Source organism: Barbatula barbatula (assembly GCF_947034865.1).
Source record: "Barbatula barbatula genome assembly, chromosome: 1".
Taxonomy (NCBI): Eukaryota; Metazoa; Chordata; class Actinopteri; order Cypriniformes; family Nemacheilidae; genus Barbatula; species Barbatula barbatula.
The window spans coordinates 11,971,825-12,043,913 of record NC_136766.1 but is presented as its reverse complement, the minus strand read 5'-3'; the positions used below and the strand labels follow the sequence as shown (position 1 = coordinate 12,043,913).

The following is a 72,089-nucleotide window of genomic DNA, read 5'->3' as shown; positions in this document are numbered from 1 at the left end:
AATCGTTTGCTCACAAGCAAACGCGCAGGCAGATGCGCAGACGCAAGCAGTTTATCGGTGGAATGCACACATGCAGATGCGCACACACACAAACGAAACCTCCCACATTAATAGACGCAAGCCAGTTTACGAACACACTCACACAAATAATGCGTGTCTTGCTGAATGCTTTTGTTTTATTGTATCTTCTTTTACATTAAAACAGTTTTGTGATGTTTGTGTCACACGACACACTATTTGACAGTTTAACATTTATTAGAACACAAGGTACAAATGAGACAGACTTATAGCAGTGCTCACAGAGGAACTCAAACACATTCTCCTTGACTGTGAATATATTACACAATCAGGTTGAGCAATTAGACACATCCATGGGGACCCTACACAAGGAAAACAAACAAGCAAACAAATCCTAATAGCTGGAAGAGCACCGGAGCCCTAGAGACACCTACAGAGGTTTGAGTTCATGTCATTATCAGGGCTCTGTTTTGACACGACAGAGACACACATCAGAATGGATTTGTTATTTTCAGGGGAGCGAGCGCGGCAAACAATAGGTGGAACACAACCCGTATGTGGATGATGCGTTCTAGAGGAAGCCGACATCGCGACAAGGCGTTATACAAATGACATGGCGGCTTACCTCTCTACCTTCCAGCAGTAGAAAAAGCTGGTATTAAGGAAAAAGGCCAACATGTTCATACAGATCATCTCTGTGGCCTGGTGGACGCTAAGCGGTTAACTCGTCAAGGGCCCTTTGATTTATTTATCAAAAACATTTCACCAGGAAACACGCCCGAGACAGACCATCTCATTTAGCGCCGACGCCCCCCAGGGGAGCCCTCCATTTCCAGGCAACAAAAGGGTCCGCTATGCATCCCCTCCACTCCTTTGATGTTTATTTTAGTAGCCCACCCCTGCTGCTCCAGGTCCCTTTTGTGTCCAGCCAGGTACAACAAGATCAAGCTCAGCCTCAGCCAGTCATACGACCTCTGGCTGGCCCCCTCCGCTGACCTGATCATGAGATGTCCAGCCCCCAAACTCTTTATCCCTCGCGTCCCGCTACGTTCCCCCACTCTCCTGTGCGGCCTAGGGGCAGCTGGTTCTGGTGAGGTGGGAGGAGGCAGCAAAATATGAGGGCAAATCTCTCGTTCAAGCAGTGGGAGGGGGAATGATGGGATGGTGGTGTTGTGAGAGATATTGTGTGTGTTTGTGTAAAAAAAAGGGAGGGGGCAACATTTCCTTTCACTGGCTGCCAATCCATCAAGACTCAGGCTACTGCTGTGAGGCCCATCAGCCAGCACAGAAAAGTACAAGACCCGGCAACAGAGCCCCTCACTCTACGGCCATCACTCATCCACTCTCTCTGAACTCCCTGTGACCCTTTCCTCACGCTTCTCTCCAGAACTTGTAATCTTTGCACCTTGGCACCTAGTTTGAGCTTAAAGCAGAGGTTCTCTACCTTTTCTGAGTTCTATTATTTGTTACAAAATTATTGCAATATCCCATATTTTAACTCCACCCTGCCTCACCCCACCCACATAACAGAACTAAGCTAAATAATTTTGGATTTCACAGGTGGCAAATAATGAATATATAAAAAAACAATAAACAAAGGATAACAGAATATATTACTGTTTAACATTAATAATAGTAATAACAATAATAATAACAATAAATGTTATTATCCTTTGTTTATTGTTTTATATTAATAATTTGCCAAGTGTGAAATCCTAAATTATTCTTATTATTTAAAATATTATGTTTAATTATTATGTTTTTAAATAATTATTAATATGTATTTATTTATTTATCTATCATCTCTTATTATAATTATTATATTATAAATAATATAAGTAGTTCTTCTCACAACCTGTGGGGTCACAACCCTATACCCTGTTTGTTTGAAGCAGTGTTGTATGTTCTTGTTTGTGAGATCACAGTAATGGATGGAGTTAGGTGGATGTGTTTACACGACACTGGGTTTGTGTCAGAACTTCGCTTTTCTCAACAGTCAGGAGAACGAGAAGAACACAGACAGAAACACTGAAATGAGAACACTAGTTGACATCATTAGGCTGGACACATTTTTGTCATGCTTCCAGATTTAACCCGTCTGCGTTTCGCTGAATGCCGAATCAGTCTCGCTTCTTTTTTCCTCAGCCTTTTTTCTTTTTTTCTAAATATCTCACATGCTCAGTGTCATAGACATCCTGTCTCTCACAACAAGCCTGATGAAGGGAAGATACTGTGTCGTTGAAAGCTAAACAAAAAAAGACGAAACAACCACATAAACAGCTGTAGAAACATTTACATTTAGTCATTTAGCGGACGCTTTTATGCAAAGAGACTTGCAGAGAGTTCAGGGTGCCATAAAGCGTTAGGTCATATAGAAGCAATAATACAATAGGTGCTAAAACCAAGTTTCACCAAAAGCCAGAAGAATACCTGTTGAGAGAAAGAGAGTTTTTTTACGAATAGCCGTAGACCAAAGCCTTCAAGACACATTACAGTAAAAAAAAGCACATAAGAAAAACTCCAAATATTTTTTAAGATATGACTATCCGTTTCTCACCGCATTGATTTTTAATAAATGTGATTACATCAGGTTAAATCAAATATGCCCTTGCTTATTGTTTTATCTTCACATAGACTCCTGTAATCCTAATTTACTTTTCCACTCCACTTTGTTGTTTATCAATGACTTAATTGTGTTTGCTGGTGTTGGCCGAGACTGTGAGGCCGTTATGAAATTCTAAGAGTTCAAAAACAATCTGACATTGTTGCTGGCGAATCACGTTATTGAGACGAAGGCCTCGGGACAATGTGTGTGTCTTTATGACAAGACACTCGGCAATATCATGTCCAGATGCCGCACCCCCCGAAACAGCACCATAACCTATAAAACAAACCTGACCGCAGGCTGTTCTTAATCGCATGAAGCCTCGAATCGGGACACAATATTGTTTGAATTCTATTTGTATTGGTGTGGCTGACCCTTATATGACTCACTGCCAACATTAAAGGGGAGGAGAGACGGAGGAATTGCAGGATGTTTGTGAAACGGAGAAAGGCGAGGGGTTATTTTTCACCCTAAGATGGATGTCCCAGCATCCAGTGTGATTAGAGAAATGGATAACTCACTAACATCTGTGCAAAGTACAATAAAGAGGGATTTAGTGTTACCCTGAGGTAGGCAAGGAGAGCCTGTCTGTCCATTAAACGGTTTATTACAGAGCCAGAAGCCCTGTTCTAACTCACTTATTTCTGCGCGGGGGTTTAGACTCTGTGACTGCTTGTCATCCTCAGTAGACAAGGCTCCAGGCTCCATTTCCCCTCTCTCATTCTATCTGTTTTCTCTTTCCACCTCTCTATCTCTCTTTCACATTCTCCCCTCCTTTTCCCCGTTTGCCTCCACATCTCTCTCTTTCGCTCCTCTCTATGTGAGTGCACTAGGTGGATGACAATCAAATGACTCATTGAGCAGCTGGAGAGGCCGACCCCCGGCGAGGACTTAACTACGGAAAGTGAGCATGATCATGTCACACTTCACAATGCTCGTTGGCTGTAGCCGTGGCAGCGGCAGGGACGGGGAGGGGCTACCTTAAAGAGACAGTGACACGGTTACAGCTGGACAACTGCTGCCGTTAAACTTCCAGCTTGCTAGGAAACGTATGGTGTTGTCTCCTTTGTTTTATTTACGGTTGTGAGTTGTATTGCAAAATACTCATTTTTGTAATTTATTACAGGTTTGAGAATTTGATTTTAGCAGGTGTGTGCATTAATGTGATATATATTCTGTCTGGCTGTTAACTCCAGCTCAGGACAACTACAACTGATGTGTTTTACACTTGAAACGGGCGAGCGTATCAGATCAGTAATGTATCGTCAAAGCATGACAAACACGAGCGCTTGTCTCATTAAATGTCCCCATGCGCCATTTCAAATCTGAGCTCGGTGTGCGTGTGCGTGCGCAGGAGGAGACAGCATTGGCTGGGAGGAATTGATGCCCTGTGTTTGGCTAATTAAGACAGCACTAGACATTTCCGTGCGGCGAGATGGCGGAGAGGTGCTAATTCATAATTGACGTAATGGATGGAGTCTGTCTGTTGGCTTTTTAAACGCTCGCGATTTCGCCGTGATTAGCTGACACGTACCTTTGTGTGAATAATGAAAATATGCACCATGCTCCACACTTTAATGGATACTAAGCCAATCTCAAACCAGCGTTTTCCGACAGCCATCTCTTCCTCTCTGGGCCTCCCTGGAAGGGCTGTCAGATGAAAAATGGACCTTGTTTGAGATAGACACTTTGTTAAATATAATCTTCTAATTTTCTATTAGTCCAGGTTCCCACACACGAGCCGGAGTGGGTTGATACAAATTCCTGCTTTCAGCTCACACTATACAGTGTGCTTTTAGCAACATTGATACCATCACAAGAGGAAACGTGCAGTTTTGGGTTTGCATTGTATTATTCAACTTGTGTGTGTTTTACAAAATCCTGCATGTTACATCAAAGCACACTTTGTATAGAAATTTCAGCAAGCCATAAAATCTCGAACAATGTTCCAAGGCAGGTGTTTGTTTTTATTAGCTACACTAACAAAAATACTATGGTAACATACAGTGATATTATATATTGTACATTCCTCATATCTTGGAATACTGTGTGCATACTCTACTATATTGTACTATTATTTTTTATAATATAACCATATTTTTTTTAAAGAAAGAGACCTTCACTATTCGAATGCCAATCCTGGAATCATAGTAAAACCAGACAAGACGAGTCTTTTAGCATTTCGATCTCCGTTCATGCATGAACTCTGCAATTAACAAAGCAAGACATGTTGGGCAGCCATCCCTCTCCACAGACAGAAGACAGTGTCTCCATATCCACGTCACTCACATTGTGGCCCAAACAGACAGCTAAAATAACCCTCTGGTATCAAAAACAAAGCAAGATTACACCCAGGGGAGTGTGCGGCCGGATTGTCTATTGTACACCCTTCACCCATCTCCTCCTCCTCTCTGCTTGACTACAGCCTTTTGACATTGAGCAGCAGTTGTCAGCATCTGTCTGTACTGTAAAAACTAAGTTTATGTTTGGTTGTATTGTGTACGTTTCTGTGTGCGTGTGCCTTTGATTTTTTTTAATACGTGAATTAGCCCACAAGCGATTAAAATGAGAAAATAGAGAAAATGTATAAATATTTTAAAATAATAAAAACATGACAATGAGAATCCATTAAATTTAAATTAAAGTAAAAAAATTAATAGAGCAAAGAACACTGAACCACAAATGGAATAAACATCACAAAGTACGCAGGTACAAACAAACCGAAAATGGAGAATGCACGTGCGAGGGGAATAAATCCTGTGTTTTTTGCCATAATGAGATTACAGACATTTTGCACCATAGTCATTAGCACTGCAGCAGAATAATCCAGCCAATCAGAGCGCAGGGAAAGAATCAGCTCTGTCTCTGATGCCCGTCAGCTGTCAAGCAGGGCCAGCTGGGTGACATCATGGGGTCTGTTTCCGTGGTGATGATTGACATTGTGTCTGTCAAAGCTTGAGAGCTGCGCACATGTGACTCGTCATTAATGATGAGAGGGAGAGAGAGAGGTCTCCGCTGCCACTGTCCCCCATCCTGTCTAATCACCTGCCTATTGTAGCTGAAACGCTGTAAACATTAGCGAAGAGAAAGTGACTGATTTTATCTCATCAAAGGGACACATCAGGGATTACACTTTTTTCAGACATCATTATCTTTTATGATGTGTTATATCGTGCACAGACGACATATAGTTGCGTGTTTTAAAGCTTCCTTGTTAGATTTTAGCAACACTGCAATGCAGGTGTGTTGAGTGATGTTTAGACACCAACAGTTCGGTTTTAATGTAGCTGAACTATATATACTGTAGGATTCCTGTTGCTCATTTGGTAGCATTTTGCATTAGCAGTGCAAAGATCGTAGGTTCAATTCCAGGCAGCACACATTTAAATGTTTATCTTGATGCACTTTGGATAATATTGTCTGCCAAATGCATAAATGTAAATAAAGAAACGTATTGTAGCTATTGAATAATGTTTTAATGTCATTAACATATGTTGTTTACTAGCTCTTTTAGTGTAATTGCACCATAAAAGAGCGTCTTCCAGATCTTCTGACCCTGTGGTTGCCATTAACATCTGTACCCTATACCAAATTGTAAACTCCTGTGTTCTTCTTGGCTGCCGTACAATTACTAAAGATGTTCACCAGCATCCGACAACTTTGATCGGTCAGAGCAACATTTCCGCCTCTCAATGGATGTTAAAGTCAAGAGTACTTCTGTGACTAATCGCAGTGAAGGCCCTGTGTTTCCACAGGGTCAAAAGTGACATGCCGACCCCCAAACCAGCCAACATAGCCCTCAATGTCAACATGTATGCAATGAACTGACATTTTTCTGATTCGCTTCTTTAGCGAAAGTGTCATATCCACACTTGGCTACTGACCAGTGGAAGCATCGTATCTCATCTGAAGTCACTCCAGATGTTCCCGCCTTGGCTCGTCGCAACCTGCACATCTGTTTAAAGCAAACCGCATATCCAGGTGCATATCAAGATGGGTACGATCTTCAAAGAAAAGATTAATTAGCCAACACTTTAAATTAATGTCCATTGATGGACCTTTAATTATGGAGTAATTCATTATCATTACAACAGACTAATTATATCATTAAGGAAAGTCAACCAAAAATAATTGAATTACACTAAGGTGGTTGGGAGACACTCTACTTATTTTCAACCCAAGCGCATTGGTATGTAAACAACATCGTCGTTGTTATTGTTCGTACAGACATGTTCCAGCACAACAACGGAGGTGGCAGCTAACCGCATGTCTGCCTGTGGATGTCGGCTTCAATTAATTTCCCTACAGTCTAGGAAGTTATTTTGAATGCTAGCGTAGTAATAATATCTTCACTAAAGAAAAACATCTAGTATTTTACAAGGGCTGATTAAAGCATCTCGTGCATGATGTTTACGCTCTTTGACTCTCTTCTTGTTTTGTTTAGGATTGAAATCCCCACAAGAAAAGCAGAGACTGACGGATCTTAAGCAAAGTTCACACTGTGATGCACCGAGCCCACCCAAAACTGTCAAAACGACAAACAGTACATCTCCCCCCGCAAGCCGAGCCCTGATATCACCGTCGGTGTCATTGCAAATGGACAACATCTTCTGTGCGTGCCTGATAAGGGCACTCACCTCACAGTGACCCGATTCGATGTACACACGCACGCTCTCGCAAACATAACATGAGCGTATACAAACACCCGCGCACACACACACACACACACACACATCTGACGCAGATACGCAAAGACACACACAGAATCTCTCTTTCTGTCTCGTTCCCATCTCGTTGCTTAGACGTGCATGTCTCTAGCAGATGTACAATGTCACAAGCGGGGAAGAGAAAATAAGTTGTGTTCTCAGGCAGACACATGCCTGCCAATCACATTTCTCCATGTCCAACCCTGTCACAAAGCCTGTCATTCAAACCTCACATCACACAGCCATCCATAGGGTTACCTTTCCTCTGTCATTCTGTCAATCACAACGCGTGGAGCAGAGGCAGTATCGGACAAGAGCCCGAATTTGCAAACCCCATGAGTAAAGGAAACTCTCCGCAAAGCTAAAAGGCCTCCAGTCCTGCAAATTAGTTGACTGACAGCTCATGATTTTCCTTCCTCAGCAGTGACACGTTAGAATACTCCTAAACTACCATCGGCTCGTCTTCATTGGGCTTAGCGTTTTCTCATCTTCACTCATTCGTTCCCCCCCACTCACTCACTATTCACTTTTTTCCCCTGCATGCGTGTGTCAAAACGTCAATTTCGGCACGACAGGATGTGACAAGGCCCGTTGCCCAGGGGGACGGCTGGAATAGAGGGCTGCGCAAATTGATTTTGATTTCATTCCAAATCATTCAAAGTGTTTAGTTCTAATGGGAGCTGATCAGAGCGCAGTTCGGAGCACGGCACCGGGTCTAGAGATTAGTTCTGTCATTCGGGCGATCAGGGCCTGTCGGGTCCGTTCCCTCACAGAGCCACGTCACATCACGGGCCCTTCAGCTGGGCTCCATCTAAAGCCTATACAGTTTACATAGCGGACACAGAGCAACACGAGCGATACCCTCTACCTCACATCAGAGGTGCAGAGATCCACCCACTGGCGTCCAAAGCTGTCACAAGCATATGCTAATGCGAAAAGATTGAGGAAGAGAGCTGCTGCTACAAGCACTGTATGCAAACAGGCTGCTGGGACTTGGAGAAAAAGAGAGATTCTTACAGTGGATGGAAAACAGAGTGGAAGGTTCGGATGATTTGAACGTTTTGTGGAGCTTGACTGCAATTTGCGCTTTGTGCTCTTCAATTGTCTGTTTTTTAAGACACATAGGAGAGACTGAGGCAAGTTGTCATGTTTTTACACAAGTGAATATCTCAGAAAGTCTTTTTCTGTATAGGTACACACCTCATCTTGGCTACAAAAAATATTGAACTTACTGTTATGCCCAGAAGGAAAACACACATTATATTAGGGCATGGTGTGTCACACTATATGGGTAAGTTGTCAAAAAGCAATGTGAACTTAAATAGCCCACTAAATAGCCCGCATTTTAAGCAAAATTTAAAAAGTTAAACAATAGATAAAATATTGGACTTAATCCAAATATATTTATATACAAATACATCTAAATATAATTAGATTTATATATTTTTACATTCAAATTTTTATTTTTTTAAATGTAAAAAATATAAAAATCCAAGTGTATATTTTAAGTTGTCACCTTTAAACCCATGACAACTAAACCAAATAAAAAGTCATTGGAAGGAAATAATAGATTTAGTTGTTTTAAGCCATGATGCAAAAGATTGATAGACAAAACCCAACAGTTTTGAGACAAAACGTGTCAACTTCCTCCATGACAAGTAGCCCCTCCCCCTGAACAACCATAGTTTTCAATACACTACCGGGTATGCATAATTTCTTCATCTAAGAAAAGCAATTTATGTCAAAAACCCTAATTTCTAGAAGCTACATTGAATACAACTCACATTTGTCATCCCTGCAATGTACTGCTTATTACTTTCCTTGGTAATCACCCCAACTCCTGTCTTGACAAATAGCCTTTCTTCACGTAGGTAAGTGTGACAACAAACCGGAGACGTGATGCAGTTTGTGAGGATGAGCCAGGATTGCTGCTTTGTGTGGGTAAGGAACAAGTGCCGCCGGCTGCACAATTGTAACTTCATGTACAAGGTTTTCTAATTTGCAAGCAGTTGATGGGCCAGAACTTTCTGAGCCGATCAAATGTGACAGCATCAAAGAGTGAGCTAAAGCAGACAAACTTTACAGCCTCTCCATCAGATATAGGCAATCCCAAGAGATGAGAGAGAGCGAGAGAGAGAGGAGCGCTAGAGGGTTATTGCACGATACACTTTTTTCATTTGCACACGTAGACAGGTCCATATACTGTACAACATATTTATGTAAGTCACATGAGACAGGTTTATGAACACTGTGAATTGTCATAGAAAAATAGTACAAAACAAATGCTTTTATACAAAATACTCAAAATATACTGAATATTTTAAAATGTAGATGTTTAACATCTCATTCAATATTTGCATTTTGCGCAGTTTCACTATTTAGATGTTGAGGTTTATAAAAATGATCTGTCCCAGCCTCGAATACTTACCGGATCAGTCTCAGTCAACAGCATCTCATCAGCTCTGGTCAGACTTATTACAGACTTTCATCAGTGTGACACGGTGGCATTGCTCTTCGTTCGTTTTTTTATCATAATGCTTTATAGTAAGGAAACTGCATGTACAATGCCACATCCTATTGTATACCAAAAAATATTCCACACGCATCAACAACAAAGATCTTATTTTATAATTGTTGGGCCTTAAACCTGAAAAACACATAAAGCCAATAGAAGTATGTTCGGGTTATAAATTGGAGATATATATATGCTCTTCGTTCGGTTGTGTTTGTGGAATGACAGTGGGGCAAGATGCCAGTCTTCTTAGGGGGCATGACTGTGCCAGAGCCCTGGAGCCTGTGCCCTTACGCCAAGGACAGGTGTGGAAGAACACTAGGTTCAGCTAAATAAAGCATGAATTATATTTACCAGTTTTGTGTCAGTTTTGTCTATTGTGTGACTTTCACGGGCGCGTCCGTATTTACACAACAGCTTTAATAAAACATGGCTTTTATAAAAATAAATAATTTCCTTTTAATAATAACATAAGGCAAAAAATGCCACCGGAAAACCATTGTTTGGTTCAATATTCGTACCACACTCTGATGGTCAACTTTCATTTCACATTCTAAACAAAGATGACATTCACATATTTGCTCGACGTTTTACTTGCTCACGTTTTAGTTCAATATCATATGTGAGGTAAACACACCTGCACGTGTGTCTTGTTAGGCTGTTTTTTATTCTGTGAGAGATCAGAGGCCCGATCCCCATGAGGTCAGCACTTTCTTTCATCCCCCTGCATCTCGCCACTGTTTTAAGGTGCATACTCATGCCACAAAGAGACAGGATCTAATAGATTGATACACAGGTTTTGACATGCTATTTGAGCGTGCAGCCGCCCTGTAATTGGCCACGTCATCATGCATTAAATTAACGATATATAGAGAAGTGCCCAGAGACGAGTGTCTTCGGCCGATCCTTCAGACATCAGGACAAACTGCATCTGACGGGTTTCTCCGTGGGGCTAAAAGCAGTGAAAGAGAGAGAGAAGCGGGAAGGATTTCAACACTAGGCCTTTTTGTAGTATTTCTTTAACTGATGATGTATTGTGCGATAAAAGTTGATTCTGAAAGCGGATTTCATTTTTTAGAAATTACTAGAAATTATTACACTTTTGGTTGGTAACCCTAACATTGTTTGATAAGTGTAATATAAAATGCAATAACTTCATATAAAGTATTAACATTGATTCTGAGCTGTTTCAAACTTCTTTCCACCTCTGAGTGAAGAATAATACACTTTCTGCATATACCAGGCTACCTTACTCCTCACTGAAAGGTTATATATATACATTCAACCTCCACTGTGCACGAAAAAAGCCAACACACATTAACTGCTGTTTCTCCCCTGTAATTATCCAGAGATCCACACACCTCTAGTACAGCTATTAATAAGGCAAGCACACAATGATTAGCTAATATTCGAGTCCTGCTGTTAAACAAAAAGAACAATGGGCGAGATGGAAAATATGACACTGGTTTTTATGTAGATCTGGATACAGCCCAGTCTGGAGAACAATTATTAAGCTGGGTACATTCACGTAGCGCACAAATGATTAAAAAATCTCATGCACCTCATGCTGCTTAAGAGTGCGAAAAGGTGGAGGTGCATAATATGGAAACACTGACAGAAGCCATTTTAATCTTTAAATTCCCTTAAAAAAGAAGAGTGACCTTTACCTAGAAGTTATATAAAGCTGCAATTTGAGCAGACTCTCCGGAGTTCAGATTTATTAACACGAGATCTGAAATGGAGCATACTTTATTGCCCCGTGCTCTGCCGTAGGACTTATGGGGGCCTTTGCCATTTCAGGCTCTCAATATTACCATATTATTATTTCATTATTTCTTTATACTGATCTCTAAACTCGAACGTGGCCGCAAGTGCCAACGACGTCAGTTTAAACGGGAAAAGTACATGCGATATATTGAAACGCAATCATGGCGGTGACTCATATCTACAGGTTTTCACCCATGGGTTTTCTTTGGCTGAGGTATCGCTTACAAGCGCTCGCTCACCTCAGCCTCTCACACCCTCCCTCTTTCACACACACACAACCTTTATGTTCACACAACACCGTTATGGATCCAGTCAAAGGGCCCAGGTTTATTTTCCTTTGCACGGGGATGTAAGCATTGAAAACACAAGCTGTGTTTGAGGGAGGAAGTTGGCGAGGCAACAGAGGACGCTTTATACTGCCGACACAATAGCGAGAGGATCACAATGGCATCCTGCCGAGCCAGTGGCACACAACCTGGGGATTACAGTGAGTAGGGCAGATCCACTGAAATCAGAAGACATCCACAACCACAGCTGAAGAGGTTCCTGCTTCACACCTAGCGGTGACCCAAATGTTTAAGCTGTATAAAGATGTAAAGCGCTGCGAGAAGTGCGCTGCGGTGTATAAATACAGCGCATGGCTCTTGTTATTTCCACCCACCTTGTGACTGAAGATCAGTAAGAAGCATTCAAACATCCACCATGTCTCAAGTCTGCAGTTGAGTAGTTTCTATATTAAATTACAGAACATCAAAGGTCAGTGTTTGGAAGACTATAACTAATTTGTTTTCCGCCTTTAAAACAAGTTTCTGATAAGGATTGTTACAGTCCCAGTTTCTTTGGAAAGGATTGGCCTCTTCAGAAATGTACATTCTTTGATAAGAAACTCTTTGCTCCGAGGACGGGTAAAAAATGACAGAAAGTTCATAGTGATGTATTGTTTAGCAAACACTTCAGGTGATACCTTTTCAGACGTTGATAGTTAAAAACACTTCCTGTTCGTCTCCACCTCCATTGTTAACTTTCACGTCCGCATTCTAGCCCCGTGCGCATGTCACTGTCCTACATTACGTTCCTCCAGGTGTCCTTACAGAGGGCTATCAGCAGCCATCTCAACAGGGGTGCCGAGGGGCTCTGTCACGGGCCCTGCTGTCAGACCTGGCCCCTGTGACAGGGAGCAACGCGGCTGCTAATAAGGGTATTCATCACGACGGCCAGGAGCCATGACAAGAGAGCCTGCACCACTCGATTGTCCCTCAAATATGAACTTATCATTTAATTACTCTCCCGTGCCTCTTGATTGCCTTGTCAAGATGCAGGTTAGTTAAGAGAAGAGATCTCTTCTCACTGACCGGGCCATGGCCCTCATTGTGACAACTGCTCGTCTCATCAAAACATCAGCTGCCCGGGAGATCCTCGAAAATGAGATTCAATTTCATCCGCACTGATTCCGGCAGCTTTTTTCCCCTTGCTGTGCCGGTTGGAGGGTCGGAGTCATGAAGTGTGTTGATCCATAAGTGGGGGAACATTTGATTGCTACACTCTTAACAGAAAAAAACAGGGGATAGGGATTGGATGGAAGCTCGTGGTATGTTTTCGAGGCAAAGAAATGCAATGTTTTGTTGTACAAATGACAAATAATTACAGAGAAATGTAAAATCAGATTTAACAGTAGCAATAATGCCGCAATTAAAGCATTCTTCTTCTTTTATTTGTTGCTTTGAACGATTGTTTGAGGAATGTTTATGTTCTGGCTTTAAAATAAACGGAAAATATGCTAAGACATTCGGTTGAGAATGTCTCAAAAGTCGAGAGACACTTACACTGTGACAGAGTAATTTCTAACCGTGCCATTTTTGGCTGGCAAATCGTACAATTCCACAACTCTGTTCAACGCTCATGTAATAAAATCACTCTCAGTATTAAGAGGGATCTTGGCATTTCTTTTTTATTTCTGTGCAACAGTTTACAGCCCTCCAGGGGAAACAGAGCCCAACCTATAAAAGTTCCAGCCTGGCCTGAACTGAAGTCTTTCAAATGAAGACGTATGTCATAGAGTCTCCAGCTCACTCCAAAGTGAGAGAGAGAACAGGATAACTTTTAAGCGCGTGCTGTAGATACCATTCTTAACTAAAGCACTCATAAATTCCACTGCTGTGATACAAATGAAATTGTGAGCATGAAATTTTGACCATTTCTTTTCCAGATGATTGGAATGAATATGGGGTAGTTAAAGTTTAATATCCTATTATATGTGTCTCTTTTACTCTCACTGTCCGTCAAAAAGGCTACTTCTAGCTTAGTGTGGAATTTTACTGGCAATGGTGTTGAGAAAGTCTTTAGAACAGTGATTCTCAAATCTTTACTCTGATCTTTTACATTTTACGTTAGTTTTTCACATTTTACATCAAGTGGCAATACAACAACACACTAATAAAATATGAATATACTTTTTAGGACGTTTTTTTCTTTGCCTTCTAACTTCCCATTATAAATTCTAAGGCTCTGCCTGATGATGTTTTATAAGTGAAACGTAACATGAAATAAATAAAAGTTCAAGGAGAATGTTCAACTTAGTCTATCAACAGTGTTGTGATTGATAGAGTACCATAAACATATGAACATCCGCCCACCTCACGTCAGTCAGAATTTTCTTCAGCATCTCCGTTTCTGCATAATTCCACATTTATTTATATTATGTATTCAATGCTTGATACCGTTTGCTAATTGAGAAGTGTGAGGGAAGCCTGAGTTGAATCTCATTCATGAGTTAGGCAAGATTAAATAAAACTATGAACTAGTGAAATTTTTTTCAGTATATGAATGCAAAAAAATAAAACAAAGTCTGCACACCTGCTCTAGTATTGTACTGTTGAAGTAGAGAGCACATTTGCCTCTGAAATGAGTTTATAAATACTTATTATTTGTACCTAAATATATATTTTAAAGCACATAATCCTTCTCTAAACCTAAAACTACCCACTTCCCAACAACATAAACATGCAACAAGGCATTTTATGCGGGTATTTATTGTATATACACTGACCAAAAACAGTATTAAAGCTTCACAAACTGGTCGTGGTGTGATACGAGTATTCTAAAGCAGTACGATATTGTTGTATGAGCACAGCAGGTTTTAATCGCTGTCGATCACGCTCCAGGAATGCACCAAATCATGTTTTATGAAAGTGTACGCTCAAGGTTAGTGCATGACGCAAACAGATACAAGACACATAAGAGCCAATGCCATTTCACTGCCTACTCTAACGTAACGGTTCAGCCACCGGCAGCCATTTTATTATTCTGTCGCTGTGCGTAGCCGGTCCGGATCAGTGTTGTATGGCAGCTGGAGAAGGGGATCGCGTTCGGGTCTGTAAATTGGCCTCGGAATGCTTGGAAAATTAGCACTTTTTGAATAAACAGCATATGTGGCCGTATATTCCTGTTAAATGTTGGGTTTTATATTGTATAATATACACACTGTTTGGTTTTGGCGTTGGGTTACGTGCTCAAATATTTTGTGGCTCTGCAATAAGTGTACAGAGGTACAGGAGTCCAGGTTGATTTTTGACACTTAGTGGCATAATTTTGATCTTTTCTCAGTTTCTGTTCATCTTTTGTCTGGCTGTGTTGGTTTTGTCACCAACAACTAGCTGGTCTTTCATTTTGTTATCATGGCACCCCTGATATTTTATGCTCTGAATAACAACATTTACATTTTCGCATTATGCTCTATTCCAAAGCAACAGTGCATTGTTATAAGCAAGTGTCACGCCTGGGAATCAAACAAAGTTTCAGGCTACAGGAACACGTAGCAACAATTGTTAGCACAACAGTCAGTTAGTTGTATGGTAAAATTATATGATATGTTTTTACTAATAAACTTAAATAGGAATCCAAAAGATCAGACAATGTGAACAGAATCGAGAAGAGTTACACCATAATGAGCTCACCTCCAAAGATACGGACACCCAGCGAGCTTCGTTGATATTGCTAGAATAACATGGTAATGGTTTAAATGTGCCCACCCTTCAGATACCATTTGAGACTTTTAAAGGCCCTCGCCCCACCGCGTAGGGTGTTTTGACGCACTTTCCTTTAAAAGTGCTCTCTCTAATGATGCTAAAACCCATCTTCTCACAGCTCAAATTTTATCGCTGGCAATAAATCCCAAGAACAGCAGAAAGGTGCTGCTTAAAGTGAGGTGCGAGGAACTTTCAGATGAATTGTGGCAGTCAGAATGCTGACTTTGACAAGCATATCAGCATGTCTGCCCGGATCCTGCATCAGAGGCGCTGTTGAAAAACATACAGAGATCTACCTGCCCCGTCTCCTCCGCCGGGACGGAGATAGCAGCGACGACGTGCTGAAATCACACCGCACTTCCCCCATCTGTGCCGAATCCTGCAGTGACAAGCATGAAAACCTGCGTAATCAAAGTGTAATTGATTATACTAATTGCCAGGGCATAATTGGATCCGACTCAATTAAAAAGCCTGAGTAATTGAAATGAATTACAAATGACGCATTTATTACCATCGAAATAAAAAATAAAGCGAGAGAGAGAGACGGAGAGAAAGCAAAAAGCTTGCAGGGTTGGGCTTTGTCTGCAGAGCTCGGGGTCCTGATGCACCTGCAATGCTAAATCATCAGTGCTTCACTAGATAGCGGTGGGCCGGGAATGCTTTGTGCTGTTTTTGCAATTCCTCAATGCGGATTTATATCTTTTGCTTCAGGAAAGGTTGTAATATTTCACAGCGCGCGGCACAGACCGCGACTCAGTACTGTGCGGGCGTTCAGAATGAGTGCTGGAGGGGGACAAGGGGGAGGGTTGAAATACAGTATCAGCATATATTGTAATTTTATTTTGATAAGGCCACGCTTAAAAGCCGAGGAGGCACCCATCCGCACGGGGGGACGAGCGGGTTTATTTATTTTACATATACACAAAGCCTACGGACGATTCCTCAACCATCATTAGCAGTCCCTCTACGACAGGGGATATCAGCAAATGAGAACAGGTGCACCCCCGTCAACAAATTTCAACTGTATACTTGATAACACAAACCACTTTGCAGCCACTTCCTGAAATGCAGCATGTGTGTACTTTGCATCTATGTGTGCCCAAGTGTGTATGTGCACATGAGTGCGCATTTTTTATTCTCCAGCCCTGTCAGAATTTCCTTTCAAACTCGTCTGATCGGGTCAAGTCTCATCACAGTCACCCCAGCTCGCTTTTCATTAGTCTGCCTCTCTCTCTCTGCCTCCCTCTCTCTCTCTATCTGTCTCTATTCGCCTAGCCAAGCAGAAGAACTCAAACACATGCGCAAATTAAATCGACATCCAAACTCACTCTCATATACAAAGCAATTTAAATGATATTCATTAGAGCGATGACAAGTCCTGATGAGGCTTCCAGGAGGAGAGCACTCCTTCAGCGCTTTTGCCGACTCCGTTTCATGCTCACCGATGCATGATGCCCGTCGCCATACCATCACTTAAAATACAGAGAGAAGAGAAAGATTGGAAATGAAGGAAAACACAGATCCTGCAACACTGTCTCAAAACAGCTTGTCCCCATCGCTTACCTTTCAAAATGGTACATAAATGCAGATACGATTCTGTATCCCTGTCCGGCTGTTTGCCTTTTGCGCCCCGTCCAAACATCTGACCTTTGTGCTGACAGATTAAACTCATGTCTCTTTCGCCCCGAAAAAGAATGTCTGATGTTATTTCCTGCATCTCTTTTTTCCATCATTACTCTGGTTATGTCCATGGCAATTAACCGCTGTCAGCTGCTCTTAATGTATTAAAAAGCAGAGCTCTTTCTTTTTTTATTCTACCCTTCATCCGGACGAGAGCCAATTAATTTGGGCTTTTCTCTCAGCCCCTAATTAACCCCTTCAGGACTGAGATGATGGCTAATGCCACTGATTGAGGCCAAGCCTGAAATTACCCAGAATTACCCGACTGCTGTGAGCTGGAAGGGAGATTACTGCGTCCCCATTGTTCAGAGAACTGCCATTCATTAGCTTTCTTACCCATAATTCATTAGGAGGAAGGGAACAAAATGGAGTTGATAATGTAGTGGTTTGTTGGAGACGTTTAACGTACATTTCTCTTACCCTCTCCTGGTCTTCTATCTTTCCTATCTTAGTGTGACTCGACACTTTGGCAGACGCCAGAGTCTGATGTTGTAATCAATATATGTGAGCTGACGTGAGTCTGGACATGCGTGTTAATTAAGCAGCTTGTGGGTGGAAATAATTTGAGTGTGATAATGAGTTTTGAGAGGGACTCGAGAACAAGATAACTGTTTTTGGAAGTCAGCCATCTAATAGGCCCAGCCCACATTTTGTAAGACTGCTGAGAGACAGGTAGCAATCAACCAATCGCAAACAGGATCCATGCTGACTACTTTTCTCAGCTTCTCTTCGATTTAGATATGCAGCTGGCCGATATTAAAGGAACAGTTCACCCAAAAATTCTGTCTTTATTTACTGACCCCCAAGTTTTTACAAATACATTTATAATCTGTATAAATGTATTTGTTCTGAAGAACAAACAAACCAAACAGTTCTTGGTCACCATTGACTACCATAGTAGGAATAATTGCTTTATACTTTTTTGTGTTCTGTTGAATACAAAAAGATGATATTTGGAAGAATTCAAACAGCAAACAGTTCTGGGGCACTTTTGAGTACCACTGTAATTTATTTCTTACTATGGTAGTCAATGGTGTCCAAGAACTGTTTGGATAAAAGCATTCTTCCAAATATCTTTATTGCATATTGTATTGCAAATAGATGAAGGTTTTGGTTCCAAAACGAGATAACTCATGTTTTTTTATAAAGTTATCATGTTTTTTTCTTGTGTTTTCTTGTGTTGTCAGTTGTTATTATGACTTAAATCAAAACAAACCAACTGCAGTTTAATTGATATTAATTGGAATGCACAGTAACAAAACATGAATTGTGAAGACTTTTAAAAATGCAGTTATCTCATTTTGGAACCAAACTCTTCATAATTTATTAAAATATTGACTATTCAATAGTTGCTTCACTCACCTACTATACATATATACCTGACAGTATCGCAGAACTCAAAGTATCCATGTGTATGGTCGTGTGTCTGGGCTATTTTTTAGAAGATAATAAGGAGAAGAAAAACACCCCCAAGGCTCAACACGGCCGCTGCCATTTCACAAAATAAGACACTCAACATAGTTTGGTCATGCTGACCTCTTAATTCTGTTATTCTATTAGAGATGGGAGGAAATTTAATTTGTGTATGTGTGTGTTTATGGAACAGAGCAAGGGGTGTTTCAGGTTAAATGGTGCTAAGCACTTTCCCTTATCACTCTGCTTTAGAAGATTCACCTTTGACCTTTCTGAGAGATCCTCTCCAGTCTGAACCCCAGGGCAACAAACCCTCCGACATCAGCCAATCAAACAGCGACAATCGGCACACATCCCTTCTCTGACAGTCCTCAAGCGACAATCGTGTCTTTCTCATTTCGTTTCCATTCCATCTTAAATCAGTGAAAGAAAAATGTAACTACTTCCAACAGTTTAGTTCTAAATTAGATAGAGAAGAGCACTGTACGCACAGTTCTATTTAAAGAGGAAAGAGGTGAAAAAGAGAAAAATTTGATTTAAAAAAAATAATTGCATGAAGAATATGAAATATCAGATGTCAAATGACTGTCACAATGTGAGAAGGAAAAGAAGAAAGATGAAAGCTGTGACGCAGAAACTACAGCTACTGTGCACATATAGCACTCAACGTGAGATCTCCAGCCATATGACATTCATTAAAACTATATGGTACATAAGGTGTATAATTTTATTGGGATAAAACACTTTTAATACTGTTTATTTTGTGTTGAGCTATAGAATTATTTTATAATATTAATAGATTTTCTCCAACAACATCCCTGATCAGAAAAACAGTTTACCACACTTAATTTGTATCTTGTTTACTTCATAAAAATGCAAAAAGGTGAACCGATAAATAAATTATGATTTACTAAAGATAAATACATTTTGATGTAATTTTCTTAAATAAAATCAAATATTTAAAATAGTTAATACATTATACTATTAATATATCATTTGATTATAAAAAACGGCCAGTCTTCAAATGTGTACATACAATTTTTTATAATGTGCTTACATTTTTGGAGCACCTGACTTCTCATTGCTTCCTAGAGTTTCAGGATGTTTGCTGCCGCTGGGAAAGCGAGCGTCAGAGTTGTGCTTACATTCAACTGTAGCCTGCTGTTCACCCCCAGGCTCAGGTCAAAAGCCAGGGGTGAATGACAGGGCAAGAGGGCCATGTCAGGGCCATGTTTGTTTAACTCTTGAGAGGGCAAACGAGATTCAGCAACGTTAGTAAAAATGAAAAACACAAATATCCATGATAATGATAACACAAAATGGTGTAATGCTGTATTTACTGTACATTGTCGTAACATGTGTAAATGTAACTCTATGGCAGATCAATAAAGAGCACTACATTTCAGAGAATAAGCCAGGTTTTTCTTATCATTTAAAGTCAAAATATTTTTCAAATCACTTTCATTCTAACACTCCTGAATTATTTAATTTAAACATGTAAAGCTTTGAAAATCCTTCTGTACTTCTAATGTCTACCAGTAGTATCTGGCATCCAAATATCACCATCGCATTGTTTCGAGCATGGCAACATTTAAATGCATCATTTCAGTTTGTCTCTAGGGCATAGGTGCAGTGCAAACGGAAATAATGCTGTTTTGTAGGCAAATGAAATTGAATTAGTATATCAATGAAGTCACAGTGGCTGGCATCAGTAACTCCCAACTACCTCAGTCGCACTTTATTGTGTTACATGCACCCTCAGTGTTTTTATAAGCATTCGTTTTATAGGGGCTTTATCATTTATCTCTGCTGGTGGGCTTAACTGTCTACATATGCGTGCGTGTGTATCTGTATTGTAACAACTAACTGCGTTTCTACTCAAGATAATTATTTTTGTGGTGTTGTTGTCTGTTCACAGACGCGTAGGCCAACATGGATGTGTGCTCGCCGAGACCTTATTACCTCTTCCTGTGTGGAGTGTGTTGTGTCTCGAGTGATTGGTGATCACATTTGTAATGGCACACTGCTGCACAACGCCATTATGCCCTTTGTCATCGTACCGACCCACTGACAGCCAACCAGCTCTCAGAGACAAGAGATATAAATGGCAAACACACACTCACATACACTTACCATGTATGTGAAGTGATTTTGCCACAGGAGACTACAGGTGTGTGTTTAGTAGTTTTAAGTGGGAATTAAAAGTCTCTCCAAGCCCTGGTTCCCTGAGCTCTGTGGCATATTGATTTCTTGTTGTGAGAATAACCATTCAAGCCCCATTTAAGATTTCTATCCTGCGCGTAGCCGGGAGCACACCGAGGCCCGTAAATTAGGGAAATTGCACATTCATCACCTGCATTATTTTAAGATACTTTGGGAACGCGACAGCTTGAAGATCTACGGTGGTGCATTACAACATGGCCCAACTCCTCCCTTTCCATCTCTCCCTGGCTGCCTTTCTTCTCCTCGGGGTAATGTTAGGGTCATCAGGACACGCCCATGATTTAAAGGAGTTTTTGCATTAATATCCGCTTTTGCCTTTTCTCTGTGTGTGTAGATGGTCTACACGTAAGGATGCGATTGAGAGAATTTATAAGGTATGCTCTAAATTAGCATTTGTAATGGGAGTGCTTCCAAGGTGAGACTGCAGAGGGTGAGTGAATTACAGTGCATGTAAATTACACAGGTTAAGAGAGACAGCTCGCCTCAAAGGCGTCGGCAGACAAAGTGAAGCTTTTGGTCAGTGCAGCAGTGAATCAATCAGGCCCGATTGTTGAGAAGTGCAGCACGTGGAAGCGCGTGTTGCCTGCATCATTGTAATTCGCCATGTGCAGGATGTGCCGGTGCCAGCTTATTGTACAGGCCTCTTGAAAATAGTATGTGTGTGTTTGTGTGTGATAGCGTAAACACAGATGCATTTACGCCGGCACGCGTAATCCGCAATTTCGTTTATCTGAGAAGACCAGCAATACACGGAGTCCCTCAGAAGCTCAATGGCATTACAACGCTGCATTCATTTGTGCTGGAGAGCGTTTTGTGCGAGGGCTGGCTGGTTTGAGAGTTCTTCCGAGTTTTAGACACTCTGGTCTTTTGTAACAGCTAAACAGAGATAAAGCCACCACTGTGTGGTTGTTGAGTCCTGCGCACGTAAACCTCTCGTTCTGAGCTGATTATGTGTACAGGCCAATTACGCTCCATCCATCCTGGGATATATACTCATTGTTAGGATATTTAGTCACAAAGCAATTATGTAAGTATTTTCTAAACAAACACACCTTCTTTAATGTGCATGTGTGTGCCTATTTACAATTTATGTTCCGAACTGGGTCAAATTCAAAATGCAGATCTCCAGAATGACATCAGTGCGTTAGTAGGAGAAAAGAAATATGGCCCTGCATCACATTCTGTAGGCTACACACATCATTTATAGCCAAAACTTTAACTTGAAAAAGATGCCATTAGCATCAGGGTGGAGTGGGATATTGTTTACTTCTTGCGTGCGTGGGAGTGTGTAGGCACGTCTTGATAGTTAAATGTCTCTGCGCATACTCGTTTTCAACCTTAATAACCCCCGGTTCTGGAATGGAGGAGAGAAAATGGCTTCTTACACTTCAATTTCTCGCATATTTTCTTTGCGACTAATGAGCACCTTAAATATGGCGGAAGACTTCAGGGAAGCCTGTGAAGGCTGACATTTTCACACACAGCACCACCTTGTCACCACACATGATGTATCCTCTACCTGGTTCCTGACGTCTCGGAGCGTGCGCGTGTAGGTGTGCATGCTGAACGCTCGTTGACAGATCTGACGAGGAACATATTCAGTAACTAAACAGAGTAAACCATTTGAGAAAGTGTCCCACCATTATGAGATATATCTTATACATGCTTCTAGTTCCACTGATCTGTTCACAGAGGTTCCCTCGCTCTCGCTGTGAATCTACGCTTCTTACCCTCTCTCACACACATAAACATCTAGCATCCTGTTCAGTATGCCATTAAGATTTCTTTCTGAACACACACACACAGCTTTATACACAAACTACAACGTGGGTTTGTTGTCATCCTGGATAAGGCCCAAACAAATCTGTCCCTGCAAAATAGGAGCTAGTGCTAATTACAACAATGAAAATGGTGAAAAAGAGACAGTTAATGCCAGAGCAATTATCTGCTACATTCCATTGTAGAGAGCGAAAGGCACATCGCTCTTCAAGCTGCCTGATGGTTCCCTAGTTAAACCATATTAGGAGACGTTGCGAGTCGATGTGTCACCAAGCACGGAATTAGATGAGAGGAGTGATGGGATAGATCTTCACAAAATATAAAATATATAACGCCAATGAAGTCTGCGGCATCACAGGAAAACACTTCCTGTTTGAGAGACCAAGAACACACACAGTGTCATTCCTCTCAGTGTTGTGTGGAGTTAGGGTCAGACCACCTGACCACTCTCTTCACACTCTTGTGGTCTGCTATTTAACTGACAGCAGTTTGCTTTAATCCCTCATTTTATCCCCCGGCGCCCGACAGACTTGTGAGCCATGACACATCAAGTTATTGCAAAAAAACCCAAAACAATTTCAATTTAATGCTGCAGTAGAAAAAAGGTTATATGAAGTCATATAATGAGTGCTTCATTGTCAACAACAACAAAAAGGAAACACGGCACAGAATGCATAACAGTGCCTGTGCTGTTAACATGCCAATATTTTACACATAAGATTTCCATTCACTGGCAGCTGTCAGTTACTTCAGTAAATGAACTGCCAAAATGTAGCAGAACTATCAATTGGAGGTAAGGTAACCATGGTTACCTTTCATAGCCCCAAAAATGATGAAGCTGCAGTGTGGTTTTATGGAGGAATAATTAGACAGAACAACAAAATGTAAGTTACCAATCAAAAGGCATTCTACAATATGAAACAACAACCAAGAGTGTTTATAAATAAAAGGTTACATTGTAGATTTCCTCCTTACATTATAAAGTAGCATCTTTTTATACAACCATTTAAGTGAAATGATGGAACAAGTACTGTCTTGTACAAGAAGTTTAACCCTTTGAGCACGAGGTGGAAATAAAACTTTAGGGTGTTCTTTTCATGATTTTCCCTCTCGTTTTCATATCTTCTGATTAAATAACATATTTATAAAACTATTGTGCAAAACAATTTCATTAATGTCTTCATATATTGTGCACCAGTAGATAGTCATACTCATCTTAAATTAAAAAATATAAAATGATGCATAATTTAGACAGAAATTAGTTTATGTTTTTATGTACATATTTTTACACCGACCTGAATTCATAAAGGCCCTGATTTGAGCAAACTAAAAGACTGCTATTTTGAATTCACATATATTTCTGCACTGCAAGCTGTCCGTGTATATGGGGTGATCTGTTATGACAATGCAATTCTTTTAGAACTTGCCTGCTCAAATACATATGAACTTGGCAATTTCCAATCTCTAATTTCTCTCTTTTTATGTATTTTTTCCTTACTTTTCTGTAGGTGGTAAATATAGAATTATTTTGACGTACTCAGAGGGTTAAATTTTTATGCTGACACCAGCATACTTATGTCACATAAAAACAGAAAAAAATAAGAAAGAAGGAAAGAGAGATAAAGAAAAGCCCAGATTTAGTTATCAAATATTGAACTAAACCATTTCATTAAAGCATGCAGCTTACTGCATCTGAACGATGCCAAAAAAATCCAATTTACACAACTTTCAAATACTTACAACTTCATTTTAGGGATTTTTTTATTTACCTTCATATTTTACCAGTGACAAAAGCACCTCTTCACTCAACACTGCACAGTTAGAAAATTATCATTTGTTTTTCTCGGTTTTCCATTTTCAACTAAAAATGCAGAAAGTTAATGTCTCTAAGGTTGAATGAGTGTTCCCAGCAGGGAAACTCTAAATGATGTGCCAAAACTAAACAGTAGTTTTCTGGCATCTATGTGCAGTTAGTCCTTCGTTAGTTACTTGAAGTTCTTTGAATTCTTTTCTCCTTAAGAAATGTTAGTCAGGCTTGAAAAAAGGACAGAGATAGGGAGACGAGACACAGAGTTTTTCTCCTTGGCCATTGCTAAGGTTTCTCAAGTTCTGAAACATACATAAGATGGTCCTCAGGGGATTTGCCATGGGTCTTACTCAGATGGAGCTTGACAGCATGCTTGCTGGCAAAAGTCCGATTACACAGTTTACACTGATAAGAGGTGCCACTTGACTCCTCATCTGGGGAAGGGGATGGGGAGAGTGAGTGAGGGCTGGGGTTTGGGATTGAATGGGCCAAAGAATGCGCTTGGGATGAGAGCAGTTTCTCAGAGAAACCCTTGCTGTGACGTGAGATCTGGTTAACAAGCTGCTCTCCAGATAACTTAGCCAGGTCTCTGAGCCGGAAGCCCAGATGTGACTCGAGATGGCTGACGTAGGTAGAGGGCGAACGGATCTGAGATGCACAGTCACTGCAGAAGAAGACAGGGTGGCCAGAATCAAGATTTTTTAAAAACTTTGTGCCACCTGTCCGCCTCAGTTGGTATTTCACGTTGGCCAGCCAGTGGCTGATGGTGGTCATTGAAAGGCCAGTAAAGCGGGAAATATGCATGCGCTCCTGTGGACTGAGATCTGACATAATGTATTTGCCATCACCCGTTTGACGCAAACTGGAAGCAAACTGTGCTTGCAGGATGAGTAGATGCTGAGGGTTCCAGTTGGATTGCCGGCCCTTTCGTTTCTGAGCAGGAGAAATCTCCTCAAATTCCTCAGTTGTCGACCCGTCTATATCCGAACGCTCTGACAGACTTGTCGGCGTGGAGGACTTGGATGTGTGGCTTTCTGTGAGGTTACGTAGCATATCAGAGATGTCAGACAGGGCATTCTCACGCAGAGGTGAGTTGGACATGAAGGAAGCCACAGCAGAAGAGGTTTTGGCCATGGTGATGGTTGATGCAGGTGAAATTGAGGTGGGAGTAGAGGTGGAGGAGGACAGGGCAGCAGATCCCAGGGAGGTGCTCTTTTCATTCTTGCCTTTGGTCAGATCAATAGGCTGGTCATTGTTGATGTGGTAGAAGTAACGATCCAAGTGCTCATTTGTTTTTTTGGTGTGAGAAGGAGTGGAAGCAGCTACTGCTGCCTTCTCTGCCAAGCTGTTGCTCATTTTGAAGAGCATGCTCATGGGGTCAAGGGATGGCAGGGCAGGTTTGGCTGCTTTGCCAAGGTGAACATTCATGACAGACTGAAGCGCACTTAAAGGGTTAACAAATGGCTGCTCAGGAGGGTGATCTGTTATAATAGCAGTGCTGCTGCATAAGGTAGAAACAGGAGTTTTGATAGCGTGGTCGGTGCCATTTTCCACAGACTCTTTAGTTAGAGCTTCACCATTCGAGTCTTTATGGGTGTTTCCCCCACCATTGGTCTCAGGAGTTTTGGCCCCTCTCCTTTCTTTAGGGGACTCCCCTCTGGCAGATTCCCCTGCATCGCTACTGCAAGGAGAGGGTGTGGTCCGTCTAAGAGGGGAAGACCTAGTTCCAGGATCTCTCATCTTTTCCTCTACTTTGGCCACTTTTTCTGTCACTTTTTTGACAAGCTCTTCCATGGCATGAAAGTTGTTTTTGGGCAAAGGGGACGTTTGGCAACTAGGCGGAGAGATCAGCGGTTGGTTTTTGGTAGGAGATAGGATCTCTTCTCCAGAAAACATATATTTCAGAGGTGAACTTTTCCCAGAGTTACGAAGAGAAAGTTTCATGATGTTTGGAAGCTGGTAGGCAGCGTGAATACTGGGGTAGCCACCCCAGCTGGGTGTGCCATTCTGTGCTTTGTTGATGGCAGATGTTACTGTATTCTCAAGAGACTTCAAAATGTCAAACCCCCCTTTGGGACTTTCTTCAAGATCTTCCTCTGTCAAGTACGGATATTTGGATGAAACTTCAAACTTCTCTTCACTTTCACTTTCTGTTGATTTCTTGTCTTTACAATTGGTTGACTCCTTGGTACATTCAACTTCCTTCTCCTCCTTTTTTATCTCCATGGGCGTGATTGCAGGGGAAATACTAGCAGGAGGAGGTGGGGAGAATGCCGTGGCAGCCAGTGGTACAGACTGTACTTTCTCATCATTGGCAGACATGGTGATTAGAGCTGTTGCGGACATAGATTCCATTATAGGTTTGCCTTTCTTGATCGCGGAGTTAGTGACCTTGATGAAGTGTCCTGTGACCATCATATGAGCTGTAAGCTCCTGCAGTGTGTCGTGCGAGCTTCCACACTCCATACACTTCAGTATTTGGGATTTCCGTGATTCAAATTGCCACGCGTAGCTAGCACCGTTCTGGTGTCCATACCGATTGTTGGGTGTGATGTAGGGATTGGGGGTCTTCGCCAGGAGGTCATTGGCGTCAGATAAAGAGGGCTTGGGTGTACCACCATTGGAGTCTGGTGAGCTGGGGAGTTCTAGCTCAATAGGGGCTCTTTTACGAGCTGATGATATAATCTTGGCTGCCACAGGTGTAACAGGTTCCTTAAGAGGCACTTTCTGGTAGTGTTTCGTCTTGATCATGTGAACACTAAGGTCCTGCAGCGACTCAAAGGAATGGCCACAGTACATGCACTTAAGAACTTTCTGTGCATCCTCTTTCCCCTCCATCTCCAATAGGGAACGTTTGCGGGGCTTTGACCAGCGCCTTGTACCTTCACTGTCTTTCTCATGGTTGTCATCTCTGTAGTGGCCCATCTCGTTCATGTGTACAGTAAGTTCAACAAGAGTGTCATAAGCAGCACTGCAGTCCTTGCAACGAAACTTGCTTGCCCCAGTGAAGATGGAGCCGTAGAGTTTGGTGCTCTGTCGGTAAAGCTGCACAGTACTGAAGAGGTTTGGCTCGGATGCTGGATGCAGCAGTCTGCTCTGGTTCTGTGAAGCATTCTGCAAGGTCTTAGCCACAGCTGTCTGGTGCCAGTCGTAACCACCACTACCACAGCTACTGCTGCTGCTACTACTGCTGCTGCTACTACTGTGACTACGTGGGGGCTTTTCAGCTGGCTGCTGGGGGGCATTCAAGTTCAGCGATGACCAATAGGAGTTGGTCAGGAAGCTTGTGTAGATAGCTTTCATCTGCTCTAGGCTGTCGGGGCCTAATGGTGCAATCTCCTCACCGCTTGGCGTGGTTGTTGTTGTCATCATCATCGATGAAGTTGAGGAAAGTGAAGTGAGAGGCTCCTTGGCTGAGATGTCCTCTTCATTCTTTACAGAGGCAGTCTCGAAGTCTGACATGCGGTCACTGGACTCACTCAGGTGCGACTCACTGTCCATTTCATGGCTGGAGAAATCAGCAGGTGGAGAGTCGTGGAAGCCAGGCCTGTCTTTAAGGAGTAAGTCCTTGTCCTGGCACACATACTTCATGGCAGGTTCCTCCTCCACAGCTGAATCCTCACCCTCGACATCCTCATCTAGTAAGGCAGCCTCCTTCAGCTCATCTGGCACATATGCTGCAGGTAAAAAAAGAGAAGAGAAAGACATGTTATCATAGTGTCCAATTATGAAGATTTGACACATTGCATTCCCACAATGCCTTGCATAGTGGATAGACAGCTGATAGAAATGTCAGGCATCAGTGTTTTCCTCCAGCACTGACAAACAAAACAATCAGTCAGACGTTTTTTTTCCATATCATAAACTGCTGCAGTAATTCCTTCTCGACTTTGCTATTGCATTACATTACCACATGGAATTAAGTTATATTCCTCCCTTTCTTTGTTCTGAAAAGACAGAATGGTGGGGAGGGAGGTAAAGAACAGAAAAAATGATTCTTCAAACCGAAGTTGCCACCTTATTCTTCTCAAGGGGCAACAGCTTGAAATTAAAACTAAATTTGAAATTAATGAAGCACATTCTGGAGGTGGCAATAATAAAGTTATTATTTACAGTTTAGCCTGGAGAATGCTGCTGCTTACGAAAAGAAATGGTCATGTTATACACAAAGCAGCATGATGAAATAAGAAACAAATGTATTCTTTAAAAGTTGTTCTACAGGATGAAAACAGAACAAGGGAGTGAGAGTGTGTGTGAGAGAGCAATGTAATACACTGAAATAATTCCATGCATTCCTAACTGCATTTGTTAATCTCTCTTTTGACCAGGTATGTAAACATCAGAGAGGGAAGACACTCTATTGGACACACTGGTTTTCTCCGAACACATTCTATCATGTCTAAATACCCCAGACGTCAAACTTATCAAACAACTTAAACACACAGCGTGTAGAATTTATTCTAAATTATTTCTAGTAATTATTTCTATTTCTAAAGAATCAACTACTGAAATAATGTTATTAATATTAGCCCCAAAACGTGGACGCTTAACAGAAACTGAAATAATAAAAGTAAATAAAACACAACGCAATAAACTTTCAAGATCCCTAACCCTCAACCCCTTTATTTTTGCTTCCAAGCTTAACTAATTTAGTTGTTGATATACATACCTTTACATGTGCAGCATCATTTTAAATTAATTTCATATTAAATAATCATAATTACTATTATTATTATACTAAAAAGGAAACATAATAGTAACTGTAAATAAGCCGTAGCCATTTCATATTCTGACATACTGAAATACAAAAACGTAATTAAGAAATTGCATAAGTCTTCGAACAAAGGCCATTCAATATGTGACAGTAAAAATTTTTACAGCATTATTATTAGGATCCATCTTCTTACACACATCACAGCCAGTCTGTGAAATCGAGTCGCCCCCTACACAAATCACAACCAACTGCGATCGTGCAGCACACACAAACTCACATGCACACTCTCACACACAGCCATCTGTTCTGAATCAGCCAAAACGACAGCTGTTTAAGAGAACAATGCCTTCGTTCAGGAAGCAGGAGAAGCCGAGCTTTACATCAAGGCCAAATAGCAATGTAAAAACCCTGTTCCTTCAAATAAATACATAGCCTGACTTTAAATCTCCTCACAGTCATTACAACAACACACACACACACGCAAAAAAGGTGGTAGTTATACCATGAGATTTTTACCTCCCAGTAAAAGCACTACATGAAAAAAAATGTTAGATCAACCTTGAACATAATTACACAAAATGATTAGGTGGTGATTAAAGTAAAAAGGAGGATAGCTGTGCTGTTGGGGGAAACAGTTAAATTGTGAGAGAGAAAGAGAGCGCGAGAGAGTGAAATAGAGAGAGAGTGAACATTTTGCTCATCACTTCAGACTCATCTCACTGTAACCTTGACCTGAACTTCACTGTATATAGGGCACAAAGTATCGCGGTTGTGTAGGAATTCGCCCAACAGCAAATCCGAGGGAGACGTGTGTGCATGTCTCTGTACGTGTATTTGTTTTGCTCGAAATTCATTTTCAGTCACCGAACACAGAATTAGCCCTGCTTGACAACACAACAATCAACAGTAACCCCCCAGCCTCAGGTAACCTGATAGATGTGCTGAAAGATGAGAAGAAAGCAAAGGCAGGATCTAATGAGAGAAACCGACTATCTGCAACACACACACACACAGTCAGTGCATGTCCTGGCTGTGATCCAGGTTCCCAAGCCCCCTGTGTACTCTGTCTGTGTGATCTGGCTGGGAACAATATTGAGATTTCATCCCTGGACCTTCTGAATCCAGTGCTCTTGTCCAGGCTTACCCACACCACACAGGTGCTGTTTTAATTAGAAAACAGGATGCTCGGATCCAACTGTGGTGGGGTGGGGGTAAAATGAGAATGACCTCCCAATGATTTGGCATTAGACTGGAAGAAAAGCTTGATCTAATTTACACTCGGATGTCCAGGGAGACGACCAGCAGAGAATGCTGTTATCTAAGGCATTGGAGAGCGTAACCTTGCAAACTTCAAGGGCCGCTTGGGTCTGTGCTATTAGAACACATACAGTTTTCAAAATGATCAGAGAGTGAAAACCTTAATACATATCAAAGTGATCAAACTAATCCTTCAGTGCTTTCATTAAAATAAGACTGAATAAACCGTGCTATGCAAATATGCCTCTTTTTTTATAAAAGCTTAAACGATTTAAGGAAGCATGCTGTAAGTTACAAATGTATGCCGGGGCCCCGTTGCAAGCAACCCCTTAGGGTGAGAAAACCCTTCGTAACAATACTGTTACAAAAGAATAAAGGATTTTCTTGCAACCGGTGCCTTATTTTTAGGATTTGATGGAGTTCAGCGGCCAATGCTGGTATTAATATCTATGTACTGCTAGTATAATTCAATTTAATGAAACTATTTCATTTCACAATTTTAACAAGTCATGAGACTTGTTTTTTACAAAACTTAAACGTTTAATACCAAAGCTGCACATGCACTGACAAAGAAAGTGGGCACAGTTGACGGTCTGTATTGTTAGATAAACTTCAACTCAAGCATTTATATGTTAAAAAAAGAATACCCTCTGAGCCTTCGGTTATCGTATCTTTTTACCTCTCTTCCTATACATGAATAGAACTATTACGTGCGAACCAAGCAGACACGGCTCGGCTGCTGGCGCTGGGTCTTGTTTGCAATCAGCCTCACTTATACAGACAGCAGTGGAGTCGGCAGCCCAGTCCAATACTTCTGGGTGTGTGGATGGGCTGGAGAGAGTGAAAGAGTGAGTAGTTGGTAATTAAAGCTGCTATATATAGCCCCTAAAGCCCACATTTATAATGGGAGGTATCTCTCTCTAATATGCCACTATCTGCAATGTGATATCATTAGGAGGAAAATGGTTTGTAGCCTTAAGCAGACAGGCTGTCTGTGTGCGAATATGAGATAGCACCAATCCACTTCTCTTCTCCCCTTTCTCTCCTCCTCCACCCTCGCTCCTTTCCTCACCTCCCCTCCATCTCTCCTCGGCTATCATGACCCGCGTTAATGAAGTTAATTGAATCTGGGATCAATAATGCTTAATTATTGCAATTTGACATGCACAGACAAATCGGTGGGGAGGCCGGACGCGTACGTACACAAGCATGCGTTAGAGGAGATGTGTGTGTGTCCTGCGCAGGGGTGGGCGAGAGGGCACGAATGGACATAGGAGGCAGAGAGAGAAGGATGGTCGGAGCAGACAGGCATGCCATCGATTCCAGAGAGACGCCCCATCGACCAGGACCACTGACTGATGGAGGGCCTGCTCCAAGGCTATAGCCGGGAAAAAAGAGAGCTAACTACGACCACTCTAGCCAGCTTGCCCTGCCCACAAACATCACATTGAGATGGATGGACAGAGTAGTGTAACAGTGAGAGAGAAACGAGAAGCTTCTACCTATGGATTCATTGCTGTTCTGTTTATTGAAAGCTCGGCTACTCAGTAATAGTTACCATGGCTATAAAGGTTTCATTTCCCTGCATTGTCCCGGAAACCAGAGGAAAATCTCGTATTTTTATTTATGATGACATTAAAAGAATATTAACGGGTTTTTTTTACATCTTACAGTCTACGGACAGCTGTGACTTCCAAAACAATGTTGATCGTTGCATATTTGAAACATTTATTTGGGATGCTGCACACATGCCTGCCAGGCTACCGTTGCGAGTATATTACTGTAAACGCATTTACCGTTCGTGTTTACAAGCTAAGAGACGAGTCAAATTATTGTCTGTCACAGATGCTGTACGTAGACATTAAATTGAAAACTACCCAAAATATTCCTTTAGGATAGAAGCAATAAAACAAATCCGCTAAAAATAGCATGTTTTGCTACAATACTGAATGAAAATGAGAGATGGTGGAAGAGAGAGTGAGAGAATGAGCTGGTGTGGATTAAAGAGAAAAGAAACAGGGCTGGAGGTGCCTCGGCGCTGGCAGAACTGAGCGAGAGAGCTGGTAAACACAGACGCTAGCACGGCTAATCGCCCGCTCACGCCACTCAGCGGGAGAGCCCCTGACAGTGTGTGTATGTTTACACACCCCCGTTCTCCCCCCTCGCATGTGCACGGCAACCGGTAACCACGCTCGAGAACAGAGCTTCCCCCCGCTGCCATAGCACCTCCACTGGAGTTAACACTCCTACACGCCATCAAGATTCGACAGGCTCGTACACACACATGAGCGCTCAGTCATACAAATGATCCTGTGTGCAACACAATAACGTACAAACAAAAAGTTGATTTATATTCAACAACAGGCTCGGTGCTGATGCAGGCATTTAGAAACCCCTTGCTAAAGAAAACGCAGAGGAGACGATAACCTGCGAGAGCCCTTAAGCGAACACAGTGATCACTGATTGTTTAAATAACTGCTGAACTGAATTATCGTTTGATCATCGACTTCAATTATGTAGCTCTCAGATGCTGACCGAAAAGCCGCTCTGTTGACAAAATCGTTTTGGAGCCACGTCCCCCGGAGATACCTTATAAAAACCTTAGATGTGCTTTTTGGATCTATTCCTTCAGATAGTTGAACTGTGAGGTTAAAACAGCACAACACGAACATTCTCGTCAGTAAAAACACGCCCCACCTCTTCCAAAACGCTATCAGTCACTAATGAACATCAATGTCTGCCCAGAACGTCCCCTAATGTTCTTCAGAAGATTTCAACAAAGACCCTATCACCTGTCCATCTGGCTGTTTGTCCTCTACAAACGTCCAAAAGACAAATAATCTGTGTCAGTAGGTCGCCACTCTGACAAATCTGATAAATATAGATACACACCAAGAACATAACTTCGTGCAGACATTGAGACAAACCAACCTTACAGCCAGTCATCACGCTGGCGAATAACAAGTCTTCTTTATTCAATTTCAAAAACAATCATCAATCCTGTCAAAGAAGAAAAAACATTTCCTGTTTTCAATATGGTGAAAAATCACCATTTGATTTCAGTAATTTCGTGTTTATCACAATCTCCAGCGACAAAATCAGATGAAAAGCTTACTATTGAAAAAATGCCTCAATGTTCTCAAACCAAGCATTATACATTCCTTTTCAACAACTCATAAAGCTTAAAGGGACAGTTTGCAAAATATCATTTACTCGCTCCGAGTAGTCAAAGTGCTTCCATACATTCTTAAAAAGATCTTCTTTTATGTTAAACAGAACAAAGACATTTATGAAGCATTATTTCCTTCTATGGTAGTCTAGTCAATGGTGCCAAGATCTGTTTGGCTACAAGCTTTCCTCCAAATATCTACAAGAAATATATACAGATTTGCAACAACTTGAGGTTAGGTAAAAAATTATTTACATTTTTGGGTGAACCGTTTCTTTAAGCATGTTATGTCAACATGCAACTAAAGTTCTCGGTCTGTATTTTAGACAATCACAGCGAAACCCAAGCAAAGGACAAATGCAAAGTGAACATTGTAAAGGAAAGCTGTGTCTGCTGCAGGTGTTCCGGTATGTAAGAGACACCGAATGAACTCCACCTGTGCAGAGTAGATCAAATCTATGAGAGAGGAGTGGATGTGTGTGCCTACAATTTTACTTGAACAAATAATCATGTGTTTGAGATGTTTACATATATTTACATTTATGAATGACTATATTTTGGTCAAAACAAATATTGATATTTTATAAATATTTTACTATTTCAATTTAGCTGAAAAGCCTGCATGGTACCAGATGGTTTCCAATTATGACAACTTGAATTAAAACTAATTCAAAAGAGTTTGTTAACGATCACACTGGCTCTGTTGTCTCAAACGGTCCTCGAACCGACATGACAATAATAAAACAGAGAAACGATGATCTCCACCGAACGATCCACCCGCCTGCCTTTGTTATTCAGACGCCCTGCACTTGGAGAAGTCACATTCCTAAAGCACAGGGCAACCAGAGGTCAGACACACACACTCATACAAACACAGGGAACTCCCAAGAGGCCAAAAGAGAGGCAGAGGGAGGGGTGATGATCTTTGAATGAGTATACATGTGTATCTTACTCAGACAGCCCCCTCTGAATCTCTGTTTTCCTCTGCGAGTTGCAGTTCCTCTTCTACTTTCAGTAATACCTCCCATAGCACATCTCTTCCTCCTCCTCTGTCCCACTCAGAATCACAGGAGTGTGTCAGTCTCCCATTAGAGAGGGTTGCTGGGTAATGGGAGAGAACAGATCTGCCTTGCTGTGATCCCCAGGGCCTCGCTAGGCTCGGCTACCACACACACGCAAAACACATATTAGCAGCACAATATAAACACGCTTGTGTGTAGGCACAAAGAAACATCAGATGACGTAAATATGACAAAGCAGTCTGACGCGAACAAACGAGAAAGCAAATATACAAGATCTCTGATTTAAAGCGACAAAAGTCACTCCGTCTCATACGCGAGCCCTGAACTTGGCAGATGCGTTAGGCAGCGAAATAATAGGCATTTTCCAGCCCATAATGCAGAGTGTTAGCCGGTGGCAGTCCACTGATTTAGGTACCGCGTTCAGACGTCAATCTAAAGGCCTTGAAATAGGGATAGAGAGGGAGTGGAGGGGGTTAGACACAGAGAGAGTGGAACTGGAAAGCAAAAATGCGAGGGAGATAGAGAGAAAGAGATGCTCCTAATGGGAGACATGTAGTCATCTAGTCGTTGGCTCTCTCCATTCAGCGTGTCACTGGGTATCCATTACCTGCCACTCTCCTCTGATCTCTTTGGACAGCTCTGATCAAAAGATGTCATTTGACCTACTCGCCCGCTCGTGCCGGCCCGCCAGGGTATGTGGCCCGTGAGTGCTGGGCGAGGAGGGGGGCTGCCTCGCCCGTAAATAAAACGACATCATTGCTTCAGCGTCCCGTCATGTTCTCTGGCCGATTATGATAATAGTGGATCTGTCAGCACGTAAACGGACAGGGCAGCCGCGGCACTAATACGCAGGATATAGCCTCTCTGCCTCTGCCTCCTCCGCGCCTGTTCTTCTCTTTATTGGGTCGGCTTTTCCCACTCTCTCTCCTTCTCCTCTCATTGGATGGCACCTGAGAAGCAAGCCCTGCTTGTTGAGGATGTCAGGGTTAATCTGTTAGCATCGAGCCAGGCCGCCAAGGCAAACAGAAAGAGATTTGCCTTATTCTGATTTGGAAGCAGACAGGGCAGAGGGTGTAGATGAGCTGGGAGGGGACTGATTGTCTATAATATTGCTCGCGCTGCGTTTGAGAGGTCTGCAGTCGAGCTGCGGGGCAGACGTGAAAACAGACACATAATCTAAACAAAACCAGACGCAGAAACAACACGCGGGCACGTGGACAGATAGAAAATAAAGATGCGGCGCCACACGAGACATGCACGGTGAGCTGCTTGGTTTCGGCAGAGGCGAAGCGGTAAAAGCTGGGTAATGTGCAGTGTTTTAAAAGGGAGAAAAACGGCACACAATAAAGCGAGAAAACAACACTGCTTGGAGGCAATTTCGACTGCAAAACACAAACCATTAAGTTTGTGCATTATCTTTTAATTTAATCTGGAATGATTTATAATCCATCACGCAAGGCTTCAACCATATCCAATTATTCTCTGTGCCTTGATTGACAACAAAGGTGATTTATTAAGCTAATAAAAAGTGATGTGCACCCAACCCCACCCCACTCCCCCCACACTGCCCCCTCCCAGCCGCTTTTAAAACAACCAGTTTAAAGAGAGACACTGTTTACAGCGTTCACCGTCGCCCTTGGCCACAGGGCTGGGGTCAGGTTTGTTATTTAAAATGGATAATATCGGAAGGTTATGAAACAGATCTAACATCAGTATAGCAATAACCAAGCAGACTCCTTCAACTGAAATGCACAATTTTTCCAATGTCCGGATGCAAATGTACAGAAGAGGAAAAGAACAGAAGCCTAATCCTTGTGACGCTAAAATACTATTTATTTACACCAAGAAATTAATACGAGATGCTTTTACAGTTACATCACCAGCGAAAGAGAGAGACGATGAAAAACAGAAGAGGAGATGTTCTCTAGGTCTTGGCAGGGAAAAACAACATTATGTCTTTGATTTGCTCATTCTGACTGTGTTTGTCATCTTGTTGCAGCTGCTATGGGCTAATACTGCGCCCAATCTGTGGATATTAATGAAAAGCAGGGAGCAGAAATGTTGCATATCAACGGGCTGCTTTTCGTTGGGACGCATCTAAATAATGTTAAATTGTTTACTGTGCCAACAACAGAGCTTGGAACCCTGTGAGTCAAAAGTGCCTTCTGCCAATTTTATACATCCCCACAAGTTCTGAGGCCAGTTTACATATCCACAGCTGTGGACAGCAAGATGCGACGTTTCACCTCTTTATACTGAAAATAAAAAAATGTGGTTTGAGGCTATAAAATTGTGTGTCTGCGTGTGTGCGCAAATGATTTCGACCGTACAGTATATGGTCACGTGAACTGTCGATTGCACATGTGTGTGTGTGTGCACATGTGTTCTGAATGGCTCATAAACCACAGGAGGACACATTAATGTCCACAATGTTCAGCCTGCCCTGGTAAACACACAACCCCCTCAACTAATGATGCAATAAGAAAACAAGCCATCACAGCCCCTCCACAGAGAGAAAGAGAGAGAGAAAGAGACACACACACCCTAACACACCCACTGCAGCTGAAAACTGATTTAAGATCCTAATATCACATATTTAATAAGGGTGGGGCAATACGTTGGTGGTCTGTTAAACATTTATTTACGTTTTTCTCCCACAAAATTCCCAGAAGATTGAGAACATGGCCAGAGGAAAACACCAGAAAGTACCGAGTAACAAAGAGAAAGATTGAGAAAGCAGTAACCAAAAAATTTGCTTAACGGCTAATTTTCCTCTGTGTTTGTGTGAAACCGAAGCCTGAAACCTTATTTTATTCTTTCCTGGCTTCCTTTTTGTCCAGATAAGCAGACATGGCTCTGGCAGTACATTCTCTCAGCTCATAAAACCAGGCCCAGGGCAGAGGACCCTGTTCTCTCTCTTTACAGGCTTCCACTGTTAACAAGGGAACAGCTCCCCTTACAGCTGTCCCGGCACTGCCCAGGACCTTTGCTTTGAGACGCTTAAAGATGTCGGCCAGCTACGGCAGGTCACCGTGATGCTATGAAGCCATTATTTCTCCATCTTTATCTTCTGCCCTTTTCTCCCGCTCTCTTTGTGTCAATTCTTTATATGTACAGCAGGAGAGAAAAATCCATACAATGCACATATAGAAGAAATGTGCATCCCTCCAGGGCGGAGGGAAAATGGCACTTGTGTGCTACGTGCTGAAATGAAACACAATAGGATGTAAACAGGATGTGCAATTAAGACACCACCAATCCAGACGGTATGCTGTATGACACGACACACAAACCTATACAGAAATACAGAAAATCTGAATACATTGACTGGTTGGTGATATCTAAATGATCTAACAGTTTAAAAGGATGAAGAATCTGTATGTTGCATTGAATGTTTTTTTTTTAAAGAATAAAGCCACTGCGCAAATACTGCCTTTAAATAAGTTGCAATAATTGTGACAATTCTCTCTAAATGAACAATGATAAAAATGACTGCATTGATGTATTCAATTCTTGATATGTTCATTGCATAACAATATCATAAAAATGTAAATTACTAGTGTCTAAAACTGAAAAACTCTCAGGAATTTAGGGTTTTTATTTAAGTGCTGCATATCAATCGGCGTCGCATTGCACCCTGCATTTTTTCCCCATAATTTGATATCTCAAAACCTGAGCTCTTATTTAGAATAAAACTGTGATTATTCTGTTTGTCTTTCTATGATTTATTGCATGACTGAAATTAAAATGCAACCCTAGATCTTTTAAAATGGCATTCGCTCTAAAAGGGCATTCGTTTACTTTGATATTGCATTACAGACAAGTTATTCCTAAAATCACAGTGAATGATGGATAGCTAGTGCTCCTTTACCATCAACACCTCTTATAGAAGGCTGCGCTTTGATTGGTCGAGCCGCAGGGCCCTCTTCCCCCTCCGTCTTGAGTCCTGGGGGCCGCAGGGCCACTGATCTGGGCTGGGAACTGATAGAGTATCCATTTCAAAGGCCAAGTCTGTTCCACGGCTCCAAGAAAGGGGGTATGAAATATAGCAGGAAGAGGGACGCCACATTTAATTATCTCATTATCACACAATGGCAAATGAACACAAATGCAGCAGACTAAAGAGAGTGATCTCAGAAACTTTGAGCATTTACACAGGCCCTCTGTGTGTGTGTGTTTGAGAAAGCATGTCAAAGTACTAACGGCTCATATTTAGATGTTTAGATGTACAAGCTCTTTTAAACTGCCTTTTAAACAAACACACACACACACACACCCTCAGGGCTTATGCTCGAGAAGATCATTAACCTCTCCGTACCCAATTAAAGTGAGAGTTTGTGCGTGCGTGTGTGTGTGTGTGTGTGCAAGAGTAAATGTTTGCCTCCATTTGTGTGCGTGAAATATTGCATCTTTTCCTCTGAGTGTTCTTGATGGGAATGTTTTGAAAATGAATCACACAGTGGATGAAATGTGCACAAACACATGCACAAAGGCTAATCAGTGTGTCTGCTGTAAGCGCAGTAAGGATGAGGAAGAGTTACCACCTAGCATTGTGTTTGCAGGATGGAACTCCACAGGGGAGCACAGCGAACTACGCCACGGCCATGAACCTCACCATACTACCACAATACAATCAATACCACACACATATTGCGCACACAAGACACGGCTGCAAACTAAAACCAAGGTTCCTGTAATAACCTACAGCGGAGACATGGCTGCATAGTATGAATGGCTACAAAGAACTACGCTGTCAACTCAACCATACAAAAATAAGACGTTCTGTGAATATGAGTCTACATGAGCCTTGAAGAGAACACGTAGGTGATGATGGTCGACTTTTGCACAAAACAATTTATTAACCCATTCAAAGCACAGCTGCTATAGCGATCTACCACAAGCATCACAAGTATTTTTAAACACAGCCTGTACTATTCAAACTACTTCTATTCTGTTTCATTGCTTTACAATGGTTTTTGAACATAAGAATGCATATTATAAAATATTATAAAACACATCCTATGGTATAAATGGGGCTTTCTTAAGATTGTTACTTGTAAAGTTGTTCAGGCAATGCACCCACTAGATGATGGTCAAAAACACGTGAGTTTTGAGGAAAAAAACGCCAGAACCGAGATTCCTCAGTTCATTTGAATTCATTTTACTTTTATCTCTCTACAATTAATGTGACGGCAAATAGAAGATAGGAAATAATTGAGAAATGGTGAGGATTTCATAAGCCAGACATGATCTTGGGTTGCACACTATAAATGTGCCCCAACCACTAGACCAAAGGTTTGACATAGTTTATTTTATAAAAAAAATTGCCATAATGATCTAAATCAAAAAGACAAAACAGATTGTTATGATCAAACTTTAAAAATACGTCACCACCCTTCACTCCAGTAAAAAGAAAACCTGCGAGACAAATACAGCATAAATACTCCCGTATTCCTGAACAAATCTTTGTTTGAGTGTGTATGCAGCAGGAGAGATGAAAAAATACTCTAAAGTTTGCCAATTTTTGCTTGATACCATCTTCTCCCCAGTCTCGTGTTTTTTCCCGCCACCACTTCTACACACTCTCCCTTCTTGCAGCACCTCCAAACAATAAATAAAGCATGTTTGTGTGTGTGAGAGAGAGAGTGTGTGTGTGTGTGTGTGTGTGAGAGAGTGTGTGTGTGTGTGTGCACAAGCCCTGTTGATAATCCTCCAGAGCTGAAGCTTATCTGCATTGTAGAGAGGTGCGAGGCAGACAGTCCCTATCGCAGGTATTAATGTAGCGCAGTTCCCTGTGTCACGATGGAGAGATAAGCAAACACACTGCCACAGCAGTCCCTTACACTTCTAACACACACACACAAAACAGAGAAATAACAGATTGTTTTGCCCCTCAGTCTTCAATGAAAAGGGAAACTAAAAGAAGTAGTGAAAAATTGTGTCCTCTCTTGGCTGGAGCTGAGCTTGTATACAGCAAAACAGAATTAGTAATAACAGCACATACAGAAGAAATGATTACGAAATCATTTTGTCAGGAGGAAAGCAGTGTTTACGTGTTAAGATGGTGAAGGATTGGTTTGTGATGGCTGCTGGGATTGTGTATGGACACACAAAGACAGCTGCAGAGTCCTGACCTAACCGCTATACTCATGTCCAGCACGAGTGTAATTCAATTACTTGAATGCTTACCCACATATGTGTGTATGTAACACGTTACGGTGAATGTAGCCGTTATGATCGCCAGCGTCATGCCATTTGTGGTTTTACACGCACAGCGGGGAGCAAAGAGATGTGTGCTGAATTCCAGCGTTGGGTGACTGGATCGAGCCTGAGGAATTCACAAACAGTGGGGGCCTTATCAGCCGAGAGAGGGACATCCTCTTAACCACACACCAGATGAGATGTGGACCGTGTCATCACAAAGCGCCGCAGAGAGTCGCAAAAGAGAGGCAGGAGTGAAGTGTGCGCATTAATTTCTTCAAAAAGTTAAATACTTTGAAGATGAAAACATCTTACAAAAAGCACCTTATTTATAAGCAATTTGTCAAAGGCATAGCAAGCAATACATTTAGCTTAACTAATAATATACGATAACAGTACAAATCTTGTTACTACTAATGTTTTTTTTTTATGTTTAAATAATATATTTAAAAAATGTTTTACATATGCAAAGAACATAAAAATATGTATCTATAATTGTTTGTACTGATTTCAAATTATTTTTGGACAGATGCTTTTAAACATTTTAAAAAATGTGTTTTCCATCTGTAGCTCACAGATGCCAGGGAACTTCAAGGCCACATAAAAAAGTGCAACTCAATAAGACCTGAAAAAAAAAACACGCTTGCCCCCCAAAAGGGAAATGTTAACAGTCCCGTTATACAGACTTAATAAAATTAGGGCCATTTCTACTTGTTTTTTGTTTCTGAGGCAACATTTTTACATTACAAAGATCTGTCAAACAGCATGTTGAAGCAGGCACAAATTTACATGTACAATCCGTCGTTTAAGTTAGTGTAATGTTTACAGGAGCTTTGCTTCAGGGACTGACCCAGGACCAGGTCAATATATAACCTCGCAGTGACTCAATAAATCACTTAAATCCATGTTTGACATAACTGCAACACGAAGAGAGATTATGCTGATAAGCCATTTAGCTACACATTTACCGAGACCCAGTGACTGAACTTACAATTGATTTTGTACAAAGAGCAGAGCAGGGAGGTGAAGAAAACCTCGAACATAAACTAGCATTCATACATAATTTTCCATGTTGAAAATAAAAGCTTTCAACGAAAAGATCACCAATTAAAGGAAAAAACATATACCAAAAGATAAAATGTAAAACTATTTAGTTTAGTTTACAGAATAGTTATTTTGCTTATGCTAAATACATAAAACACTAACCCGACACGGCTCGAACAACACAACTTTTGCAACCTTCCTGTGAACAGACGATTCTAACGTTCACACCGAGCTAATAGCCTTGACATTTCCATCTCTATAATTTCATCAGAAAGGTACGTGAAGGAGATTTGAGAGCAGTCGTGTCCATCTGAATCATATTTGTGTTGCGAGTCGACGCTAAAAAGTAAAGCTATTTTTTCTCCATTTACGCAAAGGGCAGACCGTGTCAGTGTGACGTCTATGAGTGTGTTTTACTGTGTTTTGACTGGACTCTCGGCCTGCACCTGTGCGAGAAGATTAGAGCGAGTCTTTTATCTGATAATGACTAACCAAACACTACTTACAACATGAATGCTCACCCTCATGTTTAAGCTAGCGCACGGTAAAGACTATATTCATGTTTTTACACCCCGCATTCCCATTCTGAGTCAAAACATTAAAGTAGTACGCTTTTAGGTAAGGAAACTTGATAGAAATGCAACGTTTAGGAAAACGTTTTGGTTTGAGAGGTGAGCACACTGTCCTGGGTCTTATCTTTGTGTGTGCAAAGAAATGATGTAGAAAGAGTGAGAGAGACAGACAGAGACAAAAAGACAAGCCCATGGGAGAGCTGCTGCTAGAGGCAACATGACCTCACATTACCTCAGAGACAAGTAGGTGCAAGAGACACTGCTGTCTAACCAAGTGAACAGAGACATGGGCACAAACACTCCACAAACCATGCTGTCCTTTAAATTATTACACAGTAGGGGTGGGTGGGTGTATGATTGAGATTTTTAAGTATACATTATCAATAATGTACAGTTTTTATAAAATCAATGTTTTTAGAAGAATTCATCATTTTAGGTTTACATTTCCTGTGAATATGTTGGGGAAAAAAGAGATTGGCCAACATGCAAAACAAGTCTGTGACTGTAACGTAAATATGATTAATTATTTATATTTCATCATATCTGAAATGTCCACTGCAAAAAAAAGTGTGACTACATTATATTAAATAAAGATTAGCACGATCAATGCATTGTGACCCAGATATGAAAACAGTATCATATTGCTGATTCTGATCAATCTTTACATGCAATAGTCAAATATTTTTGCGGCAGTTAAACCGCTCAACTGTCTGTTGTCCCGGGCAACCGATTTCCTAACCAACAAGGTCAGATTTGTGTCACACCATCAGCACCTTTTCTATTCTGTACAAACTGCGGGTTTAACCCCAATATCAATAATCTTTTTCCTGTGCCAAAAGTGCTTGTTCTAAACCCCTTTAATTACTGACAAGAGAAAACAAGGTAAAACTAAATTCTTATCTGCATTCAAGAAAACCGGCCCTGCACAGGTGCCAAAAAAGCCTCGCTGAAGTATCCCAACACCCGGTCACGCACTGTTCTGTGCTGAAGGGCTGTCAGTCACTCACTGTACCCAAATAACACACTTCCCTCTTAGAATAACATTCGCCACCTAAATAAGCCCTGGTGTGCGTGCGTTTCAACAGAGACATCTTAAGCTTGAGTTAAAGAAGGCACACTGTGTAGGCCCGAGGCTTTGTGGGAAAGTCTCAGCACGTACACACACAGACACACGCTCAGGCACACAGGAGAGCTAGCGACATGGATTTGAAGAGGAACACTTTTAAGTATGCGTTTGTAGCATTTGCTCGTATCAGAGCGGGGTACTCAACCCTTTCATGTGGCTTCTCTCTCTCTCTCTGCTCACTCACTCTCATCCTCTCCGCCAGCCCTTTTATTATTTCTCTCCCCTCTCTTTTTCTCATCCGATCTCGTTTTAATTAATTACAACCTGGTCTAGTGACGGAGAGAGTGAGCTTTATCTTCCTCTGCTCCACTCCCTCTCGGTGTTGAGAGCGAGAGAGACCAAGCTAAAGAGAGTAAGAGAGAGAGAGAGAGAGAGAGAGAGAGAGAGAGAGAGGACATGCCACACGCCAGTGCTTTCCTTCCACTCTCTTCCTATCCCTCTTCGCTCTCTTCTCAGGCAACCCTGAGCAAGTGCTAGCAAGGGTCATATCTTTTTAATTATCTTTCTTGCCTTTGATTAATTATTCCGTCTGACAATAGCGTGTTTCTAATGCTTTTCACCTGCCTGTCTTGATTGACAGTGCCTCTGTCTGAGTCAAAGCAAACAGCTGCTGCCATGATTGCCTAGCAACCAGGAGGTGATGGATGAGACCCAGAGATGGATGGCCACAATAAATCATGTCTCCTGCTGTAAAACTGGAAAAAAGAGGGAGAGCGAGGGAGGGAGAGAGAGCGACAGGGGTACTAGGAAGGGGAAGAAATAGAGCATAAGAAAACAAAACAACCTATTCTCTCCATCCTGGTTTTGCCTTTCCTCACACCCCTATGTTTTCTTGCAAACTCTCCCTCTCTGTATCTTTCTCTCTGTGACATGGGTTTGAACCTCTCTGAACAGTTTGACCTGAGCTTTTAACCCTCCTCAGAAGGGTGCAGCTCAAAAGTGAGATTTCTACATGCAGAACAAACCTATAGGGGTTGTATGGATTCTGACGGCTGAAATCGCAGCGCTCTCCGAGTTTGTCATGGGGTGGGGCTTGTCATAAGTTGGGACACGTTCTAAGTGCTGGACAATTCTAGAACAATAAATCCAAGTACACCCACTACATCCAACAACGCTTGACACAAAGCAAAATAATTCATCAAACCCATTTCAATGTAGCCGAGAGCGTAATGTATCTTACGCTCTTGGTCGGGTAGCCCACTAACGTAACAATGGACAAATATATAAAGAATTGTTGAGCGCTCAGCTGCCACCGCCACAGACGACAGGAATCTGACCAGTCTGTGAACTTTAGGCGCACAGCGGGAGCTCGCTGTTATCCGGATATTCAGACGCTTTGATTCGAAAGATTGTTATACTGTGAAAATATGATTCCAAATGTGTGGCACATCTCGCTTTACAGTCTCAAAAGGGACGAAGGAAAACATGACGGAAATGTTTTTATTAGCGCAAGTTGAGCGCGGAGGAGAAGTGTTTCTTTTTCTGTTTTCGTTAAAGGTCGGCTTCATTTCCTGCTAATGAAGCCCAGCTGTTCCCGCTCTTTTCACGTCTGTGACGACAATGGTCACTCGTCCTGAGGGGCTGTCGAAAAAACTTTACGACCTCGATGAAAACCGTGTCAGTGAGGCAATGCAGGGGGAGGGATAAAACAAAAAAAAAAGGGTTACCAAGGTTACGAGGCCATGGCGAAGACAAACAAAAACACTTTGAGTTTTGTTTTCGAACACCGCCACCCCATGTTTTATTTTCGTGCCCTTTCAGGCACAGAAAAAATGGGGTAGGAGTGAGTGGGTGAATGAGTGAGCAAAAGAGTTCGGCTCCTCTGGTATCTAGTAACGAACAGTGCAAGAGCTCTACCCATCCATCAGAGGAAGCCCACGTCCTGCTCCGAGCTCTCTCTTGTTCACTCTCTCTCTCTCTCTGAGCACTGCTCAGGTTACAGCTTTACACGGCCAGTCTAAATAATATTCAAAATGATGAATGACATGGCCAGCCTCGTATCCATCATCAATTTCTTTTTTTAAGGAGCATCCATCTTCAGTAATGCTCCTTTGAATCATGGGAAAGTGAAAGAGCTCCGATTCACTCGTGCAGGCCCCTGGAGAGGCAGAAGGAGGGACAGAAGGAGGGGAAGAGGGAGGGTAGAGGACGGCAGATTCGGGTTCTGAGTGATACCTGACGGCTCCTCTGTGCGCACAGGTGCGTCATTCACATTGGCTGATGCATGCAAGCAAGATACTTTGCCACATCTGCCAACGACAGGTGAAATTATAGGAGATTATTTATTTACATATGACAACACCTATACGTAAAATAAAATTTTAACATGACCTGAAAAAAAGGGTCACATTTGTATGCTTACAATTTAATTCAAACCATACAGTATATTACATTGCAGTTCCTAATAAAGTTCCTAATACCATCTGCTGGTGAGTTATACTATTATATTTCCTTGATAAAGCCACATTTTTCGTATCTGGCACACGTTGACCAATCATTTTGGACCTTACCTAATCAACTAAAACTTATTGCAAATACTTCCTTTGACATCAATAAATACATTAAAAAAGTTCTCTAAGTGAGTTATGAAAACAAAGAGACACACTCACATAGATGGAGGAATTGTTGGTAAATTGAGAAACCTGAGTGGCATTGTTACTGGAACGACTGGAGCAATGTGTCCAACAACACCCCCCTCCACAAACCGCCCTTACCCTCCCCTGGCTGTGCAGACCCCTCAGTGGCGTGGAGGCAGTGGCAATTCTCTGAGGGGGGGACAGCCCCTAACACAGGGCTTCTTGGCAAGGGCCTGTTTGATAAATGACACATGTCATTCTGTCAGGAGAGAAGGGTGGGTCCATGATGTATGACTGTGCTGAGAAGCAGGGGAAATCGACTGTTTGGCATGGAGCGCCTTTCTTTCTTTTTTTCTCTCTCTCTTTCTGTCCTGCTATCCGAGTTCAGGACACCATCAAAAAGGCCCGAAGTGTTGTGTCTGTGTGCGCGGGAGCCGGAGAACAGGCTGGCCCTTCTTTTATTCTCCCGTTCTTACTCTCTCTCTACGAAGCCAACGAAGGAAAGAGCGGGGGAAAAACACATGTATGAGAAAGAAAAAGACAACTGCTAAAAAAACCTGGCTTGGAGTAGCGTGAGAGGGCAGTGGTATCAATCAAAGTCAACTTCAGCAACAACCCGACTACTATTTCAAATAAAAACTACGGCAGACAAATGACCTTAACACAGGACTGAAACCTGAAACGCCTCACCGACCGAAACTCTTTGCTCATCCCTTCTCGGCTCTCCTCAAAGGAAAGCTTCGAATCACCCCCTTTACTGTAAATCCCTCCATCTTGTCTTTTTCCCCACTCGATCTCATGCTCTTTCTTTTTTAACACACTGGCAGTGGGGGCCTGACATCTGCAGAGTGCATTTAAAGAAAAAAAGTGTCAAGGAAGCGTGATTCCCCCCCACCCACCCTCTCTCTCTTTCATTAGCTCACTGGCAGGGTGGCACTTCTCAAGCTCATTACAGCCAGAGGATTTATGGTGCCGAACCCAATGGCGGAGAAAAGGCATCTGTCAATAATTGCAGGGAGCAGCACACACACATCTCGAGAAGCTTTGAAATCTCATTAGGTATGCAGTTATCAGGCATAAAGATCAAAAACATTACTCAACTCAGACAGAATCCTACCAAGAAACATTAATTAGCAACAGGCCCGAAGTATAAAATAAAACAGACTTCCTCTCTGCCTCTCTGCCTCTCTCTCTCGCCCTCCCTCTATCTCTCTCTCTGCCCCTCACACCTGCCCGCATTTGCCAAGAACCGAAGCGACTAACCCAAGCGGGGAATGCATACACACACACACAAGCACAATCAAACGCAAAAACCACACTGGGGATCACGAAGGAAGGAAATGCCGACATGACATTACACACAGGAAAACACACATCATCACACGTAAACAGTCATACATGTACGTGGAGGTTTCGTAAACGCACCCAGACGTGGACACACACACACCAGGGGACAACATCCCATACCCTGCGTTCCTCTGCCTTACTTTGCCCTCATTAAATAAAACACAGAGGGAGGAAGGATAATTCCCAGCATCTGAGACTGATCAGGACATGAAGAGAGAGAAGGACTTTGCAGGCGTTCTCTCTTTCTCAATCCTTCTCTCTTTCACTCGGTCTGGGTAGAGAGGAGGAAGAAGCCTGTCAGGCCGGAGAAGTATGTCAGAGCTCAGGCTGGCCCTGATTACTAGGGCCCCTCTCTCTCGCTCTTTCTGCTGCTCTGTCTTTCATCACAAGCACCGCCATCAAAAAGCAGCCTGCATGTCACACACACACACCCATAAAAAAGAAATGCAAGACTGATGGCTGTCAGTTTTCAGACTCAGACTGCAAGAGGAGGAGGGAACTGAGCTGAGCCGAGCAGTCGGGCAAGACCCCGGCCATTTTTGTTGAGGACCCATGCACACACCCATGCACACACACACACACAAACACCCACAAAAGAAGAAATACAAGCTTACAGCAAAAGCCTGAGAGCCACTCTAGGAACAAACCCCTGCCGTGAACCAACAACCAGCCCGCTGCCAAAATCTTTACTGTCTGGTCCCTACCCCCACCAACTCTCTCTCTCTCTCATTTTCTCTCCCTCCTTTAGCACGTAATCTTCCCTCTTCGACACGACAATTACACAGACAGGGATTCATTCCAAACGACCATATTTCACTGGACTACACTGCATGTGACTACCAGAGTGGACCTAACCTTACGGATACACACACAAAGAACTACAGTATCGCTAAAAGAACGAAAGAGAAGGCGGGACAACTCAAGTAGATGAAAAGAACGTGGGTCGGGTGATTCATTAGTACTGTGATGCTCAGTGCAAGACTAAGCTAATATCCCTCACGGTACCGGGCAGCCAGGGTAAAAATAACCATTTACCACAACCAGACACATAGATCCCAGAAACCCTCTTCATTTCCTGTCTCCTCCCAAACCGCCTTTAACTCCCCCCAACTCCCACTGGAAGAGGTGTGGGCCACGGAGGCAGGAAATCATGTAGCGTAGCTCAGAGTTTTGACCAATGATCAGCGTAAATCAACGAGTAGGTTTGGAGGTCTACTCCAGAAAAGTGGTTCTCAAGTAGTGGGCCCAAAAATTGGTTAACAATTCTGATCCGACAGGGTCATAGAGAGCACCAAAAATGCTAAATGCTAAAAAGTTCAACAAATAAAATCACTCCTAATTTAAAACTAAAATAAAATGGAGGATAAAATGTTTAAAATAAATCTTATAATGTTGACCAATAAGACTTAATGGTATTGGGGTGCTGCAAAAATCATATGTACCGCCCCTGTTTCATACTTGTGGTTTAAAATCTCTGAATAAAAATGTAATATGAAATGATCAACAAACGAAAACAAACAACCAGTTAAACTAAGACAGTTTGTCTTTAATCAACACACACAAGGAGCTTGACGGGATGTTGGTTTTTATGTATTTTATGACATGTAAATGGCGGATAATTTCGACAGAATGTTTTGTCTAAACACAGCCAACAATGTTAAACAATTTTTTTTAATAGGCTGCAGATAAAAGAACGAGCAAGTCAAAACTAAAACAAGCTGAAGTCTTTTTTTCAAGAAAAGTAATTTGTATTTTAGCATAGATAAAACATCATACAGTATAAACCCTAAGGCAGCTACAAATACTTATAATAAATACTTAAACAATTTTTTTAAATATCTATGGAATAAAGAACGATTGAATTTTTTTAGGTATTCAGATCTGTGTGACTTAAGTGACCTAACTATGTGTTTTAAAAGACAAAAAAAATTTTTTTGCATCCCTCAATAGCCTGAAAATGTATGTGTATAGTATGTTTACGAGTAAAACAACTTCTGTGTGTCACATGAAATCGTCTTTATCTCTCATTAACCCTGCCATAGTCACCATTTGTCGTCATACTCATAACTTTACCAAAGAATCTTTGGAAAAGCGGAAATAAAAAGAAAGCGTGAGAGACAGAAACAAAGAAGGATAGTGTGTGTGCTTGAGAGAGAGCGAGATATAGTAGAGATATAGGGGTAGAAAGGGGAAAAATGAGGGAAGGATGCAGCCTTGTGAGCCAATTTAAGAAATAAGTGCTGATGCATCAGCTATTGACTGTGTGAACGCTCCTGATAACGCTCAAGGCGAAACTGTGAGGGAAATGACAGCATCAACCGCCTGCAATAAACTGCAGCCCGCGAGACCAAGGGAGCCCTAATTGACAGCTGTCAAGCTAATGGGAGCCATGACAGAGGATTCAGGGAAAAAATTCTGTTTATCAACCATCAACCCTGGTGTGGATCCACAGGGAGGAGAACTTCCCCTCCTCTCTCTCTCTCTCTCTCTCTCTCACTATGTCAGGCTCTTAGGTTATTCAGCTTTTTCCCTTAACCCCCATCCCTCTTTCGTTCATTCGCTCTCTCTTCGTTCTTGTGCTTTTTCCCCGCCTTCTCTCTGCTCTTAACCCTTCTCATTGTTGCTCACTTCTTGTGGTGAAAAAGGCGGAGGACAGCCATAACTAATCATAGTGTCAGTTGGCTGCCTGGGAGCACAGGTTTTGGGCCAGAGAAATGCGAGCAAGACGCAGACTCAGGCCCCATAATCCACACGCACACACACACTCTGCTAAAGGGACACCTACACAGGGCCAACTGCAGCTCTATGTCCAACCACTGAGTGCAGAAATCAGTATGAGACATGTGGAAATAAAAGGAAAAATATGCAATAGCGTCATTTTCTTTGATGTAATCTGTGACTTCACAATTTACAATGTCAGTGTAATTCAGTTTAATACTGTCCAATGAGCAAAGCAACGCTATGTTTGCTCTCTTGAGTAGATGACCGTCTAACTATAAAAAATGTGTTTGAAAGAATTTTGAATAAAGGAAAATGACGTTTCACACAAAGAAAATCTACAACCTTTATATTTACAGATCTTTAGATTTATTAGATCTCTTGTCAGACTTCAAGGTTTAACTTCTATGCTTATTGCTAAATTATAAAATGATATCCATATGCATTAGTATGCAAGCTTTTGATTAATTTTACATTTCATAATTTCATAAATATAAAAAAAGATATTGACACAATGTAATTCTGGACAGCAGTGTACAAGACATACATTTCTCTCTCTTATTAATGCATATGATTATCATCAGACTAGGTTTTAATAAGGATAATTAACATAATCAAGTTGCCATGTTTCATTATAAATTAAGTAATTAAACTGCAGCAGAAAAGAAACCTTGAACTCAAGTGGATGACTCTTAATTTGTAAGGAAATCAAAATGCGTGTACACACACAGAAACACACACACACACACCAAACTATATTCAAGAAGTGCTTAATTTGAAGAACTACAGACATATGCCACCAACTGGAATGCTCTTCCTTCCTGAAAAACGAAGCCAACTAACCTGCGTTCATGAATTTTGACGTTTGCATTACGATCCATATATATATATATATAATATATATATATATATATATAGCTTGTAAATACGGTTGCATGCAGATAAATGAGCATGTACTTGCATGCATCCATATATATATATATATATATATATATATATATATATATATATATATATATATATATATATCGGTGGTCCTCATATAATCTTACATTTCCAAAGCTCCACACCCTCTCCGGAACAGGCTTTGAGTTTGATTAATCATTGCTCTCTGTCTGCAATCAATCAAACACACACGAAATCACAGATATCAGCTCCTTTCCCCAACTGCAATCCATCTCAGAGCAGCCTCCGTTACATTCGTCACAACCCAAATATTTTTATAAATCATATTTAGTCGCTCTAAACACAATGCTGAGAGTTTGCATTTATTCTAGCCCAGATGAGATAAACTAACTTTAAATATGCTTTGAACGGTATAATAATGACCAATATCAACATCGTTCGTCTCCATACATCAAATCCTCCCCGTTCAAAAGCTGCTTCTGCGATTCCCTTTCACCGAGCCAAGGCAGACGGGTCAACCCAAGATTTCACTTTCTACTCAAAGGTATTCGGGGCATGGGGATATTTTCAACAACTGTGTGAATTAGCAGCTCATTTTGAAATAAAAACTGAGACGAACAAAAAGATAGCTCAGGGAAAAGTCTGATGTTCTCTACGACTGAAAAGTCTGACGTTCTCAAACAACTGATATGTTTGGTCTGGCAAAAGCTTTGAAGCCTGTGAACAAAAACATGGTGTGTCTACTGCATTACCTGAATCTGAATAGGTGTTTTTTTAGTGCGGGATTGAATCACACGTACTAGACAGAGAGCGTTTGTTAAAATAGAGAGCTAGAGAACACAACAAATACAGAGCAGACAGACATTTTTCTTCTACAAAAACAAATCGCGACAAAGGTGTGCAAGTATGCGTACAGGGGCTGTGATGCATTTCTACGCCGTTTCTCTCGCGACAATTTTTCTAGGGCGTTTGATTTTGTTTTGTCACCTCGCCGCTATTATTGCTCTTACTCTCCTGACCATTAAAAGCGTTCTATTCCAGCCAACATGATTACCCAGGTACCCTGGCCCATTTGTCACCTGCAGCAGCAAATTGAGTTAGTGCACCAACTAAAGGCATGGAGGACTGTGTAATATCAACTTGATTACATCAAACTAGCTGCAAACCTAATTGGGCTGGATGACAGTGTGTGGAGCTTGTCATCTCCAATCATTAGGCCTGTCAGGAATCCATCAGCTTTACAGCTAATTAGGTGAACACTAATGAAGCTGGCAAAACAACTTTTCTTTTTCTACGGCTGAGCGGGCCTTCCAGATTCGGTGGGAGGGAGGGAGAGACAGAAAGAAAGTGGGAGAGAAAGAGAGACAGAAAATGTGAGGGAGGGCGAAATTTTCTCATGCAAAGCTCAAGGTTGCAAGGGACTGGATTTCCCAAAGTTCCTAATCAAGGCCCATCATCTGCCATCTTTCCTTTGCTCTTTCCATCACTACGGCGCAATCAATTTGTCATCACTCTTTGTATGCCACAGTGCAGTCGTCAACCTTATAACTTGCAGCTGTGAGGGCTGCTGGGAGGGAGAGATGGAGTGAGGGAGAAGGAAAGAGAGAGAGTGAGAGAGGGGAGGGGTAACGGGTTGAAGAAAGGAGGGAGTAAAAAAACACAGGAAGTTGCCTCGTCTAAAGAGGAAAAAAGGCTCTCAGCCTGCTCTCGTATTTGTCTTCATCCGCTCATCAAAGGCATAAATGCCTGATTTTTTTCTCTCCCTCACTGCTCTGAAATGAGAAGCCTCTCAGTCATTCTTGTTCGCCTCCTCCTCCCTCCTACCTCTGCGCGTCCATTAGGCAAAAGCATTTTGATAAAGTAAAGCACAAGCCTAACGTATTGGGAAGGGAGGGGGGACAAAATGAGAGCACTCACTCTGCCAACTTCTGATTGACCATTAGAGCTATTGATGAATGTGGCTGTCAAAGGAGAGACAATTAAATCAAATATGAAACAAAGTTGCTTTGACGGGTCAGACTGATGGAGCAAACCATTCTTCCGTCTCCTTGATTAGGTTATTAGTTTCGTGCTTTTTTTAAAACCAACTGCATGTGTAGATTGTAGGTTGATGTGCCCTCTATTTGAATGCATTCACGTGTGTATAAAAGTCAAGTGAGATTACTTATAGGTTTGCTCATGGGCACCCAACAGTTCGGATATATAGGCGATAATACTTCTGTGTAATGCAGTATGCGTACAATTGCACTTATAGACAACAATCTTTCTAATTTGTATTTTTTACTTCAAAGTCACCCCCCTAATAATTCTCCTGCCTATCGCACACTAACCACCAGCCTATGTTATTGTTTATCATCTGATCTAATTCATCAATGATAAAACAAAGACCTCCGGTGTCCTCCAAAAAAGTAGAACTCAAGATCACAAGACATATGGACTCATCAACTTAAGTCACGGCTTAAATAAATTGTAACAGCGTAAGCCAATAAACTTACTTTATCATTTGTCATTCGTGCGCAATTTGTGCTGGTTTCAAATTTGTAAACTTACATTTAAAATGCATTGTAAACATTGCATGCAGTCTCACGACAAGCTATTCTTAGACATTTTGTAAAAAAAAATCAAAGCGTGTTGCCTGGGATGAAGCCTCTCATTCATTAAACGGTCTAGATCTTTTCATCTCCCTCATATTAGTGTTATTCAAAGACTAAAAGTAAATGTGGCCTTGTGCCCTGCCTATATAGAAAAAAATGACAAAAGCAGCAATTAAAGATGTTTTAATGGGTGGTTGTCAGAGCAGAAGTGACGTCAAGGGGCTCTAGCGTTGCCATGGAGAGTGATTTATTGATGTTTATCAGGAATGAATAGATCAAAGAGCAGCCGGATGACAGGCGATCAATCAGCCGTCAAATCAAAGATGGCAATTGTCCATTAAAGCCTCTTCTTAGACCACTCGGTGTCGGCTACAAAATACTTCCCAGAAACGGTAGGAGTAGGAGAAAAGAAAAAACAAGGCGAAAGTTGCCTTTTTCTGTTCTAATGTTTGCGCACAAAAGCCCCCCCAAACAACGAAAGCGAGCATCAAAGAGAGTCATGACAGTCAGCTGACACACAAGCCCTTTTCCAGCGCTTCTGTATAGATCTCTGATTCTTGGAGTCAATATCTACGCCCTATACAAGGAAAGAGAGCGGCATAAAAGAGGCTAAATAGAGAACAATCAAAGACAAACAGTCGTACAAAACAATGTGATATAATCAGTATTCACGGAGGAAAGTATAAATTTGCCATTTAGTTAAAAAACATACAGTCATGTTACTATTCAACTTAACAAAAAATGAAATGAATGAATAATATTGCCACAAAGAATATGCTACACTGAGATCATAAACTTAATAAAACACCACCCTTTAACATGTGGGAGGACGTAAAGTAAGAAAAAATGACAAACTTTTTTTCGGATACGGTGTAACCAACATCTAGTGAGTAAGGGAGCAGTGGATCATTCCAGATCACACACACGCATATAAAGCCTTAATGTGAAAATAGCGCAAAAACTGAATGGTGGAGATGAAGAGTAAATGAAGAAGATGAGCCGTACCTGCCGAGCGCCGGGGCGCTTGCTGTTTCCTCCGCGGCATGTTTCTCTTTCAGGGTTTTTTTCAGGAGTTTCAGCCCCTGAGATCCCGAGAGCTGCTCCGCTTCTGCTCTGATACACGGCACCTGGGGCGCTTTCACACGCCTGACATGTATCGGCAGTTTTCAAACAAAAAAAATCAAACGGCAAGATCTGAAGATGATGAAGACGAATCGGGATTTTTCTCCTCTTTTCTCACTCTCTTTCCCCCCGGTCGGCTTTTGGATATGACGGAGAGTCGAGCCGCTACGGTGGGGAGAAAAAACGCTCGTTCCTCTGTGCGATCCTCGCTCACTCCGCGCTGGAAGCTGCAACAGGCAAGCTTAAAGGAAAACGAAATGATCGCGTCACTCAAAGTCTGCAAACAGAGGCAAACATCAAGCACTGTCATATTAACTCCTTCCATCTCGAATGGGTTAGCTAGCTTATGTCATGTGGGTAGGCATATGTCTCTCTCCCTCTCTCTCTCCCTACCGCAGCCAAGCCAACCCCGATGCACGCTAATAGTAAAAGTAGCAAATCGCAAACACAAGACTATAGATACAGCAATGACTGACATTTACACGAGCCCTTATCATGCCAACAGCCTGACTTAATTTCTTAAAACAATAAACAACTTGGCTGTTTCAGCGCAGAAACGCGTGACGATTGAAGGCAGCGCTCAGGTTTATCAATGATTTACCAAAAGAGAGAACAAAGCTTTACTTACTCGATCGCCTGGATAAATGTGTTATCCATCGGAAATCCGATCCGAGTAATCGAATACAATCTGAAAACAATAAAAAATATCTACGGGGCAGCGCTATAGTGCGTCGCCGATAGCTTTTCTGTGAAAAAATCCCAAACGTGCCAAGTCCCCGCAGCCTTTCAAATGTCCATCTCTTCTATAATAAACAAACGTTGAAACCTTGAAGGAGGAGATGGACGGACTTGTCGCCCGCGCGCTGCCTCGTTTGCTTATTTTGTCCGCGCGCGTTGGAAATCCGCTGAGAGCCGTGCGAATCGATGCGATAGGTGTTTGATTGGGTATTCCTGCTTGTAATAACGCACATCAGAAGGAGGGGATGGACTCGGGCTGCGCCTCAGCTGCTGCTGCGATAGCATGGATCACAGAGCTATTGCCAAACACTTTCTTGGCCGCTAATAGCACTTTTTACTCTTCTTTGTGCAGCTCGTAGCAGGTATTTAAAAACAGCAACGGGCGAAGCAGACGCGTCTTCCTCTAGCTCCGAGATGCTTTTCTCTCCAGTAATGTCACTTTCAAAATCCGTTATCAAACGCTTTCCTTCACAGAATGGACTTTTTGAGACGGTAAGATAACATTTTTCCAAATATGCCCATCATCACTGACATCAGACATCTACTTAAAATTCAATGTTACGATGCAAGTTTCTTTTTCCTTTTCGCACGGGTAAATTGGAGTGTAAACTCTTTTAGTAGAGAAAGGGAGAAGTTGTCCGCGTTGGATTTGAAATGCAGAGTCCGTTCACTTTGAGAGGGGGGATAGGAACTGTTTCCTCTCTGTTCACTAGATGAGGGTTATGTGTCAGACACTGCCTCTTCCACTAAAAGCGTTCAAGTCCGCGTCTTCGTCTCGCGTTCGTGCTGTCTTCTCTCGCGTAAGTCAATACTCACATCTGACCGCAAAGGGGATCGCATCGAGCCCACAGAAGGGGGCAATTGGAAGTCGTGCCGTTCAATAAACAAAAATCTCTTGAATGTCCGCACACCGAAGTCACAGGGCAGATTGGAAGGAAAGAGCAGTCTTTCACGAATCCAGGATGTTTTTGCCCAATCTCACTCTGTGTGCATGCCGTTAGATCCGCCCAAGCATCTGTCCGTCTAACCATTGGCGCATCCATCAGTGTCACACACACGCAGACACACACACGCCGCACGGAGTCGCTTTAACTACGGACAGCTTCTCTTCTTCATCAGAGGACTGATAACGCAAGATATTAACGGGATACTTCCCACATTTTATACCACAAAAGAACAGTTTGAAAGAATGTAACATTTTCTGCAACTGAAAACCAATAGGCCTATAGTTGAATACTTATTCTTCAGCGGTGCATTAGAAGGCTGAATTGGTGTATAACAATATATATTTTTAGCTCGAGTACACGAATATTTCTCTTTTTCTCAACACACTAGGGATTCAATTGATAATAACGGCAAGTAGTAACCACCCCGGGTGCACAACGTGTTTAAAAATGTAGGCTACCTCATAAAAGTGGAAACAAATACTGCTTTAAACTTTATTTTATCTCAAGTTTGACAAAACTTACAGGTTTAGTCACAATTTAACGTATGTTTTGGCGGTTGTAAATTTTGAGGTGATGGTATTTTTTCTTGGATTGATGTAAAATACCAAGATTTAGCCTACGTTTAATTTTCGTGTGAATTGTCTCTTCCAAAACTTACGTATTCTGGAGTATTTTCTTATATATTTTCTTATTTTAGGCCACATGTTATACCGAATGTAAGCGAACATGTGACAATTAACCAGTGAAAGAACTTTATGTATATCATCAGATTTGGAAAAAGTCATGCTTTTGTTGTAGTGAATGTAAAACTAAAATAACCACACATATTATTTGACTGTGCGAACGCTGGCCTGTTTTAGACTTTAGGGGTCTCAAAATTGTACTTTCCACCAGTTTAGAACAATGCATATAACGAAATGGACTAATGTATAAATACAGATTAGAGAATATCAATACATGTAGTAACTGAACGTGTGTGTGTGTGTGTGTGTGTGTGTGTGTGTGTGTGTGTGTGCGCGCGCCGGTGTGTGTGTGTGCTAATAACAGCTGCATAAGTGTTAGTGTATGAACGTGAGCGTCCATTGTGAATTGTAACCGCCCCCTTCTATAGTCTTCTGAGTCTTATCCGGAATTTAGACTTAAAAAAGTACAACGATTTTAATTTAGATGGAGAAAGTAGGTTTTACATTTTTATATTTCTAAGTACACCACTGTGTTTCTGCTCAGTTATCTAAATGGAAGAAAAGGTACGTATTTGTCTTGTGTTTTACTTCACTTTATCTTGGTTTCTTTGTGTGTATTATGTTGATCTAAACCTGGCTTGCATCTTTTATAAGTATTTTTTTGTTGACCTGTCAAAATATCCAGTAAGCATTGTTTTAAATGCTAAAGTTAGAGACATCTGTTTAATATGAAACACGTTTAAGTTGCCACAGTCCTAACAAATGTTCACAGATTGAATATGTGTTTTAAGTATGATTTGAAACTATTATGAGTTTTATTTTTAACTAATAAGGGTGCACAATCTTTTTTTCCAGAATAGGAATACTTCAGCTGAAGACATAGCATTCAAACAGAGATTGTCTAATATTATAAATTCATCTGGACTACATTTCTAACCAACGTTATACTTTAATGAGGCTTTTGAAATTAAATGTAGCTTCTCCTCATATCTGTGAATTATTTGTTTAATAATTGTTGGCCTATTAGATATCTGCCATTTTTTATATAGAAAAGGGAGAGAAGTATATATCTTCAATAATGAGTGATTTAACACCACTTGGAGGCTTGTTTGAATTGCTACATGCGCTAAAGATATCAAGAACGCTAATATGTGTTATGTCCCGCAATGGCATGGCTTTCAGGTGCGTTGTTTAATATTCTTGAATTATAAACTGATGTTAGATTAGGTGAAATAAAGGTTTTAATTAAATAAAGTTTCTTTATGAGTGAATAATGCAAGTGTATCTGAGCAAAAAAAAGCAGATCACGTTTTTATTCTTTTGATCTTTATCCTCTCCTCATAGAACTTTGTTTTCCAATTCAGAACATACACAACTTACCACCAGTGATTCGAAAAAATAATGGTGAAAATTAAATGTTATTTTTTTTGTCTTAATTGGCATGTTAATACAAATCTCACGAGAGATTTGAGAATGAGGTTGTGCATTAAACTGTGAGCAAAGTCTGAAATAGCCCCACTGGACACAAGACACAGTAGCCTGACCATTCCCACAACATGATTTTAATATACTATACAATTTTATAGTGTAAACTAAAACTTTATGAGAAGTTTCAAAGTATGTTAATCATACAAATGACTCATTACTGGAGATTAATGAATTTAATATTCATTTACGAATCCAGATTTTAGCTTCTGCTCAACAATTTCACGTATGGTGAACGAAATTAAATAAAGACGAGTAAAGGAAAAAAAGTAAAACTCGAGAGTTTTGTTCCCTGCGCATTTTTGTGCAGGCACACGGAGCATTCGTTTGACTGTTTATCATTTTTGTGAGGAAAAATATTATAAAATCACATTTTATAGACATTTTATCATAGGGTCACTTCAATCGACAATCAGCTACATTAATGAACACTATATAGGCCTATATTATTTACTTTTTACCTTAACATTTAAGAAGTTTAATAAAAGGTTGAGAATCAAACAAAAATGGACATGCACAAATATCGTCGACTTGTATTCTATCAATTCAATTTCTTCCTTAAGCTCCCAAAAAGCGAATTATAGAAATCATACGAATAGATGTTGGATTACGCAAAGTGTAGGTTCACCCAAATTCCTGACGCTCCTTTACAATTCTTTCCCAGTTTAACGCCTGTTTTCCATTTTGTGATTTTTCTCTGCAGACAAGCCGACACTGCACTGAACCACATGAGGGCTTTGAATTCATCTAAAATCTCAGTATAGGTTCATATTAAAGCGAAACAAATGAGTGCGAGCATCGAACCGAATTAAAACATTTTCACTCGTGCTGTATGAAATGTCTGTTAAAAAAATGTGTGCGGCGAATTCAATTAAAATTAGATATGCCCTTATTTCTGTGTACCTACATTCAGATGTCTAAATTGGGGCAATTGCAGATGTTTATCGTAAACACCGGCACGAATCACCAATACATTACAAAGTTGCATGATGATTCCCTCGTAATATGTTATTTTATTTATTTATCTATTTAGGTATTTATTAAATGTGCATGGTGTTACTTCACATGCAATAGTGTTTCGAATAACTTTTTTTTACTTTGGCTAGGCTTACTGATGGAGCATGAGCCGTTGTCGATTATGTATACTCTTATTATACCGACAAGAGCACGTTTATACGGAGCAGAGGTGCAGTTGGATGTGATCGATACATGAATGGAGAGCATCAGTCATCAGTCAGTGGAGCAGAGTTGAAGTTAAAGTTGAGGTTTATTGGCCATGTAAGACTTCTCTAACAAGGTTTTTTAACCCACATTACACACAACACACTACAGTGCAATACAATATAAAATACAAAAATAATATACGGCACAAGGTTAACCATAGAGAAGCTCATAATTTAACTCACTCACATTTAGACAGCAGGGTCTCATTGTTTCGCATCTCTTATGCCTAAAGGATAATATACAATGTGCGCTGTACATACCCCCCAGTCACCACCCACGAGACACGGAGACCCCAGCTGTGCCACTCCAGGGTCAGTCTGATTCATGGTTTGATCAAGTGAGATCCATTGCAGTTCAATATACTCGTGTACTCAACCCATTTTTGAGGTTTAGTGAGGGCAAATGGGTTTACCGTCATGTCCTCATACCTTTTGAAAACAATAGCTAGGACTACATCCAGGCCGGCTATAAAAAGCATGTGTCGTAATTAGAGCTAGAGGAGATTTCCCGCTTCTGGAGTGTGCACGCTCTCCTGCACCGCACACATCTTCACGGCACACTTGTTCCTAGTAGTGTGTGTAAAGAGGGTGGGCATCAGAGAGATCTCCTCAAGAGAGGGAAGCATTTATACAGTAACAGGCTGCAAATGCCTATCCTAGGTATGCAGTGGCATCCCACATCAAATCTATTTTTCTATCACTCACCCACGGCAGTTTCACTTCCACTTTTTTTGCTCGCCAGTTTCATTAAAAATGTGACGTAATGGGTAACTATTACGAGCCCGCATGTGTTCCCTCTTTCTAAGGGCTCCATGCCAGTATATTTATTTATTTGTTTATTTTGTTTAATGCAGATGCACAATTTCTCTGTGACTTAATTCTTCCAGAATCTCAGTTGATAAGGGGTTTGATTCACATACTGATGAAATAGCTTGAATACACCGCAAGTCACTTTGAATAGAAGTGTATACCGAATGAATATTTTACCTTGGCAAGTTCTGTTCTGTCTCTTCACATTTTGGATGACAAAAATGATTTTTCCACAATTAAGCTGTATGATTAGGTAAAAAGAAAAATTTGTCTAAAACAAGCTTTTGCTCTATATCTCCTCCCTTTACAGATCACTATTAACTAGTTATAAAACTGGTTCGCCGTTTTGGATTATAATTGTTGTTGGGCCCTAAGAGTTGACTTGCTTACCCTTACCTCTTACCCGTAATTTGTGCTTCTTACACTGTGTTCTTTTTCCTCTGAAGAGTCAGGTCCTGCTCTTTTGTTTCTCTCTCTATTTCTCTCTCTCCCTTCTCTCGCTGGGTGTGCCTGCTTGCAGGGTTGAGAGGGCAAGTGCTGACCAGCCCTCTTTCTCTGCCTGTTACTAGGTCACGGAGCACCCCCCCCCACCCGCGTACCTCTTTCTCCAGCACCTTCCCATTCACTGCCACCAGGGAGAGGGTAATTTAAGCCCTGCTTGATATATCCAATTCATCACTGTCCCACAGACCCGCTTCAAAATTAAAGTCTGATCTACAAAGTTAAAGCAGGTTGAGATAAAAATTGGCATAGGTCAGAGAAGGAGGGAGCGGTCAAAGCACGTGGTGCTTTTCCATCCCTTTTGATTTATGCTTTAGAAGAGAAAAATTAAAACACTACCCAGTTATATCAGGTGTTAACCCGAGGTGCGGCCATTAGAGGCAAAACTAGAAAATTGTGTTGTCATTAAATGGGTTTGATGTTACCTACAACTAGGCCAATGCATTTGTTTTCACATCGAGTTCACATGCCCAACCAGTTTTACTAGAAACAATGGTAACCATTTGGTTTGCCGTCCTTGAAGGAGCTTTGTTATGAAATTGGATAAAATGAGGCAAATTACAATAGAGGAGGAGTTTGGGTGGAGAAGGCAGTTTGGAAGAATTGTCACTATATACAGGTAGGCGGCTGCATATCTAGAGTTACATTATGACTGACCAAACAGAACGATCAGGCCCCTCTCGAAGTTACACATAGCACTATATTTATGTTTACAATTACACAGAAATCAGATACATTTAGTTATATGGTTTCCAGATTTGACTAAATGCAGTGTTAGACATTTGTGTTTGATCTTAAAAGTATTTTATTCAAATGATCATTTTTTGAAAAAGACAGTGATTGACACTTCTGAGTGAGATAAAGATTTGCAGCAAGTATTCGATGAAGGAGCAGATGTGGCTGGAGAGGTTGATTACGAGTGAATGTTTGTCTTTGATGCAGTGGTGAAAGAATGACCAAGTAAAAGAAAACAACTTTGGTTTTAATGGGCTCGTGGAACTCTCTCTGATTGGACGGAATGACGTAAAGCAGGCATGAGTCAGTCGTGATTGAAGGAACATGTGAGTGTGTGAGGGACACAGCGTTTGGGGGGGGGGGCAGAGGAAAGAGGTGGGTGGAGGTACTACAGTATCGGCTCACAAGAAAGAGTGATTGTTACTGTGTGAGAGTGCACATGATGTGTGTGGGAGAGGAAGTGAGTATGTCTGCGTGTGTGCACGTCTGCGTACGAACGCAGACATAAGAACTTAGGTGAGTGCATATAAAAGCATGCCCGTGTGTGCAAAATGGTGCATTTGAGTGTGCGTGTGTGTGTGTCTGTATGTGATTGTCTTGCATCTCTGTGTGCGGGACCTGATCCACAGCACTGTATGGTAAACAGGAACATTTTCCCTGGAAGGAGGAATTTCCCCCAGCAGCCCCCTATAGCAGTAATGGTGGTGGTAATGAGCTGCAGCTGTCAGAGCTCTTTCCGCCTCTCGTCCCTGATTCATGTTCCTGCCGCACAACATCTACAACTGGAACAAATGTTTACCCCAATGAAAACCAGACAAACACGGCCGGCCCGGCTCATAGCTCCTAACGGAATAACTAATAGCCCTGGCCCTGTTTTAACACTATTAATGTTACGAGTGGGCTCTGAAATGCAGACTTGCGAGGTCAACAGCGCTGACCGTCATGTGGCGCTGTACTTAAATAAGATTCAGACGTGTGCGATATTTGGATAACCTGAAAACTATATATATTTGACAGTTTATTGAAGCATATTTGGAGATTTCGGGTTATGAAATATCAAACAGTGTAGAATACAATGTAACCGTGCACTTTGCATAAAATCGAGGCGCTCTAATCAAGGCATGTGTGTTTTATTGAGCAGATGGAGCTTGACTCATTCTGGCTTCCTGACTGGGTTTACTCCCAATATTCGGCTCCCATGAGGTTGATATTACTAGAGAGCACAATCTATATCAATTGGAATGAGCATCATGACTCAGAGATCAGCGCGAGTCACTGATTGTGACTGAGCTCGAGTGGGATAATCTGAAATGTGTTTTTATAACTTTTTATAACTCGCTGTCATTACACTGGTGTTTAAATATAGCTGCTGCCTTTTTGTATTCTGTTAGCAGTTTTTTTTCCCCCTTGACACTCTTACGTGCTTTTTATTGTCAAATTTTCCCTTCTTTTTGTTCATTATAAAGAATTGAACGCATTCGTTCATGCAGAGAGACAGACAGCCGCAGAGTATGTTTGTGTTGTCACCCCATGCGGCCATTAATGCTACGGCTGTGTGCCGGCAGCGACATTAATCCATAAATCACACTTCTTTTCTTTTGTGCAGGTCTGCTTTATTAATTAGGTGTGATGGAACGCTGATACGACCTCTCTCTGTCACACTTTTTTCCTCATTACACATAAAAAAACTCACCACCACCCACCTGTCAAAAGACCACACCCTGGAAATTATAAGACTGTAAATGACAGCAAAGACAAGGTAACTGGAACAGAGGTGTGCTGAAGGAGGAAGGGGAAATTAAAGAACAACAAAAATGTTTACAAGCAAGGTTGAGTTATGAGCAAGGATGCTTTCGTAATATAGTCCGTGGAGAGAAGGACTGAGATAGATCAAACAGGCCAAGACCAGCTAAGAGTGGTAGTATGTGCAGCACAACCAGTCTGAAAGATCAACCTTTCTTCCTCTTTCTTCCCCTCTTTCTGGTGTCTTGTCAAGCATGTGAGAGCCACTTCACTATGCTGGTGTTTATCTTGCGCTGACATTCTGTGCTCCATCTATTTTTCAGCCCTCCTAAGCAGAAGCTTCACCTCTAAACACACACTTGGAATGACAAGCTTAATAACGAGAGGGTGATAAAAATAAATATATTTAGAAACCAGGGGCGTTTCTCGGGAGGCAAGGAAGGCAGTTCCTCCTCGCCCAAAATTGACTGTATGAAATTAAATCGAAGCAAACATTATGCAATATATAATCATTTTAATGCAGTCTAACAGCACCACCAGTGGATAAAGTTTCAGTGGGACGTAACATCTCTTCTAAGTTAGTAGTATCAAGTAATTATTGCAGTTATAATTTTTCTATTTTTTAAATATTAAAAATGCAGGAAAGAACTATGTGACATACTTAATTGTTTGTTAATAGACCAAAATATTATAAGATATACAAATATATAACATCAAAATAAATAAAATTATAACAAATATAGTGTTTGTTGTTCGTGGATAATTTAACAACAATGGTGTTCCAAACCTTGTGAGACATTTTTAATTGAACCGAAAAATAACCCTTTTATCTTGTTAGTGTCATAGAAAGTTCTGCACTTGTGGTAATGTGGTCACACCACATTTCTTTCTCAGAGTCGATGCCGCAAAAAAGATTCCCCTCAATAAATCCAATAATCACATCACAGCTAAACCGACATGACACATGGTTTTTGAATCTATATCATCTGTTGTCATTTTGTTGACCCCATTGGTGACTTTAGATTGGTTTATAGAGAGAGACATGAATGCACCCAGAGGCTTGCCTTTACAGCCCAATGGTTAGCATTCCAGTGGCTAAACACAAACGCTAGAAGTAGTGACACTTGAGAACTGGCTACTGTATGATTCCTGCCAGCGTAAATCAACACTTCTCCAATCGACTTATTCTCCTTGCGTCCCTCTAATGGCTTATGCAGGGAATGTCAAAATACACAAGTAATGAACATACAGGAGATGAGTTCGAATTAAGAGGCAAAAGTAATAAAAGCATTATGTGATAGCAGTATTTATAATTTCATTCAAATAAATATTCTTGAAAAGTATTTATAGTTCTTTCTTTGTCTGATCAGTTCTATTTTTGCTATACAAAGCATGCAAATAATAGCGGGTGTCCGAGTGTTTGTGTGCGTGTTTTGAAATAGAATCTGATGTGGAAAGACGGAGCTGCTTGACTGCCCTCTGCATAGCAGGATTTAGGAAGTGATACATTTTGCTCACGATCGTATATGACCAAAGATATGACCAAATATACTCTAGTGAGTCAGTTTCAAAAAACTGAAAACAAAGTTAAAATGTCAAATGTATGTTAAATAAAATAAATACTAAATAGCCTGTGGACGCAAACAGGAAGAACACATTAAATTAATACATTCGTTGTACGTAAGATGTCTTCAAGTGAACAATTTCAAACAATTAAAAACTATGAACGCAATGGTAATATTTGAAAATAGGTACACTTTTTATGTAATGACTTAATGAAATGAAGCCTGCTGGTTTTTCTGGGCATATAATGTGGCATGTGTTCAGCTATATTTTAGTGCTGTGTTTGCTAGCCAAGTGTCATGCAAAGTGTCTGCAAAATGGTTTGATCTGAGCAAATTAATGTTGGACATAAAAGTCTAGCTTTCTCTTGGGCAGAGGCCAGGCTTTTCAGAGAGAAAGGGGAGAAGCACTTAGTTGTAAAAGCGAGTTGCGCTTTACATTTTGATTAGGTCGTTTTTCATGCCTGAAAAAAACAGAAAAGCTTGTGATTTCAGGGGTTAATGTGAGGTATTTCTCTGCAGTGCTGAAAGTTTAACATTTTTCTTTTCCCTCTCAAAAACATACGAGGCAGTTCCGGCATCCTTTTGGCAACATTTGGAATACTCTTCATGTGTTGTGTGATATGCTACCATATACTTTATCAATAACTAATTTAAATAATTTTTTGCTAGTTTTTAAAATGTATTTGTCACAATGCAGGGCCATTCAAAATGAACTGGTAAAGGTAAGTAAAAGCCAATACTTTGATAAATCTACTCTGAATAATACTGACTCACGAAATGTTTTAAGCCCAATGGTAAATGTGAAAAGCATGAGCTCATTTTTGCATTCATACGGTCAAACATATTTTCTTAATTTTTTCAAACCCACATACTTCACAGATTGACTGACGTGCTCGTACATACAAGCTGTAATTTTATATACATCTCTAAAACAGGCAAAAAAACAAGACAACCCTTGAATGATTCATAATACTCTATAATTATAATGCTTTGCCCATCAGTCAGTGAGTAAAAATAAAGGACTCCATCATGATGTCAGTCTCCGCTCAGACTTGGATCATGATCCACGAGCAGTCGGCTCCATGGTAACCAGTATTAAGTGGACACTATAATCATATCATTAATTCAGCTTTGTGACCTCTTTGTCTCTATTTTTAAAATCAGGTGAGAAGGTAACAGAGCTCCACACACCTCTCAGCAGAGCAATTTTACACCACTGCACATCATTGGAGAACCAGTGGGAGGTGACTTAATGCCTTTACTGCCAAAACAGACAGATAGAGGGGGAGATTTTTATGTTTTTATATCATACGATTAGCGGACGTGCAGCCTGCTGTGTCTTGACAATACAGTACATTGAAATAGGGATATTTATTTTCTGATTTGTTTCTTTAATTGTGTTTCTTTATAAATAATGAAGATTTCTGTGTTTTTAGGAACAGTTCACCCAAGAACGACAGTTCAGTCTTCATTTACTCACCCTTAAGTTGTCCCAAATATGTTTGTTCTGATGAACACAGAGAAAGATATTTGGAAGAATGCTTGTAACCAGCAGTTCTTTTGTATATGTTATGTTGAACATCAAAGAAGATATTTTGAACAATGTAGGAAAGCAAACAGTTATGGGGCACTTTTGACTACCATTGTAATTCTTCCTACTATGTTAGTCAATGGTGGCCAATAACTGTTTGGTTACAAGCATTCGTCCAAATATCGTTCTCTGTGTTTGTCAGAACAAAGAAATTAAACAGATTTGGAGGGTGAAATTTCAAGGAGTAAATGATGACTGAACTGTCCAATAAAAGGAGTAGTTTGCTTCTAAATTTACTCCCATTGACTTACCGTAATAATTTGTATTCTTCTATGGTAAGTCAATGGGGGGCAAATTTTGAATTGAACTTCTCCTTTAAAAACACTGCACTAAAATAATTTTCTGTAAATGTCTTCTTCAGTCAAACATATAATTTAACGTTACAGAATCAATTACATGAAAGCCCCAAAAATAATGTTTGAATGTCAGTAAGTAAGTAATAAATGCATGAGACGGATTTTTAAAGCATAGGAATCAAAATACAAATTTGCTTTAAATCATTTTTCTTTTTTTCAGACGAGTGGGCTCCCCGAGGAATGAGATGGAAAACACTTGTATGTAATCTTGGATTTAGGTCAGTGCCAAAACGCATCACATTCACACTCAGTTAACATTCATTCACTCACTCCCATAAACAGATGGTTCTTCCACCTATGGCAAAGACAAGAATCAATCTAATCACCCATATACCCCAAAAACCCATGCAAATACAATGCTCATCAAGACATGAAGAAAAATTACATACGAAAAAGACCATATGCACAAATGCGAACACGTGCAAGCCGCCGATGCGCATAGAAGGGTGTCTGCCGCTGTTAATATCAGTCTCTCTACTAAGTGAACGTTTCAGTCACCTTTCATTTCCCTCTCCTCATCGTCATCGCTCTCACTCACCTTTTTACTCTTTCACACACAAGCAGACACATCACCATCATCTTCATCATCCGTCACACATTACCATAGCTGGACACACACAGACACATATCCAGAAATGGAGAGATGACAAGGAAGAGGGGAGAACACAGGAAGCACATTAGTTATCGGTCTCTGTCGTTCTCCCCCTTTCACATCTCATCAGAGCAACACTCTTCCATCTGTTCCTCACTCTTCTTCTCCTCAGCCCTGCTGCACTTTACCACGGCGGCCTACCTGACTAAACGACACTTCACACACACAGATAACCAGCTGAAATATTTACAGAGCTGTGGAACGGAAGAAAGCAAGAATTGATGGAATAGAAGAGAAAGGATTGCACAAAATACGACACAGTTGTGAGAGTGACTGACACGTATACATGATGAGGGCATAATAATTATTTTAAAATATTTTATTTAAAAATGTTATCACAACAAAAATGCCATGTACAAAAATCGAAATGCCCATATCATCATGTTGTATGATCTGTTGTGAAATTTTTGCATGTGACAATAATTTAACACAGTCCAAGATTTATAGAAGACAAACATGGGAACAAGTTAATGACACATAACACAGACCCCACTGACTTCCAACCAATCATGTTAACATTTTCCTCTGCTGTATTTTTTTAAATATTTATATGTTATTTCGTTTTAAGGTTTGTAATGCAGGAGGAAATATCAGAAGGGTGGGTGTGCGTGTTTGCGTTAACACAAATCTTTTTAAACCTATAAAATTTCACAGAAGCTTATGCACTTCCTGTTCATACTTAATGTTTATTGACAGACAGGAAGTGAAATAACCCACATGCACACTGTGCATTCTTCTTTAAGCAAATGGAAGTCTATAAAACACAAATATTATTATAATGATCACACATTTCTTATTAACAAACCTCTCTCATTTTACCTATAAGTAGACGTCACGGCAGGGGAGGAGCATTAAATGAAAAGCCACGGCTGTGTTTGTCCCAATAGAGTCTCCATACACACAGGCCTTGAGGGGGCTTACACAGAAGCTCTTCAGGGGGTTGTTAGCTGTGAGCTTAGCCACCACAAGAGCTCCAGCACACGTACTAATTATTTTCATAGTCAGCCGGGTGTGCAGAGCTGGCCTGTGAGTTGTGCAAATGCTTATTTAAGCTGTGTAACTGACATACATATGGTTTTTATCACCACGAAGAAACGTTTGAACTGGTTATGTTTTCCTGCAGCCAAAGCTCTGACCTGTCTGTCAAAAACATTCATATGTGTTGCCTTTCTTGGAAATTCTACTCCATAATGTTCGGGATCGGTGTGTGTGTGTGTTTTCTTCCTTTACCAAGTCACTGTTGTACTCAAAAAGTGTTAATAAAAACTAAATCAGATTTGGCATTTCTGGTGGAGTGACTTTTTTCGTTTTGGAACGATCGAAAGTGTTTATAAATTAATGTTTTCCATTACAAGATATTGCGTAATCCATTAGTACCAACAGTAATTCTATAAGTGAGGATCAGCCGTTCTGAAGGTGCGACCTTTGCTTTTTTTATCAAACATCTTTTGTTATTAAAAACACATTTAAGTCAGGATTAATAAATGATCACACAGATATTCAGAGGGCTTGTACGAGACACAATTTTCACTGTTGTCCACAATCCCCGAACTACATATAAACCATAGCAGATGCGTGATAATGCCAGTCACACACTGTCTCACACACACACACACGCATGCATGCACACACACACACACACACGCACAGAGCCACAGTGTGTAAGAAGTGTGTCATTTAGCCCTACAGTTGTCAATGTTAGAGGTAAATGCCTTGCAATCCTGTGAGGTAACCTATGAATCATAGCACTTCCTTTGGAGCCTTTAATGCTTCCTGTGTCTGATACGCTGACTGCAGAATGCTGAAACTCCGGCCCAATTAGAATTCTGTTCATGCAAAACATTAAAGCCACAACCCCACAATGAAGCTTAACCACAAGCATTGTCAGCGACAATTGTTTAGGAAATGTAATTCTGTGTAAAAACGTCCAAATGTCTCTCTGTACAGTAGTTGTACGGGCAGTATTACTTTAAATAAACACTGCAATTCCAGCATGGGTTTGTGAATAAATAGAACAAAAGGCAAAGAAGCGGATTTCCTCCACTGATTGCAGCCAGATGTTAGCTAGGGTCTGCTGCTGCTTAACTGGCTATTAAGAGGGAAATTCAGAGTAATTCAATAAATAGAGCCGCCATAGGACCTATAGTGTAATGTGTTATAATGCAGGCAGAGAGATTTATACGCTCTCCTTTTTCACACAAGCGGTTAAAAATAAATGGATAAACACATGGCGTATATTTTATTCGAGAAAATGTAGTAAAAATGTTTCTTTTGTATATTGAAAGATGTGTATGCAGGCATGTCAGGCATAGTCAATACAATTAAATGAAGAGCGGGCTAAAAATGTGCTGCTATATATCAATGAAATAAATGTAAATTTGCAAAACACTGAAATGACACCCCATCTCATTTTCTTGCCAACTATGTCATTATCTTCATTTATAAATGTGTCAGCACAATACATTGACTGTATACATACTGTAGCTGTAAATATAGCTCTTAATTAAGCAGAACATGTCCTTGAATATTGTAAATCCAGGTTCCTCTGTGTCGTATGTCTTCACACGCACATGCACACATACAATAGATACAAAGATGTTATAGTGTCCCCGGTGGGTTTATTATGGATCTGTTTGGTTTGGTGAGTGCGTCAATTGCTTTCAGCGTCCGAGTCTACTCTCTCAGATTCAGACCCAAGTGTAATTAAGTAAACTATGCTAGTGTTAGGAACATAACACTTGAATCAATACAAATAACTGATATGACCCTATTCTGTAACACTGCAGGAGAGCGAGAATCTAAGTAATCAAACGGATAATCCTGCAGACAGTAAAACACTTGTGATTTTATCCTCTTGCTATTCTCTCACCCCACTTCTCCTCACTCGAATGTGTGTGTGACACAGATGATCAAATCGTCATACGGGTAACTCCAGTATGAAGGGGGAGAGAGAGGCAGAAAGGTCAGAGATACTGAGTGAAACGGATAAAGGCTAATGATTATCTCAACCTTTATCTAATCAATAATCATTTATCCAACAATATTACCGCCAGCTACTGCCCATTCTCTATTATCCCAGCGCAGACGCCAGTGGCTGTATTGTCTCAGTCTGTCAGCTTTATGGCCTGGGTGAATGGTAGGTGAACATCAAGGCTGTGATACTCTCTGTGTGTCGGGCGGTTCGCTGGTATGTCTGTGCGGTATGCGTATTGCATATACTGAAGTATATCGACTATATCTAATATGCAGGGTTCAAACGACTCCATTTGTGAAAAAATGCAATTGTGCATTTTCTTTTTATTTCAGTGGAAGTTATCAGCATAACAGTTTAAGTGGACAGGGTGAATTTAAAAAATAATATGAATTTCCAGATTTTTGTATGTACTCGAGCTGACCTTTTTTATATAGCTGATCAATATACATATATACGTAATATTGAAATATTTTCACACTATTTAGAAACTATAAATATAAATTGATAAAAAAACACCAGTCGAACAGTTTCAGAACCTGTTTACATTTTATTCAAGTGAACCAAAATCACAGAAATGACAAACCCGCAAGTACCTCACCCCTCTCCAAAATGTCTCTGTCTTCCACTGATGCCATCATAACCTCTCTCTTTATTGCTTTTAATGACTCCCTCTTTCCTTTCATTAATTCTTTATCGATTTCTGTGGACGGACGTTGAATTAATTTCCAATTACTAAGGATCAAAAGAAAAGACAAATGCGCATGTTTGCATCTGGCTTGCGAGAGCGCAAACTGGTGTTTAAGGAAAAACTGTATGTATAAGAAGAGAGGTAAATGTGTCGACAAACATGTTCTGAGATCCACATTAGCAGCATTTTAATGTAAAAAAAACCCATCTTGTGGAATCGCAAAAATCACCCAAGCACACCCCCCCACACACACTCAGAGTCTACACAGGAGAGTGTTGTGAATCTGACAGAAGGAAATTGCAGGAAAGGTCAGTGTGAGCTAATGGCTAGGGTACCTTACATGAAATAAGTCCAGACCCTTTTGACAGCTCCTTCAGTGTCACAGGCTTTAACTACTGCTTCTGACGTGATCGGAAAACCAGCTTATGTTTTGTACGTCTGAGAGCGTGTATGAGAGTGCTGTCGAGCACTGACCCGCATTGCCATCTCATTTAC

General features: G+C 41.0%; 1 protein-coding gene and 1 long non-coding RNA gene across 3 annotated transcripts; one reads left to right on the top strand and one right to left on the bottom strand.

Moving 5' to 3' along the window:
- Window positions 1-23,285: 23,285 nt before the first annotated feature.
- On the bottom strand, window positions 23,286-55,852 carry tshz3b (teashirt zinc finger homeobox 3b). Its single transcript, XM_079455061.1, has 3 exons — window positions 55,532-55,852; window positions 54,787-55,144; window positions 23,286-28,212 (listed from the first exon to the last, which is right to left on the bottom strand). The coding sequence occupies exons 2-3, from the start codon at window positions 54,824-54,826 to the stop codon at window positions 24,821-24,823; spliced, it is 3,432 nt and encodes a 1,143-aa protein (XP_079311187.1). The 5' UTR covers window positions 54,827-55,144; window positions 55,532-55,852; the 3' UTR covers window positions 23,286-24,820.
- Window positions 55,853-62,928: 7,076 nt separating this feature from the next.
- Window positions 62,929-69,208, top strand: LOC306893298. Of its 2 annotated transcripts, XR_013786557.1 has the most exons (4): window positions 62,929-66,418; window positions 66,498-66,577; window positions 67,441-67,498; window positions 68,045-69,208. It is a non-coding gene; the product is annotated as an uncharacterized lncRNA (long non-coding RNA). The 2 variants fall into 2 exon arrangements; XR_013786558.1 differs by having other exon boundaries at window positions 62,929-66,577.
- The last annotated feature ends 2,881 nt before the right edge of the window (window positions 69,209-72,089 follow it).

What these genes read in the sequence shown, in the direction of transcription:
- tshz3b (XM_079455061.1), bottom strand. Translation starts at nt 54,826, where the DNA reads ATGCCGCGGAGGAAACAGCAAGCGCCCCGGCGCTCGGCAG. An exon ending in AGCGCCCCGGCGCTCGGCAG is followed by an intron (nt 28,213 to 54,786) that starts GTACGGCTCATC and finishes TTTTACCTGCAG; the next exon opens with CATATGTGCCAGATGAGCTG.